Raw genomic sequence first — 72,089 nt, forward strand, 5'->3', positions numbered from 1 at the left:
GTTCCGATCGCCGCTATGGCCTAATCAGCCAATAGCAGCGATCGTCGGCATGGGGGGGGGTTAACAACCTCCCATGCCGACAGGGAGAGATAATAATAATAATACATAGCAGGCTATCTCCCCCGATCGGGACCCGGCCGGCCGCGGCGCCCTCTTAAAGGACCCGCGTACCGGTACATCATGGGTCCTTAAGTGACAGTGATCCATGACGTACCGGTACGACATGGGTCCTTAAGAGGTTAAAAAAAAAAAACACTGCATAATAAGAAATGGTAAATGCTTAGAGCATTTGTGTACTATCTAGGTTGAAAAGGCGGTTGGAATTGCATAAGGGAAGTGGAAACTAAGTGATATAGGTTATAGGTCATCACTACTAATAAGTATAAATTATGTTATAAGATGTTCCAATATTGACCCATGGATAGAATCATGTGTCAACAGGAGGGATGGTAGTGTTACAGTACATCCACAGTGTTCAGTACTTAAAAATAAATTTTTACTATTAGAAATTTTGTTTAATTTGTAACTTTTGAAAGAAATTATCCATAGGAAATGTGAGACTCATGATGACGAGTACAATATAACTGGTAGATTTACCCTATGTAATAGAGACTAGGAAGACTGAAGGGGCAAAAGGGATGCCTCACCTATGACAACACCAGGTAAACGTCCTGCTGGGCAGCAGAAGATCAGATTGGTCACTGGTATCGGAGAGAGGTTGTATAAGCAGCAGCCGGTACCAAGAAAAATGGTTGTCCTCCAGTAATCGTTGGCTACCAGCCCACTCAGTGGTCTATTAGGCAAAAGTCGGATATAGGTATATAGCGTTAATTTGGAAATGTCCAGCCTAGGAAAAAGAAAAAAAAATGCAGTTTGAGAAGTCTTCCCCTACTTATTATGGGCAGACATGTTAAGAACCACCGGTATAAACCCAGATGGGAAGGTTCATATCAGATCCTACTCACTGCTCCCACCGCCATTACGATAGCAGAAAGAATCTCTTGGATCCATCGGTCACATTGTAAATTGGTGAAACTAGAACAGACTAGAGACTAGAAGTCCACTACAAAGGGAGGTTATTCAGAAGGGATAACCTGTCTCAACCGAGAAGGGTGATTGTTCAGGACAATCTGTGGCCGAAGAATCCAATCCAACTTCCCTCTCCCGGCAAAGAGACAGATTAGGAATGTATCTATTAGGGATAGTGATGTGTATACTCCAAGAGATAGTACAGGGTAAACAGGTGGATCCAACTAGTTATGGTAGATGGGAGGAGAACAGAGATCTGAAAGGCCTTAAAGTTGTTAATGTCACTTTTATTGAAGGCCAAGAAGCCACGATACAGATTGATTTTTGTACTCTGTTAAACGGTTACTGCAAATCCCAAGGTCAAACTATGTCCTTACCAAAGGTAGATAAGTATATGTGTGTTATTGACGACCCAACTGATTATGATAGCGTATGGTACAACAAGTGGATGTCAGCCTGGTGGACTACCAGAGAGAAACCTTATGGTAACTCTTTTAGTTTTCGTAACAAAGATTTGTATAACGGATTTTCCATAAAAAAGAAAAACAAGTCCCCTTGTACAACGTCTGATAATTGCAATGAATTACTAATCACATTAAAAAACCCAAAGAAGTCAGATCAGGGATTATATGCAATAGCGGCAGACGCTTTAGGGAAAGACCCTGTAGGACATCTCTTTATCATCATACAAGATGCAAAAACCAATACCAAGGTAGAGATACCAGGAGGTGCCACCATAGGAAAAATAGGTCAGTTTGTTAGATTCACCAACTTGACATATGAAGATAGATTAACACTAGAAGTAGGATATGAGGAAAAGAATGAATGGTTGGAATGGATCAGGTATACGGCACGGAGCCTTAAAAAAGAAAATTGCATAGCTTGTGTAACAGCCAGACCACACCTTGGTACAGTCCCATTTCCATTGAACAATCAGAACGATCCTGAGGGACTACGATGCATGATAAAATTATATGATAACAGATATAAACTCACTGAAAAAGAGGAGAAATGTAAAACTCTGTCACTTTTGTTCCCACCAACCAAGACATTGGACCTACCACCACAGGTAATTGCTTATCCTGGTAACTATACTTGTGTTAGTCTTCCAGGGAATGGAGACAACTATGGGAGGCTCCATGATAAATATTGTAGAGAAAGAATTGATGTCTCGAACGATCGGAACTACTTGCCCATCTGGCCAAGCCAACTAACCCCGAGGTCTGACATATGGTGGTTATGTGGGGATAATCGACTACGGGCTGGAATCGAGCAGAATTCTCAAGGGGATTGTGCCTTGGTACAGCTTGTCATGCCCTTCCACTTACTGTCAGAAGGTTGGCCAGAACAGGTGAGTAGAACCATGAGGCAGAAGAGGGACTCCCCCAAGGGGGGCTTTCGATTCTAGTATCTACATAGACCGCACTGGAGTTCTCCGAGGTGTTCCGAAGCCAGAAATCAGATTGCTGCAGGGTGGGAGTCCATCTTCCGGTGGGTAACCATAAATAAGAATGTAGATTGGATAAATTAACATATATTATAATCAACAGAGATTTGTAAACTATACCAGAGACGCAATTAAAGGAATAGCAGAACAACTAGGGCCTACCTCGCTGATGGCTTGGCAAAACAGAATGGCTCTAGATATGCTATTGGCAGAAAAAGGAGGTGTGTGTAAAATGATAGGAGGGTATTGTTGTACTTTTATTCCTAACAATACAGCCCCAGATGGAAGTATCACAAGAGCCCTCAAAGGATTGACCGCTCTGTCTGACGAATTATCTGAAAATTCTGGATATGATGATCCGTTTACCTCTTGGATGGGAAGCTGGTTCGGAAGGTGGTCAGGACTGGTAACTTCGACCTTAATATCCATAGGCATCGTTGTAGGTATCCTAACTACCTGTGGATGTTGCGCTATATCCCATGCATAAGAAGACTCATACAGAGACTAATTGACACTTCGCTGACTAAAACGATGTATCCACAGATCAACCCTTCCATGTGTGAGAATGGGTATGGACTCGGAGATGTCTAAATGAAGTATAATTTGAAATCATATATCATTGTGGACATTTGGTGCTGGATTCTTGGTGATTCTATTTTTCTATTTTGTATGCACAGGAGGGAATGTTAGAAAAATTCATATTTGATCGGTTAATCATACTAAAATATATTCATAGAATAGTTATGCGCTAATGAAACTTAAGTGATTGCGCCCAATCCTAAGTATTGAGAAGCTTATAGAGGCAATATACATAATTGACATGTATACTATGTTACTGAAGAGGTATATAATGGGTTAAGTGTTGAGAAGTTAGATTGTGAAAGGTGCAGACGTGTGGAAATAAAGCTAAAATGGCAGGTTGACCGCTCTTTGCACCTCCCAACAGGAGGCTTAACGCCCTGTACCTCTAGTTCACTTCTGTTTTTGTCTCAACTGTAACTTCTGTCTTAACCGCAAATATCCGGTATATAATGCAAAGAGACGTTGTACTTCTTGCACTTGGTGGAAGCATTTCGTGGAAGCTGGTGCCCTTGTTAACAAGTAATAAACTTTATCCTCAATTCAGATCATCCGTGTCCCGTGGTTGATAGACAAAGAAATTTTCCGGACATTACACATATACAGCTCAGCTACATGTACATTACACATATACAGCTCAGCTACATGTACATTACACATATACAGCTCAGCTACATGTACATTACACACATACAGCTCAGCTACATGTACATTACACACACATACAGCTCAGCTACATGTACATTACACACACATACAGCTCAGCTACATGTACATTACACATATACAGCTCAGCTACATGTACATTACACACATACAGCTCAGCTACATGTACATTACACATATACAGCTCAGCTACATGTACATTACACATATACAGCTCAGCTACATGTACATTACACACATATACAGCTCAGCTACATGTACATTACACACATATACAGCTCAGCTACATGTACATTACACACATACAGCTCAGCTACATGTACATTACACACATACAGGTCAGCTACATACACATTACACACACATACAGCTCAGCTACATGTACATTACACATATACAGCTCAGCTACATGTACATTACACACATATACAGCTCAGCTACATGTACATTACACATATACAGCTCAGCTACATGTACATTACACACATATACAGCTCAGCTACATGTACATTACACATATACAGCTCAGCTACATGTACATTACACACATACAGCTCAGCTACATGTACATTCAGGCTCGGACTGGGCCACCGGGGAGCCGGGGGTTTCCCCGGTGGGCCCCTCCCCCTCCCTGCCTGTTGGTGGGCCCCTGCAGAGCAGCCTTAGGCAGAGCAGCCTTAGGTGTGTGCTGCTGTCATCTGACTGGGCCCTGGCTGATGTTTCCCAGCCAGATGACAGCACGTTCCAGGGCCCCCTGATACAGGCAGATCCGTGGGCAGCTCTCCTAGGGCCCTCAGTGGGCCCCTGCACGCTGGTCCTCCTCACCCTGGGCCTCCCATAGATGCTGGTGTCGGGATGTGCAGGAGCAGGAGGCTGCAGCTATGACAGGAGCTCTGGCTGCTCTTCTCCTCACCAGCCTCCTGCTCGGACTAAAGGGAAAGAAGATCTTATCAGCAGCGTCCAGGGGGTCAGATGTGGCTGCTGAACAGTCAGGCAGAGGTCAGTCAGCTCCCCCTCCCCCCTCTGCTGTCCTGGGGCCTGAAGAGAAAAAGCTCCACAGGTATAGTGGTAATGGGAGGTGCAGGGTGACTATACTGTATGTGTGATGTGTGACTGACTCCGCAGTGTGTGTATATGGATATAGTGTGTGGGGTGCAGTGTGTATATATGGATATAATAGTGTGTGGGGGGTGCAGTGTGTGTATATACATATAATAGTGTGTGGGGTGCAGTGTGTGTATATGGATATAGTGTGTGGGGTGCAGTGTGTATATATGGATATAGTGTGTGGGGTGCAGTGTGTGTATATGGATATAATAGTGTGTGGGGTGCAGTGTGTGTATATGGATATAATAGTGTGTGGGGTGCAGTGTGTGTATATGGATATAGTGTGTGGGGTGCAGTGTGTGTATATGGATATAGTGTGTGGGGTGCAGTGTGTGTATATAGATATAATAGTGTGTGGGGTGCAGTGTGTGTGTATATAGCTATAATAGTGTGTGGGGTGCAGTGTGTGTATATGGATATAATAGTGTGTGGGGTGCAGTGTGTGTATATGGATATAATAGTGTGTGGGGTGCAGTGTGTGTATATGGATATAATAGTGTGTGGGGTGCAGTGTGTGTATATAGATATAATAGTGTGTGGGGTGCAGTGTGTGTATATGGATATAGTGTGTGGGGTGCAGTGTGTGTATATGGATATAGTGTGTGGGGTGCAGTGTGTGTATATGGATATAGTGTGTGGGGTGCAGTGTGTGTATATGGATATAATAGTGTGTGGGGTGCAGTGTGTGTATATGGATATAATAGTGTGTGGGGTGCAGTGTGTGTATATGGATATAGTGTGTGGGGTGCAGTGTGTGTATATGGATATAGTGTGTGGGGTGCAGTGTGTGTATATAGATATAATAGTGTGTGGGGTGCAGTGTGTGTGTATATAGCTATAATAGTGTGTGGGGTGCAGTGTGTGTATATGGATATAATAGTGTGTGGGGTGCAGTGTGTGTATATGGATATAATAGTGTGTGGGGTGCAGTGTGTGTATATGGATATAATAGTGTGTGGGGTGCAGTGTGTGTATATAGATATAATAGTGTGTGGGGTGCAGTGTGTGTATATGGATATAGTGTGTGGGGTGCAGTGTGTGTATATGGATATAGTGTGTGGGGTGCAGTGTGTGTATATGGATATAGTGTGTGGGGTGCAGTGTGTGTATATGGATATAATAGTGTGTGGGGTGCAGTGTGTGTATATGGATATAATAGTGTGTGGGGTGCAGTGTGTGTATATGGATATAGTGTGTGGGGTGCAGTGTGTGTATATGGATATAGTGTGTGGGGTGCAGTGTGTGTATATGGATATAATAGTGTGTGGGGTGCAGTGTGTGTATATGGATATAGTGTGTGGGGTGCAGTGTGTGTATATGGATATAGTGTGTGGGGTGCAGTGTGTATATAGATATAAGAGTGTGTGGGGTGCAGTGTGTGTGTATATAGCTATAATAGTGTGTGGGGTGCAGTGTGTGTATATGGATATAATAGTGTGTGGGGTGCAGTGTGTGTATATGGATATAATAGTGTGTGGGGTGCAGTGTGTGTATATGGATATAATAGTGTGTGGGGTGCAGTGTGTGTATATGGATATAATAGTGTGTGGGGTGCAGTGTGTGTATATGGATATAATAGTGTGTGGGGTGCAGTGTGTGTATATGGATATAATAGTGTGTGGGGTGCAGTGTGTGTATATGGATATAATAGTGTGTGGGGTGCAGTGTGTATATATGGATATAATAGTGTGTGGGGTGCAGTGTGTGTATATGGATATAATAGTGTGTGGGGTGCAGTGTGTGTATATGGATATAGTGTGTGGGGTGCAGTGTGTGTATATGGATATAATAGTGTGTGGGGTGCAGTGTGTATATATGGATATAATAGTGTGTGGGGTGCAGTGTGTGTATATGGATATAATAGTGTGTGGGGTGCAGTGTGTGTATATGGATATAATAGTGTGTGGGGTGCAGTGTGTGTATATGGATATAATAGTGTGTGGGGTGCAGTGTGTGTATATGGATATAATAGTGTGTGGGGTGCAGTGTGTGTATATGGATATAATAGTGTGTGGGGTGCAGTGTGTGTATATAGATATAATAGTGTGTGGGGTGCAGTGTGTGTATATGGATATAATAGTGTGTGGGGTGCAGTGTGTGTATATGGATATAATAGTGTGTGGGGTGCAGTGTGTGTATATGGATATAATAGTGTGTGGGTGCAGTGTGTGTATATGGATATAGTGTGTGGGGTGCAGTGTGTGTGTATATAGCTATAATAGTGTGTGGGGTGCAGTGTGTGTATATGGATATAATAGTGTGTGGGGTGCAGTGTGTGTATATGGATATAGTGTGTGGGGTGCAGTGTGTGTATATGGATATAATAGTGTGTGGGGTGCAGTGTGTGTATATGGATATAATAGTGTGTGGGGTGCAGTGTGTGTATATGGATATAATAGTGTGGGGTGCAGTGTGTGTATATGGATATAGTGTGTGGGGTGCAGTGTGTGTATATGGATATAGTGTGTGGGGTGCAGTGTGTGTATATGGATATAGTGTGTGGGGTGCAGTGTGTGTATATGGATATAATAGTGTGTGGGGTGCAGTGTGTGTATATGGATATAATAGTGTGTGGGGTGCAGTGTGTGTATATGGATATAGTGTGTGGGGTGCAGTGTGTGTATATGGATATAGTGTGTGGGGTGCAGTGTGTGTATATGGATATAATAGTGTGTGGGGTGCAGTGTGTGTATATGGATATAGTGTGTGGGGTGCAGTGTGTGTATATGGATATAGTGTGTGGGGTGCAGTGTGTATATAGATATAAGAGTGTGTGGGGTGCAGTGTGTGTGTATATAGCTATAATAGTGTGTGGGGTGCAGTGTGTGTATATGGATATAATAGTGTGTGGGGTGCAGTGTGTGTATATGGATATAATAGTGTGTGGGGTGCAGTGTGTGTATATGGATATAATAGTGTGTGGGGTGCAGTGTGTGTATATAGCTATAATAGTGTGTGGGGTGCAGTGTGTATATGGATATAATAGTGTGTGGGGTGCAGTGTGTGTATATGGATATAATAGTGTGTGGGGTGCAGTGTGTATATATGGATATAATAGTGTGTGGGGTGCAGTGTGTGTATATGGATATAATAGTGTGTGGGGTGCAGTGTGTGTATATGGATATAGTGTGTGGGGTGCAGTGTGTGTATATGGATATAATAGTGTGTGGGGTGCAGTGTGTATATATGGATATAATAGTGTGTGGGGTGCAGTGTGTGTATATGGATATAATAGTGTGTGGGGTGCAGTGTGTGTATATGGATATAATAGTGTGTGGGGTGCAGTGTGTGTATATGGATATAATAGTGTGTGGGGTGCAGTGTGTGTATATGGATATAATAGTGTGTGGGGTGCAGTGTGTGTATATGGATATAATAGTGTGTGGGGTGCAGTGTGTGTATATAGATATAATAGTGTGTGGGGTGCAGTGTGTGTATATGGATATAATAGTGTGTGGGGTGCAGTGTGTGTATATGGATATAATAGTGTGTGGGGTGCAGTGTGTGTATATGGATATAATAGTGTGTGGGTGCAGTGTGTGTATATGGATATAGTGTGTGGGGTGCAGTGTGTGTGTATATAGCTATAATAGTGTGTGGGGTGCAGTGTGTGTATATGGATATAATAGTGTGTGGGGTGCAGTGTGTGTATATGGATATAGTGTGTGGGGTGCAGTGTGTGTATATGGATATAATAGTGTGTGGGGTGCAGTGTGTGTATATGGATATAATAGTGTGTGGGGTGCAGTGTGTGTATATGGATATAATAGTGTGGGGTGCAGTGTGTGTATATAGATATAATAGTGTGTGGGGTGCAGTGTGTGTATATGGATATAATAGTGTGTGGGGTGCAGTGTGTGTATATGGATATAATAGTGTGTGGGGTGCAGTGTGTGTATATGGATATAATAGTGTGTGGGGTGCAGTGTGTGTATATGGATATAATAGTGTGTGGGGTGCAGTGTGTGTATATGGATATAATAGTGTGTGGGGTGCAGTGTGTGTATATGGATATAGTGTGTGGGGTGCAGTGTGTGTATATGGATATAATAGTGTGTGGGGTGCAGTGTGTGTATATAGATACAGTGTGTGGGGTGCAGTGTATATATATATGTGTATGTGACTGAATCTGCAGTGTGTGTATATAGGTATAAGGTGTGGGGGTGCAGTGTATATATGTGTGCTTGTGTGACTGAATCTGCAGTGAGTATATAGGTATAATGTGTGGGGGTGCAGTGTGTATATATGTGTATGTGACTGAATCTGCAGCGTGTGTATATAGGTATAAGGTGTGGGGGTGCAGTGTATATATGTGTATGTGACTGAATCTGCAGCGTGTGTATATAGGTATATGTTGTGGGGGTGCAGTGTATATATGTGAATGTGACTGACTGCAGTGTGTATATAGGTATAAGGTGTGGGGGTGCAGTGTATATATGTGTATGTGTGACTGACCCTGCAGGGTGTGTGTATAGGTATAAGGTGTGGGGGTGCAGTGTATATATGTGTGTATGTGACTGACCCTGCAGTGTGTATATAGGTATAAGGTGTGTGGGGTGCAGAGGGTATATATGTGTATGTGACTGACTCTGCAGGGTGTGTATATAGGTATAGGGTGTGGGGGTGCAGTGTATATATGTGTATGTGTGACTGACCCTGCAGGGTGTGTATATAGGTATAGGGTGTGGGGGTGCAGTGTATATATGTGTATGTGTGACTGACTCTGCAGGGTGTGTATATAGGTATAGGGTGTGGGGGTGCAGTGTATATATGTGTATGTGTGACTGACTCTGCAGGGTGTGTATATAGGTATAGGGTGTGGGGGTGCAGTGTATATATGTGTGCATGTGACTGACCCTGCAGGGTGTGTATATAGGTATAAGGTGTGGGGGTGCAGTGTATATATGTGTATGTATGACTGACCCTGCAGGGTGTGTATACAGGCATAATGTGTGTGGGGTGCAGAGGGTATATATGTGTATGTGTGACTGACCCTGCAGGGTGTGTATACAGGCATAATGTGTGTGGGGTGCAGAGGGTATATATGTGTATGTGTGACTGACTCTGCAGGGTGTGTATATACAGGTACATACAGAAATGTAGTGCTGGCCTATATATATATATATATATATATATATATATATATATATATATATACATACAGAAATGTAGTGCTGGCCTATATATATATATATATATATATATATATATATATATATATATATATATATGTATATGTATATATGTACATACAGCAATGTAGTGCTGGCCTATACAAGCATATATGTACCATGCAGCCTACAAACAGGATACATATATGCTTGTATAGGCCAGCACTACATTGCTGTATTGGAGTAGTACATTGGTAATAACATTGGTCTTTTTTTATTATTTGGTCAGTAACAGTGTGACTGTATGGTCATAATATAGCAACAAGATTATATATATGTAAAATATGTGTGTGTGTAATTTTTTTTTTTTTGTTCTATCCCCTATTAGTGCTATTAGTGCTGGGGTCACTTCCATACACTCAGCCACCACAGAACTATTCTGTGTATTCTGGTCTCCCACTCAGCATCCAGTGTACAATGCACCCAGGATCCTCCTACTACAACAGCTGCAAACACTACAACTCCCAGCATTTACTGACAGCACACAGTCCTCAGGATATGGTGGGAGTTGTAGTATATCTGAATAGAAAATCCCCTAATATCTGGTGCTGTAGATTTATTGATGGATCTTCAGTTGTTAAAGGATTCTCCTCTCTGGAACTACAACTTCCAGTATACCCTGAGAGCTTCATAAGTGTAGGGCATTCTGAGAGTTGTAGTTTGACTAGTTGTGGACACGGATCAATCAGCATAGAATTGGGTTAGCACCAATGGTTCTTCATTGGTGGGCCCCCAGGATCATTTTCCCTGGTGGGCCCCAAGTAGCCAGTCCGACACTGTGTACATTACACACATACAGCTCATCTACATGTACATTACACATATACAGCTCAGCTACATGTACATTACACACATACAGCCCAGCTACATGTACATTACACATATACAGCTCAGCTACATGTACATTACACATATACAGCTCAGCTACATGTACATTACACACATACAGCCCAGCTACATGTACATTACACATATACAGCTCAGCTACATGTACATTACACATATACAGCTCAGCTACATGTACATTACACACATACAGCCCAGCTACATGTACATTACACATATACAGCTCAGCTACATGTACATTACACATATACAGCTCAGCTACATGTACATTACACACACATACAGCTCAGCTACATGTACATTACACACATATACAGCTACATGTACATTACACACACATACAGCTCAGCTACATGTACATTACACATATACAGCTCAGCTACATGTACATTACACATATACAGCTCAGCTACATGTACATTACACATATACAGCTCTATAGCTACTGTGTACACATACAGCTCAGCTACATGTACATTACACATATACAGCTCTAGGCTGGATTCACACGCTGTAACTGTGCGGCTGTATTTTTTATGCGGCTGTAAATGTGCGGGTGAAACTCCGGCCGTGGGAAAAAATAGACATGCGGCTCAAAACATACGGTCATTTACTTGGAAATCTGGTTCAACTAAAAATAACAAATAAAATGTTAAGAAAGTGATGCAAACACCTCTGGATGCATCTGGGAAAGCAGGGAAACAGTTTACATGAATCGCTATTACCGGGGTTTGCGATCCTCTGCACTATAGCCGATGTCTCTCATGGTTAATATATTGAATTAATAAAACACATTTTCTGTCTAATAAAGTCCCTTTTATTGTTCAATAATTAAATGTAAACGATTCCATCATTTTGCAATTAAATATACTGTTAAAATAAATATATATATAAATAAATGTATATTTATATATATATTTATTTTTTGACAGTATATTTAATTGCACAATGATGGATTCGTTAGAATTAAATTATTGACCAACGAAACTGAATTTATTTAAACGAAAATGTGTTTTATTAATTAAATATTAATTAGTACAGGAAGCTCCATAAGCCGTTAATTCATATTCCCGGCAATAGAGCTTTCTGTACTAATCATCACTTTACTTTAATTAAAACATCAAATGTTTCTTCTAATTATGTTATGACAATAGCATTATTAGAAGAAACATTTAGAATTATATGTGCGCTCAGCTGATTGGCTGATCGGCTGAGCGCACATATAATAAGCCGGTCCGCAGCACACTGACTTCATTGTGCTGCGGACCAGCGAAGAGGCAACATCGGGGTGAGTATAGAGCTCTCCCCACCCCCTCCCCAGCACTGCACCCCTCCCAGCAAGGAAGGGGGGTCACTTAACCCCTTCCTTGCTGGGATGGGTGCAGTCTGACATCAGTCTGGCCCCCAGGGGGTTAAGGGGGATGCAATACATCCTCCCTTAACCCCTTGGGGGTCAGACTGTAAGCAGCGATCTGTAAAGATGCTGCATACTGTAAGGTGCACAACACCGCTCACAATGATGGGTGTTGTGCTCCTGTTTGTGTGTTTCCTGTTTGTGTGTTTCTCCCTTTTTGTTTTTCAGATATCGGTATCCTGGGGATTACGTCGGATTCCGTGGACTACGTCGATGACCAGCGTTTTTTTAATGTTTTTTTTAATAAAATGGTCAATGAGGGGTGTGGGGGTGTTTTTATTTGAATAAAAAAATTTGTAAACTTGTGTCTTGTCTTTATTTCTTTACTTTATAGACTTAGTAGTGGAAGCCGTCTAATAGACGGAATCCATTACTAAGTTGGGGCCTAGTGTTAGCCGGTATAAAATGGCTAACACTAACCCCCTATTATTACCCCAGTACCCAATACCACCAGGGGTACTGGGAAGAGCCGGGTGCCAGTGGTCCCGGAGCGTCAAAATTGGCGCTCCTGGACCGGGCGGCAGCAGGCTGGTAAGATTTAGGCTGGGGAGGGCCTAAACCAATGGCTCTTCCCACCCTGGTGTTACCAGGCTGCTGTCGTTTGATTTTTAACCCGGCTGGTTATAAAAATAGGGGGGACCCTATGCATTTTTTTTTATTATTTATTTATTTAAAACAAAAACCCGCATAGGGTCCCCCCTATTTTTATAACCAGCCGGGTTAAAAACCGAACGACAGCAGCCGGGTAACACCAGGGTGGGAAGAGCCATTGGTTTAGGCCCTCCCCAGTCTAAATCTTACCAGCCTGCTGCCGCCCGGTCCAGGAGCGCCAATATTGACGCTCCGGGACCACTGGCACCCGGCTCTTCCCAGTACCCCTGGTGGCATTGGGTACTGGGGTAATAATAGGGGGTTAGTGTTAGCCATTTTATACCGGCTAACACTAGGCCCCAACTTAGTAATAGATTCCGTCTATTAGACGGCTTCCACTACTAAGTCTATAAAATAAAGAAATAAAGACAACACACAAGTTAAAAAAAAAATTTATTCAAATAAAAACACCCCCACACCCCTCATTGACCATTTTATAAAAAAAAAAAAACAAAAAAAAAAAACGCTGGTCATCGACGTAGTCCACGGAATCCGACGTAATCCCCAGGATACCGATATCTGAAAAACAAAAAGGGAGAAACACACAAAAAACACACAAACAGGAGCACAACACCCATCATTGTGAGCGGTGTTGTGCACCTTACAGTATGCAGCATCTTTACAGATCGCTGCTTACAGTCTGGTCCCCAAGGGGTTAAGGGAGGATGTATTGCATCCCCCTTAACCCCCTGGGGGCCAGACTGATGTCAGACTGCACCCATCCCAGCAAGGAAGGGGTTAACTGACCCCCTCTTCCTTGCTGGGAGGGGTGCAGTGCTGGGGAGGGGGTGGGGAGAGCTCTATACTCACCCCGATGTGTCCTGTTCGCTGGTCCGCAGCACAATGAAGTCACTGTGCTGCGGACCGGCTCATTATATGTGCGCTGAGCCGATCAGCCAATCAGCTGAGCGCACATATAATTCTAAATGTTTCTTCTAATAATGCTATTGTGATAACATAATTAGAAGAAACATTTGATGTTTTCATTAAAGTAAAGTGATGATTAGTACAGAAAGCTCTATTGCCGGCATATGAATTACCGGCTTATGGAGCTTCCTGTACTAATTAATATTTAATTAACCCCTAGACGACCCAGGGCGTATAGTTACGCCATGGAAGTCTGTCCCCAGACGACCTAGGGCGTAACTGTACGCCCTGGGTGTTTCTCCCGCTATGAAGCGTGCTTCGGAGCGGAGCGCGCTTCATAGCAGGTGGGGGCCGGCTGCAATCAGCAGCCGGGACCTCACCGGTAATGACACGCTGCAGCGATCGCGCTGCCGCGTGTCATTAACTCCTTAAACGCCGCGATCGCGGCGCGACCGCGGCGTTTAAGTGTAAGTGACAGGGGGAGTCCCCTGTCACTTACCGATCGGGACCCCCGCAGTGTGACTGCGGGGGTCCCGATCGGTAAAACGGGCCGCCGGAGCTCTCTCACCTGCCTCCGTGCGGTCCGATCGGCGCTCTGGTCACTGAGCCTGCACAGGCAGGCTCAATGAGCAGATCGCCGATAACACTGATCAATGTTATGCCTATGGCATAGCAATGATCAGTGTAAAAATCCAAGTAGTCAATGTAAAAGTTCCCCAAAGGGACTTCAAATGTGTAAAAAAAAAAAGTTAAAATCACTAACACACTACCCCAAAACCCCTCCCCCAATAAAAGTTGAAATCACCCCCCTTTCCCATTATATAAATAAAACATATAAAAATAAATAAACAAATAAACATATAATATACCGTAGCGTGCGTAATTGTCCGATCTATTAAAATATAACAAGCGTCATTGCGAACGGTAAACGGTGTGCACGAAAAGAGGGAAAAAAGTGCGCGGATTACCGATTTTATGTTACATTATATATTAAAAAAATTTTATAAAAAGTGATCAAAACGTCCGATCTTCACAAATATGGTATTAATAAAAACTAGAGATCATGGCGGAAAAAATGACACCCCATACAGCCTCATAGGTGAAAAAATAAAACCGTTATAAGTGTCACAATAGGCCCATTTTATTTATAATTAATTGCCAAAAAAAAGGATTTCATTTAAAAAAAATATATAACATTAGAGAATCTGTGTAACCTGCATATGGTTGTGTTCGGACTGACCTATAGAGTAATAGTATCATGTCGCTTTTACCATATAGTGTATTACGTAGACACAGGAACCCCCCAAACGTTACCATACTGCATTCTTTTTTGCGATTTCACCAATTTATATCTTCATAAATAATATATTTGGGGTTCCGTCATACATGTTATGGTAAAATGAAGGACGCCATTACACAGTACAACTATTCCTGTAACAAATAAGCCATTACATGGTCCTGTAGATAAAAATCTGAAAGTGCTGGAGCTCTTAGAAGGGGAGGAGGGAAAAACGGAAACAATAAGATCAAAATTTGCGCGGTCCACTGGGTCATTTTGGGCCTGGTCCTCAAAGGGTTAATAAAACACATTTTCGATTAAATAAATTCAGTTTTGTTGTTCAATAATTTAATTCTAACGAATCCATCATTGTGCAATTAAATATACTGTCAAAAAATAAATATATATATTGACCGCCTGTCAATCCACGGCCGCGTTTCCAGCCGCAAAAAATTGTCTTGTTAATTTTTTACGGGTCCGTTTACGATCGGGCCGTAGATTCATACATAGTGTGCACTATGCAGCCGTATATCCTATACTTTCCAGCGTACGCATGAACCACCAAAAATACCGCCGCACAATTACAGCCGCAAATACAGCCGCACACTTACATAGTCTGAACCTGGCCTAAGGCTGCACTCACACGTCTTCGGTGATTTTCCGCGACCACAGCCATTTTGGAACCATTCAAATCAGTTAATTCATTCACACGATCCCTGCCGTGACCCCAACGCAAAAAAATACTACATGTCCTAATGGGCAGGAGGATCGCGGCATGGATCCCCAATAGAAGTGCAGCCTCCCCAGCACCCGGCAGCAGAGATGTCAGGAGCGCATAACCTGAAAACTACTCGCCAGGAGTGACGTGTTCCCTCATTGCCTTCTTCCCCCAGCACCATCATGAGCCAGTGTAGTCCATGCCACTTCCGGTGAAGATGTGTAAGCCGGCCGGCATAGGGGGAGCAGGCGAGTAGTTGTCAGATTATGTGCTCCTGTCATCTCTGCCGCTGCTATTGGGGGATCTGTGCTGCCATCCTCATAGAATATGTTCGATAATGATCGTTATAACCATTCTGATCATCGAACAAATTGTTCGTGATTGGCGAACAGGAAGAATAAGCGTCATGTTCATACAAACAAACATATTTGCTCACCACTAGTAGTAAACGCAGCCGTATGATGGCAGATGGGCGCAAGAACACGTATAAGTATATAGAGAGGCTATAAAGAACCAGTATGACTCCTATGGACGTCAGGCAACAGCGACAAACGAGACGCGAGTAGTTAACACATATATAAAAAACATGTATAGAAGACATATACATGGAAAACACAGATGAACAAAATGCATCCCTAGTAAACATAGATGCAAAAATTCTCCCATTTGTGGAGAGTCTGGAATACTTGCCCACCTGCTGGAATGTATTCGATGGGGGTGATGCGTAAGGGGACAAAGCTGGATTTGGCGCACTCAGCCGCATGTCTTGAGACGCTATGCACAAGATATTCCTTCTCCGCATTTGCCCTGTGTTTATTGATTCTGATCAGTAAATTTTCGGTGCAGCACTCCACATACCGAACCCCCCCACCGGCGTTCCAAAAACTTTCTCCAGTGATCTTGGACCAAAAACATCTTCTATGTGCTCCCCGGACGATATGACAATTTCCCAGGCAGCCCAGTTCTTTTTTTAAATGGATTTAGAAGTCTGGTATCCTGAAAACCCCCATAAGTGACCCCATTTGGGAAACTAGACACCTTTAAGAATTTATCTTGAGGTATAATGAGCATTTTAACCCTACAGGGGCTGGAGGAAAGTAAACCGTAAAAAAATGGAAAATTAAAATTTTCCAATAATATATACGTTTAGATTAAAGTTTCTCATTTTCAAAAGGAACATGAGAGAAAAAGCACCCCAAAATTTGTAACGCAGGTTCTCCTGAGTGAAAAGGTACCCCATATGTGGGCGTAAACCACTCTATGGGCACACAGCCGGGCTCAGAAGGGAAGGAGCGCCAATTAGCTTTTCCATTGCAGATTTTGCTGAAGAAGTTTCTGAGCGCCAGGTGGGTTTGCAGAGCCCCTGTAGTGTCAGCGGAGTAAAATCTCGCCATAAGTCACCCCATTTTGGAAAGTGCAGCCCTCAAAGAATTCATTTTGGGGTGTGGTAAGCATTTTGACCCCACAGGTGTTAGAGGAAAATATTCAAAAGTAGACCGTAAAAATGAAAAACTTGTTTTTCCAATAATATGTTCATTTAGTTTGAAATTTCTCAATTTCACGGGGAACAAATTTGTAACGCAGGTTCTCCTGAGTAAAAAAGGTACCTCATATGTGGGCATAAACCACTGCATGGGCACACAGGAGGGCTCAGAAGGAAAGGAGCCCCCACATGGGGGTCCCCGATCACTGCCCCATGCTCTCCGCTACCTCCGGTGGCGGAAAGCATGGGGCTTTCATTCATTTTTTACTTACAATCACTGTGAACAGACTATGTCTGTTCACAGTGGTTGCGGCGGCCATCTTGGATCTGATGGCCGCCGCGAGGAGGGGGGTTAGTGACCGGGGCACTAGGGGGGCTGATCTGGGGTCTGAGGGGACACTTATTTCATCTCCCCCCGCCGTGGATTCACGGTGGGGGGAGATGAAAGGCGGCGGTGGCTCCAGCAATGCCCGTTACCAGCGGCCGCCGCTATAACGTTAATAGCGGCGATCGCCGGTATGGGGGCCGGCCGGGAGGGACCCCACACACTGCCCCAACCCCTCAGCTACCTCTGGTAGCTGGGGGGTTGGGGTGGGGGCCTTCCCGGCCCCGCAATCTTATTCTCTGCCATCGCCGTAAAAAGCTGATGGCAGCAGAATAAGGTCCATTACTGACCGCCAAAAAAAGCCGTATCGGCGGTCACTAAGGGGTTAAAGGAGTAGGATCTCCCGAAGGTAATACCTGGTCTTATGGGTAGAATATCTCTCAGGAAGTGGATGTGTAGCCTGAGGAAAACACGCAAAGGACTTTGTGGCAGATTTCGTCACTCGTTCCCATCGAGTTCCCGCCTCACTCTCCGCCTGTGCCATAGACTCCATTCTATGGTCAGGCAGATCCCAGCGTCCGCCCAAAGCATAGACAGGTTCATTCTGGACGGACAGCGGAATCTGCCTGACCATAGAATGTAGTCTACGGCACAGACGGAGTGTGAGGCGGGGGCGCCCGGGGACGAGCGGTGAAATCTGCCGCAAGTCCTCCGCGTGTTTTCCTCAGTTTGCACATACCCTAAAGGGTCATGCTTGAGTATATCCCAATATTTAGAATGAACTTAACCCTTAGGAACTAAGCCTATTTGGGCCTTAACCCCTTAACGAACGCGGGTGTAAGTGTCCCCAAAGCCCGTGCCTTAATGCAAACGGGCGTACATTTACGCCGCGGTTTCCCCGATCGCTGTGTGTATAATGTATAGCAGGCCATCATAGCTTGTCGGCACGGGGGGGGGGGTGGTTTACACCCCCTGTGCTGACGATCGCCGCTATAGGCTGATCAATTCAGATCAGCCAATAGCGGCGATCTGCAGCTTTCCGAGTCTTTGGTGACCCGGAAAGCAATGGCGGTCGGTTCTGTCCGAGGACGGCACCGACCGCCATTACTTTTAAAAGTAATGGTGGCCAAGGTGCCACGTCCTGATCGCTGTGATCGGCCGTCCGGGACCGACCGGCCGATCACGGCGATATAAGTCCCCAAAAAAAGTTAAATACCTGCTCTGGGCACCTCAGCTAGGTAGCTGAGGTGTTCAGAGCAGGTACTGGCACATACTCACCTGATCCCGGCATCCCGATTGCTTCTTCCGGGTCCCGATCACGTCCTCTTCTTCGTCTGTGTCTTCGGGTATTTCCGACGGTCCTGGCTTCGGCAATCTTCGGCTCCCTTCGGCTTTTTCTGGAATTTGCGTCCTACCAGGGTGTTTTCGGCGTCGGACGCATACGTTATTATTGCCTCCGACAACGAAACAGCCAGTGAGGATGAATGGGGGGGGATCCTTTTTTCCTCCATTCATCCTCATCATCCAGTAGCGTACGCTGCCCCCCAGACACGTCTTTTCCGCCAGTACCGTCCCAATAAGAGATCACGGTATGGCGTGAAATTCTACAAACTGTGACAGTACCTCAGGGTACACTTTCAGATTTAGGGTACTTGCACACTGCGGAACACACACTTGCACACACACTTGAACCCTTTGTGCATTCCGCAGCTGGCACCCGCCGGTGGACTGATGCAGGCGCGCGTCTCCACTCATGTCATAGACTCCATTCTATGCACGGGCGGATTCAGTCGCCGTCCAAAGAATGATCACTTTCATTCTTTGGACAGAGGGCGGAATCCGCCCGTGCGTAGGATGGGGTCTATGACACGGACGGAGACGCGCACGCCCGCATCAGTCCGCCGGCGGGTGCCAGCTGAGGAATGCGTGACGGGTTATCCTTCGCCATTCCGCAGTGTGCACGTACCCTTAGAGTGTATGAAGGAAGGGACACCCCAATCCAGCCCCCAGATGCCCCCCCCTATCCTCAGAGCTAGTGGGAACTTCGTTCGGGAACTGGTCTTCCCACTGCTGGATAAAGGTTACCACCTGTACGGGGATAACTTTTATACCAGCACCCCCTCTTCCGGTCCCTCGCTGCCCGAGCTACTGTAGCTTGCGGCACGATCCGAAGATATCAGAAGCAGTAATAGAGCCCTAATATTTAGCAGCCATGGAGCGGCCCCAGCGCTTCTGGATATGAAGGACCCCGTATCGCACCAGGACAACATTTTCCAGGTGACGTCCCCCACACTGGAGAACGGGAGACCCCAGAAGAAGTGCAGAGTGTGGGGTAACAGGGGGATCAGGAAGGACACCATTTTCCAGTGTGACACCTGTCCTGATCACCCCGGCCTCTGCATACTGGATCGCTTCAAGGAGTATTACACGTCATTGGGGTTCTACATTATCTAAATTCTGTCCCTTATTCCTATTTCAGGGGTCACGTTGATCCAGGGATTATTCTGATCGCCATTATAGAGTCGGGAAGGAATTTTTTCCCTGTGATGAGGCTACTGTCGTCTGCCTCACAAGGGTTTTTTGCCTTCCTCTGGATCAACACAGGTTGAATTTGATGGACACCTGTCATTTTCAACCTTATAAACTAAAAATTGGCCTAATACCCCCAAATAAATTAAAATTGTCCCTTTTCACCAACTAAATAGGCATGGCCCCCATTCCCATGAGAGGCTTGCTATGTTGCATTTACAAAGCCCCTGTGCGGCCAGGACAGTAGAAACCCCCCACAAGTGACCCCATTCTGTAAACTACACCCCATAAGGAATCTAACAAGGGGTGCAGTGAGGATATGGACCCCTTGATGACGGCCACATTTGTGCCATGAACGTGAAAAAATGAAAATTTTCCCTTTCACATCACATTGTTCCACATTTGTGCCCGTCACCAGTGGGGTCCATTTGCTCACTGCACCCCTTGTTAGATTCCTTGAGGGGTGTAGTTTCCAGAATGGGGTCACTTGTGGGGGGTTTCCAGTGTTTTGGCAGCACGAGGGCTCTGTAAATGCGACGTGGCCCTTGAAATCCATTCCAGTGAAATCCAGCTTCCAAAAGCCAATTGGCGCTCCTTTCCTTTGGAGGCTCGTCCTGCGCCCCCTTGGCACTTTATCGCCACATGTGGGGTATTTCTGTACTCGGGAGAAACTGCGCTACACGTTTGGTGTTTTTTTTTCCTTTTATCCCCTTGTAAAAATGAAAAATTGAAGGCTAGAACAACGTTTTAGTGTAAAAATTAGATTTTTTCCTTTTTCACGCCACATTGTTCTTAAAATCTGTGAAGCACCTGTGGGGTCCAAATGCTCACCCCACCCCTTGTTACATTCCTTGAGGGGTGTAGTTTTCTAAATGGTGTCTCTTTAGGGGTGTTTCTTATGTTTTGGCACCCCAGAGCCTCTGCCAACCTGAAGTGGTACAGTCAGAAATGACCAAATATAACGGAGCCATTGAAATGCACTAGGCGCTCCCTTATATCTGAGGCTTGTGGTTGCGTCAAATAGCGCAATAGGGCCACATATGGGGTATTTCTATAAACTGCAGAAACGGGGCAATAATTATTGGGGTGCATTTCTTTGGTAATAGGTTTATAATTATGAAAAATATTGGATTACAATAAAATCTCTGCACAGAAAATTAAAATTTTCAAATTTCTTACACACTTAGCTTTTATTTCTGTGACTCCCCTAAAGGGTTAAAAAAAACTTTCTGGGTGTGCTTTTGCAGAGTGTGGGGGGTGCAGTTTCTGAAATGGGGTGCTTTGTGGGGCTTTCTAACATGCAGTCCCCTCAAATACACTTTCCCTAAAACAGGTCCCTAAAAATATCTGATTTTGAAATTTTACTGAAAATTTGGAAAATTGCTGCTAATGTTTTAAGCTTCCTATTGTCTAAAAATAAATCAAAGATCATAGTAACATAGTAAATAAGGTTGAAAGAAGACAAGAGTCCATCAGGTTCAACCTAGCGAAACCCTACTGTATTGATCCAGGGAAGGCAAAAACCCCTATGAGGCAGACGACAAGAAAAACATCCAGGCCTCCCTTGAACTTATTTAATGAATCGGCCATGACAACCTCATGTGGCAGAGAGTTCCACAGTCTCACCGCTCGTACAGTAAAGAACCCGCGTCGATGCTGATGATAAAATCTTCTTTCCTCTAGACGTAGAGGATGCCCCCTTGTCAGTGTTACAGACCTAGGAGTAAAAAGACCCCTACAAAGATCTCTGTACTGTCCATTCATATATTTGTACATTGTGATCAGATCGCCCCTAAGACGTCTTTTTTCTAGTGTAAATAACCCCAAGCGTGATAACCTTTTCTGGTCCTGTAACCCACCCATTCCCTTAATGACCTTTGTTGCCCTCCTCTGCAGTTCAGCTGTGTCCTTCTTATATACCGGGGCCCAGTGCTGTATACAGTATATACCATGTGTGGTCTGACCAGTGATTTATAAAGAGGCAAAACTATGTTCTCATCTTTAGCATCTATTCCTCTTTTGATGCACCCCATTATTTCATTAGCCTTGGCAGCTGCTGCCTGGCACTGATCACTAAAGTTGAGTTTACTGTCCACCAATACCCCCAGGTCCTTTTCGGAAGCAGTTTTACCCAGTGTTTTATTATTTAGCACATAACTGTATTTATTATTTCTACGGCCCAAGTACATAACCTTACATTTATCCACATTAAACTTCATTTGCCATTTCTCCGCCCAAGCCTCTAGCTTCTCCAAATCCCTCTGTAATATGATATTATCCTCCTCTGTACTGATTACTTTACCCAGTTTAGTATCGTCTGCAAAAATGGAGATTCTGCTCTGTAGCCCCTCAACAAGATCATTAATAAAAATATTAAAAAGAAGTGGACCCAACACTGACCCCTGTGGTACCCCACTAGTAACTAAAACCCAATCTGATTATGTTCCATCAATGACCACCCTCTGTTTTCTATCACACAACCAGTTACTTACCCATTTGCATACGTTTTCCCCAAGTCCCAGCATCCTCATTTTGTAGACCAACCTTTCATGCGGCACAGCATCAAATGCCTTTGAAAAGTCCAGATACACAACATCCACAGCCTCCCCCAGGTCCAGTCTATAACTTACCTCTTCATAGCAGCCGATCAGATTAGTCTGACAGGACCGATCCCTCATAAATCCATGCTGGTGCTGCGTCATAAGATTATTTTCATTAAGATACTCCAGTATAGCATCTCTTACAAACCCCTCAAATACTTTACCTACTATAGATGTTAGACTTACAGGCCTGTAGTTTCCAGGATCACTCCTTGACCCCTTCTTGAATATTGGTACCATATTAGCTATGCGCCAGTCCTGTGGAACAATCCCTGTCGTAACAGAATCTTTAAAATATTAGGAATAACGGTCTGTCTAACACAGTATTTAATTCTTGCAAAACTCTAGGATGGATACCTTCTGGGCCCGGTGACTGATGGATTTTAATGTTTTTAAGGCGTTTCCCCACTTCTTGTTGTGTTAGGCAGGTGAGATTTATGGGAGGATTAACATTATCCCTAGTCATGTCGTCTGTTATGGGATTCTCCTCTGTGAATACAGTAGAGAAGAATGTATTTAGTAGATTGGCCTTTTCCTCTTCCCCCTCCACCATTACACCCAGATTATTTCGAGGGGACCAACATTTTCAATTTTAAACGAACAAGGATCAAGAAACAGAGTCTCGCACTCACCGGACTGAAGATGCAAGTGGTTTATTTCCGATACATCAGAGTAGGCTAGGCGGGGAGAGGGGAGATGGTGAAGCAGGTGTGTTCAGCAGGAGCAACAAAATGTTTCACGCCTACAGAGGCGCTTCGTCGGGCTAGGAACCAAGCTTCCTAGCCCGACGAAGCGCCTCTGTAGGCGTGAAACATTTTGTTGCTCCTGCTGAACACACCTGCTTCACCATCTCCCCTCTCCCCGCCTAGCCTACTCTGATGTATCGGAAATAAACCACTTGCATCTTCAGTCCGGTGAGTGCGAGACTCTGTTTCTTGATCCTTGTTCATTTATCCTGCCTTTTTTGTCTCTGCACCGCCGCTCCACGGTTTGGATACAGTCTGTGTGCTATATACTCCAGTCCCGGGTTTCCCACATTGGGTGTACCTTGTAGTTAGTGCCGGCCGGAACTCTCACCATACGTATTTTCAATTTTAAGTCTTGTTATTTATATAGGTGAAGAACATTTTGGGATTTGTTTTACTTTCTGTGGCTATCCTTCTTTCTGTTACACATTCTATTCTTCTGTCTATAGTTGCTCAATGCTTCCCCACTACCTTCTTGTTTTAGTTGTCTGAATGCTTGTTTCTTATCACTTATTGCACCCCTTACAGCTGTAGTTAACCACATTGGATTTCTCCTATTTCTACTACGTTTATTCCCATATGGTATGTGTCGTTCACACGATTTACCCAGGATGCTCTTAAATATGTCCCATTTCTCTTGTGTACTTGTATTTCTGAAGGCATTGTCCCAGTCTATGTTCCCAAGGTCCTCTCTTATATCTCAGGGCAGTGTCCCAGTCTATGTTCCCAAGGTCCTCTCTTATATCTCAGGGCTGTGTCCCAGTCTATGTTCCCAAGGTCCTCTCTTAGTTTTTGGAAATTAGCCTTACTGAAATGTAATGTTTTTGTAGCCCCTCTACTAATAATTTTATTGAAGGATAATTGAAAACTTACTATGTTATGGTCACTATTACCTAGGTGCCCCCCCCCCCAACTCTATTTTTGATATTCTGTCTGGCCTATTGGTTAAGATCAGGTCCAGAAGGCCCCCCCTCTTGTTGGTTCCTGTACTAGTTGGGAAAGGTAATTATCTTTTACTATTTCCAGTATCCGCTTCCCTTCCTGGAGCTGCAGGTTTCTGCTTTCCAGTTGATATTTGGGTAGTTAAAGTCCCCCATAATAATGACTTCCCCCTGCTTCGCTGCCGCATCTATTTGTCTTATAAGAAGATTTTCTGACTCTTCCACTATACTTGGAGGTTTATAACTCACTCCTATAAGAATTTTATTATTCTTCGTCCCTCCCCTTATTTCTACCCAAAGAGATTCCACATTTTCATCACATATATCCTCCCGCAGAATGGGCTTAAGGCAGGATTTAACATATAGACACACCCCTCCCCCTTTCTTATTTTTACGGTCATTTCTGAATAGACTATAACCCTGGATATTAACGGCCCAGTCATAGGTCTCGTCCAGCCATGTCTCGCTTATCCCCACTATATCATATCTCTCTTCCACCATTATGAGCTCTAATTCCTCAGCTTTATTAGTGAGGCTTCGAGCATTAGTATACATACATTTATTATGTTTGTCCATATTCCCTTTCCTCTTGTCACTAGTGACTGTTCTATCCCCTCCCGCCGCTCCACCCCCAGTTCCATAATCTAGGCCCAGCTCTCCATCTACTCTGTCTTCACTTACTATATTGTAGTTGCCCTCCCCCCCGGTCCCTAGTTTAAACACTTCTCCAACCTCTTAGCCAATCGCGGCTGAGCTTCGGATGACGCTGCAGAGGGCGGCCGGCACTCGGGAAGATCCGCTGGCCTCCCGAAGAAGACGTCACTGCTGAGGATCGGAGACCGTGGATGACACGAGATGCGGTGAGTATAATGCACCACACTTCCGGGTCTAGCGTGGATGGGGGGAAACACGGGGAAGGGGGCCATTCACAGACATAACATACATTACAAAGTTGTATAACTTTGTAATGTGTGTTATTCTGTGAATAATTTTTTATCGCCGGACAACCCCTTTAACTTTTGTTTTGCCTGACTTTATGAAACCAGACACTCCCCCAGGTATAAGATGGTTCCTAATGAGAGTTATCAGCTGCAGTTCTGCTTACAACTTAAAATCACCGACACAGACAGCTGATGTACGTATCAGTAACATAAGTTTGGGAAGCGCGCCCTTTATTGTTTTGTGTTAACTTTTATAGACAGAATATGGGACGGTATTACTCATGCGCAGTGTATTTACATGAAATATATAAACTTTCAATACAGGCGGGGTTTGAAGTCACAAGACACATACATGTCACACTCTGATAGGTCAGTCCATAGATGGTCAGCAGTTTCCTGTCCTGCGCAGTCAGGCTGGAACAACGTGTTGTTTGCCATTAATTGTTTATATATCAGTGTCTCTCTCTAGCTCTGTATTGTGGCTGCGATGTAAGTTCAAGGAGCTGTGCTCATTGGGGTGCTGCCAGCATTCTTCTCCTTCTTCCAGACTACAGCTACATGTACATTACACACATATACAGCTCAGCTACATGTACATTACACACATACAGCTCAGCTACATGTATATTACACATATACAGCTCAGCTACATGTACATTACACACATACAGCTCAGCTACATGTACATTACACACATACAGCTCAGCTACATGTACATTACATATATACAGCTCAGCTACATGTACATTACACACATACAGCTCAGCTACATGTACATTACACATATACAGCTCAGCTACATGTACATTACACATATACAGCTCAGCTACATCTACATTACACATATACAGCTCAGCTACATGTACATTACACACATATACAGCTCAGCTACATGTACATTACACATATACAGCTCAGCTACATGTACATTACACATATACAGCTCAGCTACATGTACATTACACACACATACAGCTCAGCTACATGTACATTACACACATACAGCTCAGCTACATGTACATTACACACATATACAGCTCAGCTACATGTACATTACACACATACAGCTCAGCTACATGTACATTACACACATACAGCTCAGCTACATGTACATTACACACATACAGCTCAGCTACATGTACATTACACACATACAGCTCAGCTACATGTACATTACACATATACAGCTCAGCTACATGTACATTACACATATACAGCTCAGCTACATGTACATTACACACATACAGCTCAGCTACATGTACATTACACATATATACAGCTCAGCTACATGTACATTACACACACATACAGCTCAGCTACATGTACATTACACACATACAGCTCAGCTACATGTACATTACACACATATACAGCTCAGCTACATGTACATTACACATACAGCTCAGCTACATGTACATTACACACATATACAGCTCAGCTACATGTACATTACACACATACAGCTCAGCTACATGTACATTACACACATATACAGCTCAGCTACATGTACATTACACACATATACAGCTCAGCTACATGTACATTACACATATACAGCTCAGCTACATGTACATTACACACATACAGCTCAGCTACATGTACATTACACACATACAACTCAGCTACATGTACATTACACATATACAGCTCAGCTACATGTACATTACACACATACAGCTCAGCTACATGTACATTACACACATACACAGCTCAGCTACATGTACATTACACATATACAGCTCAGCTACATGTACATTACACATATACAGCTCAGCTACATGTACATTATGCATATACAGCGTAGATAATGAGTTTCTTCTGGAAGTTGTGTTAAGAGGAAGTGGGGGCTGGCACAGAATAGGAATGTGTGTAGGATGGGGATGTTGTTCCTGAGATTCCAGATAGAAGTTACTGTACATAGCTCAGTGTTCGGGCGACATCAGTGCGGCACAGACCTGCTTTCCTTGCTGTGTGAATTATCCCCTGATGATTGCTGGTAAAGCGGGAAACACGTAGGGACATTGTACAAGAAGAGAGCAGATTGCTGAAGAGTCCTGAGCGCCCAGCTGAGTGGTGAGAAATACAGAGGAAGAAGGGAACACGCTCCGGATCTGACACTCTGCTCTGTGAGTAATAGCTTCATATATCCTACCCAGCGGTCTATGGTGCCTTATAGGTGGGAGATTGCTGCAGGCATATATATCACACATACAGCTCAGCTACATGTACATTACACACATATACAGCTCAGCTACATGTACATTACACATACACAGCTCAGCTACATGTACATTACACATATATACAGCTTAGCTACATGTACATTACACATACAGCTCAGCTACATGTACATTACACACATATACAGCTCAGCTACATGTACATTACACACATACAGCTCAGCTACATGTACATTACACATATACAGCTCAGCTACATGTACATTACACATATACAGCTCAGCTACATGTACATTACACATATATACAGCTCAGCTACATGTACATTACACACATACAGCTCAGCTACATGTACATTACACATATACAGCTCAGCTACATGTACATTACACATATACAGCTCAGCTACATGTACATTACACACATATACAGCTCAGCTACATGTACATTTCACATATACAGCTCAGCTACATGTACATTACACACATACAGCTCAGCTACATGTACATTACACACATATACAGCTCAGCTACATGTACATTACACACATACAGCTCAGCTACATGTACATTACACATATACAGCTCAGCTACATGTACATTACACATATATACAGCTCAGCTACATGTACATTACACACATATACAGCTCAGCTACATGTACATTACACACATACAGCTCAGCTACATGTACATTACACATATACAGCTCAGCTACATGTACATTACACACATATACAGCTCAGCTACATGTACATTACACATATACAGCTCAGCTACATGTACATTACACACATACAGCCCAGCTACATGTACATTACACACATATACAGCTCAGCTACATGTACATTACACACATACAGCTCAGCTACATGTACATTACACATATACAGCTCAGCTACATGTACATTACACATATATACAGCTCAGCTACATGTACATTACACACATATACAGCTCAGCTACATGTACATTACACACATACAGCTCAGCTACATGTACATTACACATATACAGCTCAGCTACATGTACATTACACACATATACAGCTCAGCTACATGTACATTACACATATACATCTCAGCTACATGTACATTACACACATACAGCTCAGCTACATGTACATTACACATATACAGCTCAGCTACATGTACATTACACACATATACAGCTCAGCTACATGTACATTACACATATACAGCTCAGCTACATGTACATTACACATATACAGCTCAGCTACATGCACATTACACACATACAGCTCAGCTACATGCACATTACACACATATACAGCTCAGCTACGTGTACATTACACACATATACAGCTCAGCTACATGTACATTACACACATATACAGCTCAGCTACATGTACATTACACACATACAGCTCAGCTACATGTACATTACACATATATACAGCTCGGCTACATGTACATTACACATATACAGCTCAGCTACATGTGCATTACACACATATACAGCTCAGCTACATGTGCATTACACACATATACAGCTCAGCTACATGTACATTACATATATACAGCTCAGCTACATGCACATTACACACATACAGCTCAGCTACATGCACATTACACACATATACAGCTCAGCTACGTGTACATTACACACATATACAGCTCAGCTACATGTACATTACACACATATACAGCTCAGCTACATGTACATTACACACATACAGCTCAGCTACATGTACATTACACATATATACAGCTCGGCTACATGTACATTACACATATACAGCTCAGCTACATGTGCATTACACACATATACAGCTCAGCTACATGTGCATTACACACATATACAGCTCAGCTACATGTACATTACATATATACAGCTCAGCTACATGTACATTACACACATACAGCTCAGCTACATGTACATTACACACATACAGCTCAGCTACATGTACATTACACACATACAGCTCAGCTACATGTACATTACACATATACAGCTCAGCTACATGTACATTACACACATACAGCTCAGCTACATGTACATTACACACATACAGCTCAGCTACATGTACATTACACACATACAGCTCAGCTACATGTACATTACATATATACAGCTCAGCTACATGTACATTACACACATACAGCTCAGCTACATGTACATTACACACACATACAGCTCAGCTACATGTACATTACACACATATACAGCTTAGCTACATGTACATTACACGTATACAGCTCAGCTACATGTACATTACACATATACAGCTCAGCTACATGTACATTACACACATACAGCTCAGCTACATGTACATTACACACATACAGCTCAGCTACATGTACATTACACACATACAGCTCAGCTACATGTACATTACACACATACAGCTCAGCTACATGTACATTACACACATACAGCTCAGCTACATGTACATTACACACACATACAGCTCAGCTACATGTACATTACACACATATACAGCTTAGCTACATGTACATTACACGTATACAGCTCAGCTACATGTACATTACACATATACAGCTCAGCTACATGTACATTACACACATATACAGCTCAGCTACATGTACATTACACATATACAGCTCAGCTACATGTACATTACACATACAGCTCAGCTACATGTACATTACACACATACAGCTCAGCTACACGTACATTACACATATACAGCTCAGCTACACGTACATTATACATATATACAGCTCAGCTACATGTACATTACACATATACAGCTCAGCTACATGTACATTACACACATACAGCTCAGCTACATGTACATTACACACATATACAGCTCAGCTACATGTACATTACATATATACAGCTCAGCTACATGTACATTACACATATACAGCTCAGCTACATGTACATTACACATATACAGCTCAGCTACATGTACATTACACATATACAGCTCAGCTACATGTACATTACACACATACAGCTCGGCTACATGTACATTACACACATATACAGCTCAGCTACATGTACATTACACACATACAGCTCATCTACATGTACATTACACACATACAGCTCAGCTACATGCACATTACACATACAGCTTAGCTACATGTACATTACACACATACAGCTCAGCTACATGTACATTACACATACAGCTCAGCTACATGTACACTACACACATATACAGCTCAGCTACATGTACATTACACACATACAGCTCATCTACATGTACATTACACACATACAGCTCAGCTACATGCACATTACACATACAGCTCAGCTACATGTACATTACATATATACAGCTCAGCTACATGTACATTACACACATACAGCTCATCTACATGTACATTACACACATACAGCTCAGCTACATGTACATTACATATATACAGCTCAGCTACATGTACATTACACACATACAGCTCAGCTACATGTACATTACACATACAGCTCAGCTACATGTACATTACACACATACAGCTCAGCTACACGTACATTACACATATACAGCTCAGCTACACGTACATTATACATATATACAGCTCAGCTACATGTACATTACACACATACAGCTCAGCTACATGTACATTACACATATACAGCTCAGCTACATGTACATTACATATATACAGCTCAGCTACATGTACATTACACATATACAGCTCAGCTACATGTACATTACACATATACAGCTCAGCTACATGTACATTACACATATACAGCTCAGCTACATGTACATTACACATACAGCTTAGCTACATGTACATTACACACATACAGCTCAGCTACATGTACATTACACATACAGCTCAGCTACATGTACACTACACACATATACAGCTCAGCTACATGTACATTACACACATACAGCTCAGCTACATGTACATTACACATACAGCTCAGCTACATGTACATTACACACATACAGCTCAGCTACATGTACATTACACATATACAGCTCAGCTACATGTACATTACATATATACAGCTCATCTACATGTACATTACACACATACAGCTCAGCTACATGCACATTACACATACAGCTCAGCTACATGTACATTACACACATACAGCTCATCTACATGTACATTACACACATACAGCTCAGCTACATGTACATTACACACATACAGCTCAGCTACATGTACATTACACACATATACAGCTCAGCTACATGTACATTACACACATACAGCTCAGCTACATGTACATTACACATACAGCTCAGCTACATATACATTACACATATACAGCTCAGCTACATGTACATTACATATATACAGCTCAGCTACATGTACATTACACACATACAGCTCAGCTACATGTACATTACACATATACAGCTCAGCTACATGTACATTACACACATACAGCTCAGTTACATGTACATTACACATATACAGCTCAGCTACATGTACATTACACACATACAGCTCAGCTACATGTACATTACACATATACAGCTCAGCTACATGTACATTACACACATATACAGCTCAGCTACATGTACATTACACATATATACAGCTCAGCTACATGTACATTACACACATACAGCTCAGCTACATGTACATTACACACATATACAGCTCTGCTACATGTACATTACACATATATACAGCTTAGCTACATGTACATTACACATATACAGCTCAGCTACATGTACATTACACACACATACAGCTCAGCTACATGTACATTACACACATACAGCTCAGCTACATGTACATTACACACATATACAGCTCAGCTACATGTACATTACACACATACAGCTTAGCTACATGTACATTACACATATACAGCTCAGCTACATGTACATTACACACATATACAGCTCAGCTACATGTACATTACACACATACAGCTCAGCTACATGTACATTACACATATATACAGCTCAGCTACATGTACATTACACATATACAGCTCAGCTACATGTACATTACACACATATACAGCTCAGCTACATGTACATTACACACATATACAGCTCAGCTACATGTACATTACACACATATACAGCTCAGCTACATGTACATTACACACATACAGCTCAGCTACATGTACATTACACACATACAGCTCAGCTACATGTACATTACACATATACAGCTCAGCTACATATACATTACACATATACAGCTCAGCTACATGTACATTACACACATACAGCTCAGCTACATGTACATTACACACATATATAGCTCAGCTACATGTACATTACACATATACAGCTCAGCTACATGTACATTACACATATACAGCTCAGCTACATGTACATTACACACATATACAGCTAAGCTACATGTACATTACACACATACAGCTCAGCTACATGTACATTACACACATATATAGCTCAGCTACATGTACATTACACATATACAGCTCAGCTACATGTACATTACACATATACAGCTCAGCTACATGTACATTACACACATATACAGCTAAGCTACATGTACATTACACACATATACAGCTAAGCTACATGTACATTACACACACCCTCCCCACAGCCCCAACCCTAACCCTCCTGATTAGCACCGACCCCGAGGGTTAGGGTTGTTGTGTGGGAAGGGGATAGTTAGATGTTTGTAGTAACCCTAATCCGACCCCCAACCCTAATACTAACACTAAACGCTCGGATCAGGGTCGGGGGTCCGGCAGGATCTGAGTTTGGCTGCTAGGAAGCCCGGAGTGGAGCAGCCAATGAAATCCGCCTATAGGCTCTGTTCACACAGCGTTTTTACAGCTCCGTTTAAAATGACGTTTGTAATTTTCAGACGTCATTTAGCTGTCTGGCTGCCGGTCGGTGCAATGACGGCCGCTGGTACATTCTTCTAGTTTAGAAGGTGTCTCTTTCATTAAAAAGTCCATTGACTTTAATAGTAAAACCGGTGAAAGGAGAGTGAAAAAAGAAAAACTGTGTCTGAATAAGCATCAAGCGCTAAAAAGAAAGGGGCGCCCCAGCCGTCCCCATCGTAGCGCCAATCTGTGACATGTGGGAGGGGCTTCAGTGACATAAAAAGCAGAGTGAAAGCCCAGCCACACAAAACCTCAGAAACGGGACTGGGTCAGTACAGTGTGATGTGTGACGTCCCCTGATGTTACTTATCACTACACGTGAGAGGGTCAGAATCCATGACCTCAGAGGCGGCTGAAGACATCAGAGACACAGAGGAGGACACCGGGGGAGCGCGGACAGGTAAGTATTGATGAGCGAACAGCTGAACTGCACCAAAACCGCTCAGCAATTGTTTTACTGTTTTAGTGCAGTTCCTTATGGTTCCTAACCTGCCCAACAGAATTTTTGACAACGTGTCTCATCTCTAGTCAGTGCGGATTAATGTTGTGCGTCCCAGTGGATGGGAGATCAGTGATGACCTGGAATGATGGAAGGAGGATCACAGAGGAGCTCTGCATGGACAGATCATCAGAGATTCCTCAGACGGCCATTAATAACCTGACTGATAGCGTGCCAAGCCGCGTACATGCCGGGATTTCTGCACATGGCGCTCATACTCCATACTGAATGCTTGTCTATTAGCATGTCTATCGACTTGATAAGGATGCACCTCATAGTGCTGCCATACTGACTGACTGCTCCGAATTACAAGTTATATATAAGTGTATAGTGCGCAGTAACCACACTAACACACTGATGGGTAAGGGGGATCTCCTTTATTCAGTATATATATATATATCCTGGAGGCGGGTGTTCTTCTACTAAGGCTCGTGTCAGTACTTCATTGGCTGAGGTACAAAAAGAGTTACTTGCATAGCACCAGTGTTACTTACATAAGCTTTACAGAATGTGACATCTCTCCGTGCTTAGAAGGTCAGCGCCATATTGCAATGGCTTCACTAAATATACAAAATATCCCATCCTTGATAGATGTGTAGTGACCCAGTACAGGCTCCTAGATCCTATTGCACCTGAGTAAGGTAATTCCCTTAGGATCACACAACTTGGATGAGATATTTCCTGTAGTTGGTGTTTTTCCCACTAGATGTCACTATTGTGTTTGTTGTAACTCAAGCTCAAGGGTCAATGGTTATGTATCACATGATGTCTTGTCCACTCAAAGGTGCAGGTGCTTTTCCCTCTTTTTTTTCTGACTCTGACCTATCCTTCACTCTCTCTCTTTCTCCACACACACACAGCCCACCAATCACAGAAGGGTTTAGTTTGCAGCTGTAGGGAGGACATAGTTCCTGGTGGGAAGAGTTTGTTAGTCTCAATTCTGTAGTCAGTGTGAGAGGAAGCAAACAGAACAAGTCTCTGGAGAAGCCGAGCCAGGGCCTGGCTTTGGCCAGGTCCTCTAACAGGGATGAGCAGTTAGTGGTAATCATTCTAGAGAGTGGATGTGTGAAGGGACAGCTAAGTGAGCCATGTTTTCTGTTACGAGTAACAGAACCAGGGATGCAGTGCTAAGTTAGCTACAGGAGGTGAGAAGCCAAACAGGGATTACCTTGTGCATGCCAGGAACCTCTCTACAATGTGCAGGGCAGTTACCCTAGGAGTCATAGGAACTGACCCCAGGGGAACAAAGGTACTAAGGAAAAGTTTACATATTCCACTGTGCAGTGCAGAACAACTGGAAAACCTCAGGAGCCTGCTTACCTAGATAACAAGGCCTGGGGCTTGTACTGCCCACCTAGGACGGGTATTCCGTAACTAGGGGACAAAAGGCAGTTCAGAAAGAAGTAATCTGTGAGTATAAGTATTCCCTCTCTATTCTTCTTCTATAGACAACTTGTCAGGAACAAGACAAGACAGTGAGCCCTGACGCTGAACCCAGCCCACTGTCCCTGCCTACTTGCTGCAATCTGCCCTAAAATGGCAGTGAGCAACTGGGCGGCGGTCCCTGCACTTGCTGGGTGGAACACAAAACAAGACAGACAAGCACAATAAAGAATAGTACACAGTCCGGGTCACAACAATCGGGCAGCAAAAGTACAAAATCAGAATCCAATAGGCGTAGTCAAAGTCCAGGCAGTATGGTCAGGAGCAGGCGGCAAGCAAGGGAGGTCAAGGAATTAAGGCCCTATTCCACGGAACGCATATCGTTCGTATTTGGGCGATATCGGCCGCTACGAACGATAATCGTCCCGTGGAATAGAACGCAACAATCAGCTGACATCGTTCATGTCGGCTGATCATTGCAGTACATGTTGAAAAACAAGCGACTGATATAGCAGCGATCAGCTGCCGTCGCTCCGTTGAATAGGAGCGTCGGCAGCAGCCGCTGCTGTATCCTATGGGCTGCCCGGACGATCAGCGATCGTTTGCTCCTCTTAACGACCCGTGGAATAGGGGCTTAAGTTATATAGGAGGCCAGGGCTCTGATCCAGAACACAATTCAACCATTCCCCTGATCTCCAAACACAGACACCTGACAACAAAACAAGACCGCTGGCAGGAAGACCTGTCAGTCACAGCAGAACCAAAACACAGATTAACCGTGACATGACCAGACAGAAATCAGCAGGTGCAGTCGTGTGTGTCCACCAAACAAAGTGAGCAGATAAACCAGTGTTCAGACACAGCAAAACAAAACACAGGGAGATCATAAGAATTTCAGCGCCTTCTCGGCCGCACAGCACAAGCCGAGGGGCGCATAACGCTTCGCAAAGATGTCATCCTGACACAACTCTAACTTTTTGGCAGAGTACACTTCTACACTGGACAAGGCCCCTCTGGCAGCTCCTCTCCTCCACTCACTTTACTGCAAAGCACCCTTCTCTTAGCACCTGACTACTACCTAAACTGCAAGCACCTACGTGGTTTTTCAAGATTGTAGTATCTGCGTTGCACTGAACTGTTTGCTACTCCAGTACGATTCTTGTATTGCAATATATTGTTCAAGTAAACTATTGTATTTTGCCTAACGCATTGGACTCGGGCTTAGGTGGCTTCTTGGGTTATTTTTCTTTTTTTCTATGATTTGTGGAGTACCAAGCTGTCCTATACCTTTCCAGGCTAATGTAACCAGTGCCCAGGTGACCCTAGACCCACTTAGCTACTGTACTATCCTACTAGCTAACCCGGCAGCACACTAACACCTTCCGTACCCCACAGATGGATTCCCATATTGCCACGTCTTTTCCTTCTTAGGAGGCGGTAGTACATTCCGTTATTAGGGTCTGTGCATGGAAGATGTGCTACAGACCGGAATGCGAAACTCCCAGTATCAGGTATCATTATGATGCTGGGAGCTCCGAAGCTATTTACATGTTTTCCGTCTGATACAGCGCGTCAGTACAGTAGTGAGTTCCGGAGCTCCCGGCATCACAATGATACATGATGCCAGGAACTCTGATCTCGGTGCTGTAGCACATCATCCTTATTTACAGACTGTGCATGGAAGGTGGGAATAAGCCCGGAGTGTTACAGCTTCATTGTGGGGACATGTATAATACTGCGGCCGCCATGTTTGTGTCTCTTACATCTATCTCACTCGGAAGCTTCATCCTCCTCCTCCCCCTCCTATATACATAGACTTCTATGGATAGCATGTAACGTGACCTCTAAGTGAGCTTGTCTTGTCTTTTAAGGTATATATGGCGGTCTATTTCTCCATGGAGGAGTGGGAGTATGTAGAAGGACACAAGGATCAGTACAAGGATGTGATGCTGGAGGATCAGCAGCCCCTCCCATCAGCAGGTAATACACATCACTATATACTCTAGTATACACTTCGGCCGGGATCCCTAGCGGCGCCGCAAGAAACTGGCATGTCATTCATTGAATAGCAGCCGCAGAAAACCCTGTCAGTTCACACAATGGAGCGTGCGGCTCCGGCCGCACGCTCCAATGTAAGCTGCTGGGAATTCTGATGCGGGCATGCACGGATGCGCCCGCATCCGAATTCAACAGTGCTGAAGATCATCCTGCAGTACCGGCTGGGATGATCCTATCGGACACCAGCCGGGTCACAGAACGGCCAGTGTCATACAGCGTCTGAACATAGCCTCATACAGGAAAGTGACACAGAGAGCAGTAGGAATTCCCTGCTTACAAATCACTGGAAGGGCTGAAGATGTTATCTGAACTGTCTGAACATCGCTGCTGGAGGAAGTACAGGTCCGAGTTACCATCTACTTTCCCTGCACTGATGTAGGGAGGGTAATAATATGTAAGGGACAGAGTGGTCCTTGAAGGATGGGCCGCTAGCCGGCTACTCATGGGCCGGTGCTGTGTGCCTGCCCCCCCAGGCTAAAATTTGCCAGCCAGCCCCTGTAAATGGTTCACTAGCGGGCCCGGCGATTGGACTGCGCCCGCTAATGGCTGCGGTTCCGGGCTATTAATAGCACCCGGGATCATGTCGGTTCAGAGAAGGGTCGCTGCGCAGCCCCGCTCTGAACTCCCCTACCCGACCAAGGACGTACAGTTACGTCCTTGGTCGTGAAGGGATTAAAGGGGTAAGATAATAAAGATGATACTTACCTCTCCCGGCTCCCCCGGTGTCCTCCTGCCTTGTCTCTGCGTCCCCCACTGACTACAGCTGCTGCTGACACTTCTGAACCAGTCTCTGCAGTCACAGCTGCTCAGCCAATCACTGACCAAGACAGGACAGCGGGGGACACAGACACAAGGCAGGATGACACTGGGGGAGCTGGGAAAGGTAAGTATCATCTTTCTTATTCTCTATACAGCCAGTACCCCTTCCATCAGGCTGATGAGTGTCATGGTTTAAAACCACGATCAGCTGACAAGGGAACGATTGCCGCTCATTGGCTGATCACTGTCTTTATTACAGGAGCGATATCTGCCCGAATCACCTGATAATCGCTCGGTGTAATAGGACACTTAGTATTCTTATCTGTCCAGGTTTTACAGTCAAGATGAATCAATGATCAATAGAAATGTAACATTATGTTATTAAATAATAATAACCCATCTTTCTTCTTGGCAGCTGAGTGTCCCCGGAGATCAGAGGGACATCAGATATCTCCAGATATTACAGCAGATGGTCAGATCACACAGGATACATATGAAGAACCTTCTATTCCCCCAGACATACCCCCAGCCCCTCACAGCAAAGATCTGCCATCTCATCCTGTTATACACGTCCTGTCTACTGATCCACCAGAGATTAAGCAGAATAAGGAGAGGAGTTTTTCATGCCAAGAATGTGAAAGATATTTTACACGAAAATCACAACTTGTGCAACATCAAAAAACTCACACAAGAGAAAAAGCATTTTCATGCTCAAAATCTGGGAAACATTCTACTTTGAAATCACAGCTCACCATACATGAAAGAACCCATACGGGGAAGAAGTCATTTTCATGTTCAGAATGTGGAAAATGTTTTACTTTTAGATCAAGGCTCACTAGGCATGAAATGACTCACACAGGAGAGAAGCCATTTTCATGTTCGGAATGTGGAAAATGTTTTGCTTTCAAATCAGGGCTCAGTTTACATGAAAGAACTCATACGGGAGAGAAGCCATTTTCATGTTCAGAATGTGGGAAATGTTTTACTGATAAATCAAAGCTTACTTCACATTAAAGAACTCATACGGGTGAGAAGCCATTTTCATGTTCAGAATGTGGAAAATGCTTTGCTTACTCATCAGCACTCAATTTACATAAAAGAACCCATACGGGAGAGAAGCCATTTTCATGTTCGGAATGTGGAAAATGTTTTACTGAGAAATCAAAACTCACTTTACATGAAAGAACCCATACGGGAGAGAAGCCATATTCATGTCCAGAATGTGGAAAACGTTTTACTCAAAAATCAAGGTTTTTACATCATCAAAGAATTCACACAGGGGAAAAGCCATTTTCATGTTCAGAATGTGGAAAATGTTTTACTCAAAAAGGAGATTTTTTGAAACATCAAAGAATTCACACAGGGGAAAAGCCATTTTCATGTTTACAATGTGGAAAATGTTTTACTTGTAAATCAAAGCTTACTTTACATGAAAGAACTCATACGGGAGAGAAGCCATTTTCATGTTCAGAGTGTGGGAAATGTTTTGATTTTAAATCCGAACTCGTTTTACATGAAAGAACTCATACGGGAGAGAAGCCATTTTCATGTTCAGAATGTGGAAAATGTTTTATTAGGAAAGCACAGCTCAGTTTTCATAAAAGAACTCATACAGGAGAGAAGCCATTTTCATGTTCAGAATGTGGAAAATGTTTTACTGAGAAATCAAAACTCACTTTACATGAAAGAAATCATACTGGAGAGAAGTCATTTTCATGTTCAGAATGTGGGAAATGTTTTACTCAAAAATCACTTCTCACTGGACATGAAAAAACTCATACAGGAGAGAAGCCATTTTCATGTTCAGAGTGTGAAAAATGTTTTGCTTTAAAATCAAGGCTCACTGTACATGAAAAAACTCATACAGGAGAGAAGCCATTTTCATGTTCAGAATGTGGAAAATGTTTTATTAGCAAATCAACGCTCACTGTACATGAAAGAACTCATACGGGAGAGAAGCCATATTCATGTTCAGAATGTGGAAAATGTTTTGCTTTTAAATCAAGCCTCGCTGTACATGAAAAAACTCATACAGGGGAAAAGCTGTTTTCATGTTCAGAATGTGGAAAATGTTTTACTTTGAAATCCCACCTTACTAGACATGAAAAAACTCATACAGGAGAGAGGCCATTTTCATGTTCAGAATGTGGAAAATGTTTCTTTTTGAAATCAACACTTACTTTACATGAAAAAACTCATACAGGAGAGAAGTCATTTTCATGTTCAGAATGTGGAAAATGTTTTACTTTAAAATCACAGCTTATTATACATGAAAAAACTCATACGGGAGAGAAGCCATATTCATGTTCAGAATGTGGAAAATGTTTTGTTTTGAAATCAAGGCTCAGTATACATAAAAGAACTCATACGGGAGAGAAGCCATTTTCATGTTCAGAATGTGGAAAATCTTTTACTTTGAAATCACAGCTCAGTGTACATGAAAGAACCCATACGGGAGAGAAGCCATTTTCGTGTTCAGAATGTGGAAAATGTTTTACTGCCAAAGTACAGCTCACTGTACATGAAAGATGTCATACAGGAGAGAAGCCATTTTCATGTTCAGAATGTGGGAAATGTTTTAGTCAAAGAGCTAATTTTTATAAACATCAAAGAATTCACACAGGGGAGAAGCCATTTTCATGTTCAGAATGTGGAAAATGTTTTACTAATAAATCACATCTTATGACACATCAAATAACTCACACAGGGGAGAAGCCATTTTCATGTTCAGAATGTGGAAAATGTTATACGCGGAAAACTAGGCTTATTATTCACCAAAAAATTCACTCAAGGGAGAAGCCAATTTAAAGTGCTCAATGATCACTCACACGTCTGTTATATAAAAGCAAATCTAATCCAGATACCACAGCTATGTATTCCCCATGTGTATAGGAGATCTGGCGGTAATACAGATATCATATACCACAGCTGTGTATTCCCCATGTGTATAGGAGATCTGTCGGTAATACAGATATCATATACCGCAGCTCCAAACTTGTTACTGATTGTTAATAAAATCTCATGTGGATATATATACGGTTATGATGTTGTCACTGCTTCTCATCAAGACCCAAGACTAGTGTTCGGCAAACTATCGGCACTACTGGTCCCAGGTGTCAGTGCTATAGATGGTGCTCAGCTTAACACATAGGTCCATATAAGTATATACAAGAAGTTTTCATACCGCGCCATTGTATCCAAAAACACATAACAGGACGTAGAGGAGTGCTCACTCCCTGCCAACTGTTTCTTGCTATCAAGTGCTTTCTCAAGGCCTTGGCAGGGAGTGTGTGTTCCTCTACGTCCTGTTATGTGTTTTTGGATACAATAAAGATGAAGCTTTGAAGGTGAAGTGCTCAGCAAATATGTCAGCAATGTTATCTGAACACGAGGGCTCAGCGTCTGATTTCCCGCGGCTGCAGAAGTTGTATATACCGCCCTAGAGAGTCCTGGGAAACATGGATACAGCCGTATTCCCCCTATACACTTCATGAATATCTGTCCGGATTTCTGGACGGTTTCCTGACCCATAGGGCTGTATTGGGCAGTGACACCTGCAGGATTTTTCCTGTGTCCGTTCAGGTCAGGAAATTATAGACCCCGTCCTATTGTCATCTGGATTTCCTGAGCGGCTGTCGCCATAGAAGTCTATGGGAGCATCAGGAATTACTGACACTTTCCTCATGCACATCAGGATATCATCCAGAAATCCTGACACTACAACACATTGATTTTCCTGATCAGATAATCCTGATGGTTTCCTGACAGTAAATGCTGACACAGACGTGTGAGGGGCCGGACTGTATTACTGCGGCTCATTAAAGGTTCGAAAAAACCCAAATTAGAAGAAGATCCGGCAGGAAGGAGACAAGGGCTTCCTTTTATTTCACCCATTACTTTCTATCTGCTTCTGGTTTTGGTTCAAAAACTGCCGTGTGTGACACCTGCATAACTCTCTCAGTCATCACTACCCCTATATCCTTCTCTTCTGAAGTCTTCAGTAAAACAGAATTGCTGATATGATACTGGATAGAGGATTCCTTCTCCCCAAGTGACTTATTTTACATTTGCAAACTGTAATGCTGGGACTAAATGGTGGCTATTTGAAGTATATTGGCTGCCATTTTGTGTGTCAGTCTCCATTTCACATCTTTAACCCCTTAAGGACAGAGCCTGAAATGGCCTTAAGGACCGGAACAAATTTTATGAATATGACCAGTGTCACTTTATTCATTAATAACTTCGGGATGCTTTTACCTATCCGGCTGATTCTGAGATTGTTTTCTCGTGACATATTGTACTTCACATTTCTTGTAAATTGGAGTCGATACTTATAACAAATCTTTATGAAAAAAACCCAAAATAGCGTGAAAAATTGTGAAAAAATGCATTTTTCCAACTTTAAAACTTTTCTGCTTATGCAGAAAATGGTTATACCACATAAATTATATATTAAATAGCATTAGCAACATGTCTACTTTATGGTGGCGGCTTTTATTAAACGATCTTTCATTTTTTTTTAGACAATAGGAAGCTTAAAACATTAGCAGCAAATTTCCAAATTTTCAGTAAAATTTCAAAATCAGATATTTTTAGGGAACTGTTCAGGTTGAAAGTGTATTTGAGGGGCCTGTATGTTAGAAAGCCCCACAAAGCACCCCATTTCAGAAACTGCAGCCCCCAAACTCTGCAAAAGCATATCCAGAAAGTGTTTTGACCCTTTAGGGGAGTCACAGAAATAAAAGCTAAGTGTGTAAGAAATTTGAAAATTTTAATTTTTTGTGCAGAGATTTTATTGTAATCCAATATTTTTCATAATTATGACCCTATTACCAGAGAAATGCACCCCAATAATTATTGCCCCGTTTCTGCAGTTTATAGAAATACCCCATATGTGGCCCTATTGCGCTATTTGACGCAACCACAAGCCTCAGATATAAGGGAGCGCCTAGTGCATTTCAACGCCTCCGTTATATTTGGTCATTTCTGACTGTACCACTTCAGGTTGGCAGAGGCTCTGGGGTGCCAAAACCTAAATAACACCCCTAAAGGGACACCATTTAGAAAACTACACCCCTCAAGGAATGTAACAAGGGGTGCGGTGAGCATCTGGACCCCACAGGTGCTTCACAGATTTTCAGAACAATGTAGTGTGAAAAAAGACAAAAGTATTTTTTACACTAAAACGTTGTTCTAGCCTTCAATTTTTCATTTTCTTAAAGGGATAAAAGGAAAAAAAAGACACAAAATGTGCAGCGCAGTTTCTCCCGAGTACAGAAATACCCCACATGTGGCGATAGAGTGCCAAGCGGGCGCAGGACGAGCCTCCAAAGGGAAGGAGCGCCAATTGGCTTTTGGAAGCTGGATTTCACTGGAAAGGATTTCAAGGGCCATGTCGCATTTACAGAGCCCTCGTGCTGCCAAGACACTGGAAACCCCCCACAAGTGACCCCATTCTGGAAACTACACCCCTCAAGGAATCTAACAAGGGGTGCAGTGAGCATATGGACCCCACTGGTGACGGGCACAAATGTGGAAAAATGTGACGTGAAAGTGAAAATTTTCATTTTTTCACTTTCATGGCACAAATGTGGCCGTCATCAAGGGGTCCATATCCTCACTGCCCCCCTTGTTAGATTCCTTATGGGGTGTAGTTTCCAGAATGGGGTCACTTGTGGGGGGTTTCCAGTGTTTTGGCAGCATGAGGGCTCTGTAAATGTGACATGGCGTTCATCATCCATTCTAGCCAAATCCAACCTCCAAAATTCAAATGGCGCTCCTTCCATTCGGAGGCTTGCCCTGCGCCCACATGGCGCTTTATGTCCACATGTGGGGTATTTACGGACTCGGGGGAAATTGCTCTACACATTTAGTGTTTTTTTTTTTCTCTTTTAACCCCTTGTGAAAATGATAAATTCAAGGCTAGACCAACATTATAGTGTAAAAAATGTAATATTTCATTTTCACGCCACATTGTTCCACATTTGTGCCCGTCACTAGTGGGGTCCATACAGTGTCGGACTGGGGTACCTTGGCCCACCAGGGAAATTGATTCTTGGGGCCCACCTGATATACACAGACAAAGGCAATGTTCACACTATGGAGGAGACCGGCTGTTCCGTGACTCCGGCCGGGTCACGGAACGGCCGGTCTCAGCCCAGATCATCACGTCCGGTACTTACGTACCGGCCGGATGATCTTTCCTCCGTGGAGCTCTGATGCGGGCGCATCAGCGCGCCCGCATCAGAGCTTCCCATAGCACAGAGTGAAGCAAGCGGCCGGAGCCGCTCGCTTCACTGTGTGAACTGCCAGGTCCTTCTGCGGACCCTTAGCAAACAATGCTATGTTCCACGCCGCACATCTACAGCTGTAGTTCTGCGGTGAGAACTACGGCCGTAGATTTACGTAGTGTGAACATAGCCATAATCAGCGGCAAACCTTTCACGTTACTACAGTGACTTTGCATTGAGCTGTGTATGTGAGCAGCAATGCTAGTGCACTGCCAGTCACTTGTACAGTTGTTACTGGTTTATGCAGTTACGGTAAAACAGGATTATTTATGTAAAAACCTAAATGAAATTTCAAGAATATTGCTGCAAAAACATATGAAAAATGTCATGTGTGAACACAGCCTCAGAAGATGAAGGAGAAAATGACCATCTAGTCTTCTCTTCTATTACAATTTCCAGCAGAGGAGACCCATAACGGTTCATTCTAGCCTCACCACAAGCTGTTGGGCTAGAATAAGACTTTTAAGGACCTTCATGAATGGCATATCAGTGGTCATTAAAGCGTTAAAGGGGTTATCCGGTAAAGAAAAAACAATTTTCAACTCTGATGTCAGAAGTTACAGATCAGTAAATTGCTTTACTTGGTGTATTCTCTCCAGTCTGACACAGTGAGACTGTCCAGAACTGTCTCAGAACAGCAGCAAATCCCCATAGAAAACCTCTCCTGCTCTGGACCGTTCCTGACATGGACAGAGGTGGCAGCAGAGAGCACTGTGTCAGACTAGAGAGAATACACCACTTCCAGGACATACAGCTGCTGATAAGTACTGGAAGACTGGAGATTTTTAGTTAGGACCGGAAGAAGCAGATGGGAGTGCACCAGAGGATTCGGCCCCAATTCACTGAATTGCGGCGGGCGAAAACTGACATGTTCTTTGCAGCGCAGTATGGGATCCCGGCCGAAGCGTATACCATGTGTGTACTCTCTGGCCGGGATCCCATAGCAGTAAAGGCAGTGTCCTACACCGTACAGAGTACAGCCGTTGTTGCAAATGGCAACAACGGCAGTACTTTTACATAGTGTGAATCTAGCCTTATCAAGGTGTGATCTGCCATTGTATACATGTACAAGGAAATGGCAGAGAACACCATAAGGCGCACATGGCGTATTACTGCAGAACGGATTTGTGCCAGTAGCTAAACTTGCTGCTCACCATGAGGGCTACAAGCCCAACACTGCCAGTCACTTTAGTGGTGGTTTATACACCTTGACGCCATCTGCAGCCCTTTCAACACAACCAGGAGACTCGGTACAATCATTCCGCAGGAGAGACAGCACCAAAGTGACTTTATTCACTCCCTCTTGTGCGACTAAAATTAAAACATCACACTAGAGGGTTTGAATAAAGTCACAAAATTTTTTTACTACTTCGGTGCTGTCTCTGCTGCTTTTTTAAAACTCTGTTCAGATGGAGTGCATTATCCTACCTGCGTCTACTGCGGCAGCTGATGCTGCTTATATATTTATTTTTTGAGTCGGTGCAATAATTGAGAAGACGTTCGCCTTTTGGAGGTCCCAGTTGTGCAGGAGATCTGTGAGGCTTAGGCGCCGATCAGCTGATTGAGGATTCTCACATCAAAGATGATAGGAGTTGTAGTAGACGTAACAGTAAGACTTTAATCAATGGATGTTTTGAGGGGAACCTTCTTCGTCAGATCTATTGAGGGTTTTCTACAAAACACATTATCCATTGATTAAAGTCTTACTGTTACGTCTACTACAACTCCTATCATCTTTGATGTGAGAATCCTCAATCAGCTGATCGGCACCTAAGCCTCAAAGATCTTCTGCACAACTGGGACCTCCAAAAGGCGAACTTCTTCTCATCACATACACATACATACATACATACACACAAAATGACATACTGCAGAGATACACAAACATGCAGACACAACACACCTTACGTATATACATACATCTAATCATACTAACACACAGACACACAGGACAGACAGATACAAAAGCATGCAGATTACATATATACAATAAAATATCTATAGAACTACATTACATAATATACACTATAAACATGGTAGATGCACACACACACACAGGCACATTACATAGATATAACACTCACATGCATAAACACATGACACAGATGTACAAACACACACAGATGACAAAGACAGACAAATATACAGTAAACAAAACTCACATGTTAAGCAGGGCAGGAAGCTCCATGGAGTCATTTGGTCTCCATCTTCACTTCCTCTTCTCCCAGCCAGACCCGGCAGCCTGCAGCCCCTCCCCCTTCTCTTCTGCACCGACAGCACACACAGTGGCAGAAGAGAAGAGATGTCACTGCAGAGGGGAGGGGGATGGAGGGGCCCTGCAGCTGCTCCTTCTCTCTGCATCTTCCTGATAACAAGCAGGAAGAGAGCAGTGCCGGGAGCTGGGCCACACTGACTGAGTGCAGGGGGAGGGGAGGGCCCATGATTAGCTCACCGGGCGGTGATGATGCTGATCTTTACTCCCCACAGCAGTGTGGGAGCCAGCAGGGGGCCCCCTTGAGCTCCCCATACTAAACGGGATCTAAACAGGAGGCCCCTCTCCAGCTCAGGGGCAGGGCCCAGCAAGAGGGAGGAGGGGGCGGGGCCCACCAGGGAATCCCCCGACTCCCCGGTGGCCCAGTCCGAGCCTGGGTCCATATGCTCACTACACCCCTTGTTACATTCCTTGAGGGGTGTAGTTTCCATAATGGGGTCACTTGTGGGGGGTTTCAACTGTCTTGGCAACACAGGGGCCTTTTAAATGCAACATGGCCCCTCGAAATCCATTCCAGCCAAATCCAGCCTCCAAAAACCAAATGGCGCTCCTTTTCTTTGGAGGCTTACCCTGCACCTGCATGGCGCTTTATGTCCACATGTGGGGTATTTCCGTACTCAGGGGAAATTGCGCTACACATTTTGTGTTTTTTTATCTTTTAGCCCCTTGTGAAAATGAAAAAATCATGACAAGATCAATGATTTAGTGTAAAAATAAAAAAAAAATTACACTAAATGTTGGTCTAGCCTTGATTTTTTTTCCATTTCCACAAGGGGTTAAAAAGGAAAATAAACGCAAAACATGTAGGGTAGTTTCCCCTGAGTACGAAAATACCCCACAAGTGGACATAATTTGCCATATGGGCACAGGGCAAGTCACCAAAAGGACAGAGCGCCCCATAAGGAATCTAACGAGGGGTGCAGAGAGCATATGGACCCCACTGGTGACGGGCACATAAGTGGAACATGTGCCATGAAAATAAAAAATAAAATTTTTTTCATTTTCACGTCCCAAATGTGGCCATCACCAGGAGGCCATATCCCCGCTGCCCCCCTTGTTAGATTCCTTATGGGGTGTAGTTTCCAGAATGGGGTCACTTGTGGGGGGTTTCTACTGCCCTGGCAGCACAGAGGCTTTGTAATTGCATCATGGCATCCTCTAATGGGAATGGCGGCCATACCTATTTAGCTGGGGAAAGGGACAATTCTAATTTATTTGGGGGTATTAGGCCAATTATTGGTTTATAAGGTTGAAAATGACAGGTGTCCATCAAACTCAACCTGTGTTGATCCAGAGGAAGGCAAAAAACCCTCGTAAGGCAGACGACAGTAGCCTCATCACAGGGGAAAAATTCCTTCCCGACTCCATAATGGCGATCAGAATAATCCCTGGATCAGCGTGACCCCTGAAATAGGAATAAGGGACAGAATTTAGATAATGTAGAACCCCAGTGACGTGTGGTGCACCTTGAAGCGATCCAGTATGCAGAGGCCGGGGGTGATCAGGACAGGTGTCACACTGGAAAATGGTGTCCTTCCTGATCCCCCTGTTACCCCACACTCTGCACTTCTTCTGGGGTCTCCCTTTCTCCAGTGTGGGGGACGTTACCTGGAAAATGTTGTCCTGGTGCGATACGGGGTCCTTCATATCCAGAAGCGCTGGGTCCGCTCCATGGCTGCTAAATATTAGGGCTTTATTACGGCTTCTGATATGTTTGGATTGTGCCGCAAGCTACAGTAGCTTGGGCAGCGAGGGACTGGAAGAGGGGGTGCTGGTATAAAAGTTATCCCCGTACAGGTGGTGATCTTTATCCAGCAGTGGGAAGACCAGTTCCCGAATGATCTCCCCACTAACTCGGAGGATGGGGGGGGGCATTGTGGAGGCATCTGGGGGCTAGATTCGGGTGTCCCTTCCTACATACACTCTAAGGGTACGTGCACACTGCGGAATCGCGACAGATAACCCTTTGTGCATTCCGCAGCTGGCACCCACCTGCGGACTGAAGCGGGCGCGCACGTCTCCGTCCGTGTCATAGACTCCATTCTATGCACAGGCGGATTCCGCTCTCCGTCTAACGTATTCATTCTTTGGACGGACGATGGAATCCGCCTGTGCATAGAATGGAGTCTATGACACGGGTGGAGACACGCGCCTGCATCAGTCCGCCGGTGGGTGCCAGCTGCGGAATGCACAAAGGGATATCCTTCGCCATTCCGCAGTGTGCACGTACCCTAAATCTGTAAGAGTACCCAGAGGTACTGTCACAGAGTTAGTAGAATTTCACGCCATACCGTCATCTCTTATTGGGACGGTACTGGCGGAAAAGACGTGTCTGGGAGGCAGCGTACGCTACGCTACTCCCAGACACGTCACTGGATGATGAGGATGAATGGAGGAAAGAAGGATCCCCCCATTCATCCTCACTGGCTGTTTCGGGGTCAGAGGCAATAATAGCGTATGCGTCCGATACCGAAAACACCCTGGGGGCCATCTTTATATGGGGACTAGTATATGGGGTATGTAGTGGTGTAGTGTCAAACTTTATTCAATGTAGTGTGGTGTAATGTAGTGTTTTTTACGTGTTTTTTTACAGTAAGTATATAAAAAAAAAACCTACGCCAAAAACGGTGTTGCTGATAAATGCCGCACTTATGTGCGGCACTTATCAGCAGATCGTGGCAGTAGGATATAGAAAAAAAACACCCTACGCCAAAAAGGAGGAGTTGCTGATTAGCAGCGCACTTTTGTGCGATGCTGATCAACACTCAGCGGCGATAGGGTGCGGAAAATAGAAAAAAAAAATTTGGGAAAAAAAAAAAACTTTTACTACATGCTGAACATCCCTATAGTGGCTGATACGTGTATTACACTTATCAGCCGCTAGAGGGCAGCAGAGCGCAAGATCCGAAAAAAGACGACGCTGGAGCCGAAAAAATCCGAAAAAAGACGACGCTGGTGCCGAAAAAAGCCGAACGGGACGTCACGAAAGAAGCCGAAGACCCGACGAGAAGAAGAGGACGCCGCGAACCCGGATGACGCCGATCAGGACCCCGGGACAGGTGAGTAATGTACAAATACCTAGCTGAGGGGTCCAGAGCAGGTATTCATTACTTGTGGGGACTTTGATCGCCGTGAACGGCCGGTACCGGACGGCCGTTCACGGCGATCGGGCCGGTGGTACCGTGACCATCATTACTTTTTACAGTAATGGCGGTCGGTGCCATCCTTGGACAGCAGCGACTGCCATTTTTTCCGGGTCATCGGGTCACCGATGGCCCGGAAAGGTTCCGATCGCCGCTATGGCCTAATCAGCCAATAGCAGCGATCGTCGGCATGGGGGGGGTTAACAACCTCCCATGCCGACAGGGAGAGATAGCCTGCTATAATACATAGCAGGCCATCTCCCCCGATCGGGACCCGGCCGGCCGCGGCGCCCTCTTAAAGGACCCGCGTACCGGTACATCATGGGTCCTTAAGTGACAGTGATCCATGACGTACCGGTACGACATGGGTCCTTAAGAGGTTAAAAAAAAAAACACTGCATAATAAGAAATGGTAAATGCTTAGAGCATTTGTGTAGTATCTAGGTTGAAAAGGCGGTTGGAATTGCATAAGGGAAGTGGAAACTAAGTGATATAGGTTATAGGTCATCACTACTAATAAGTATAAATTATGTTATAAGATGTTCCAATATTGACCCATGGATAGAATCATGTGTCAACAGGTGGGATGGTAGTGTTACAGTACATCCACAGTGTTCAGTACTTAAAAATAAATTTTTACTATTAGAAATTTTGTTTAATTTGTAACTTTTGAAAGAAATTATCCATAGGAAATGTGAGACTCATGATGACGAGTACAATATAACTGGTAGATTTGCCCTATGCAATAGAGACTAGGAAGACTAAAGGGGCAAAAGGGATGCCTCGCGTATGACAACACCAGGTAAACGTCCTGCTGGGCAGCAGAAGATGAGATTGGTCACTGGTACCGGGTAAAGTAGGAGAGAGGCTGCATTAAGCTAAAATTATTATGTTAATTTGTTTTCCCTAAGACCCATTGGCATCACAACATATGGGGTAAATTCGCCCCTGCGAGCCCCTGGGACGAAGGAATATTTAATGAAAAAATAACAATTAAATTTTAATCCCCTCCTCCATGAGGTATAAATAGGCTCCACCTCCCCCTAGACCTCAGTCTAATTATAAAGAAACATAAAACACAGGGAGGGAGTCTTGTGATGCCAATGGGTCTTAGGGAAAACAAATTAACATAATAATTTTAGCTTCCCTTACGTCCCATTGGCATCACAACATATGGGGAATTAGCAAGCATTATCCCCAATGGGCGGGTTATTTATTACGTCCGCATTAAGAACAGATCTTGCAAAGGTTGTTCTTGACAAGAAAGAAGTATCCAGCCTGAAATATCTCACAAAGGTTGTCAAAGACGACCAGGTAGCTGCCTGGCATATGTCCTCAAGTGGCACAGCGGCACGCTCTGCCCAAGTGGAGGCCACAGCTCTAGTAGAGTGAGCCCTGGTAAATTCTGGTGGATCCAGATCAGCAGAAGAGTAACATAAGGCAATGGAGTCACAGATCCATCTGGATATTAAAGGTTTTGAAGCCTTTCTCCCCTTGTTCTTTCCTGCGAAAGGGATAAAGAAATTCTCGTCTTTACGAAAATCACCTACTCTATGTAGATAGATCTTGATAGCTCTGGATACGTCCAATAAAGAAAGATCCAAGTCTTCTTTAGATGATCCAGTAGGAGAAAATACAGGCAATACTATTGGCTGGTTGATGTTGGCAAATGAAGCCACCATAGGCAGGAATCCTGGAAGGAACCTAAGGATAACTTTGTCTTGGGAAAAAGTCACGTATGGAGGTGCGGAGCCAAGGGCTTGAAGTTCTCCAACTCTCTTAGCAGAGGTAATGGCTAGTAAAAGAGAAACTTTCAATGTTAACTTGAAGTCTACTTCCTCCCAAGGCTTAAAGGGAGGAAGACACAGGCGTCTCAACACAAAGGATAAGTCCCATGGGTCTACCTGCTTTACCAGGTTAGGCCTAGTCTAGCCTTAACAAAATTCTTTACCTCCAAGATCTGAAAGAAACGTGAGTTTAGGTGTGCAGAGAGGGCTGCTATCTGCACCTTGATGGAACTAGGTTTTAATCCTTTATAGAAGCCTTCCTGTAAAAACTCCAATGACTGTGGAGTAGAAGGTTTAAGTCCATCAATACTCCTGCTTACACACCAATCTTGAAAATCTTCCAAATCCGTGCATAAGATTTATTTGTAGTGCAACTACGAGCGTGAGAAAGGGTATACTATACCTTCTCAGAAAAACTAGAGTCCAATACGGTCCTCTCAGTCTCCGAGCTGTCAAGCTGAGGCTGGAAAGATTCCTGCACAGATGTTGACCTTGGAATATTAGATCCGGATGCAGAGGTAATCTCCAAAATTCCCCTCTGCTCATATTCATGGGCAGGGTGAACCATGACCCCTTCGGCCAGAAGGAAGTTATTATTATCACTGACAACTGATCTTCATCAAACTCTGGGAATCATGGCTATGAGAGGAAAGATATACGCCAGCTGGTATGTCCACGGTATTGTCATTGAGTCCACTACCGTGGGATTGTCTGCCCTGTAAAGGGAACAGAAATTCCTCAGTTTGGCATTGCTTGCTGATGCCATGAGGTCTCTCTGAGGAAGCCCCCACCTCTGGGTTAACTGAATGAACACTCTCCTTGAGAGAGACCATTCCCCCGGTAATGTCAGGCCTCGACTCAGTCAATCCGCCAATATATTGTCGACACCCCTGATATGAATCGCAGAGAGTCTGGTTATTTTGGTTTCTGCCCAACAGAAAAATCTTCTCTACTTCCCTGAGGAGAGAAGGGGATCTGGTACCTCCCTGTTTAGGTACGCCACACAGGTCATGTCGTTCATCCGGATTCTGACTGCTCTCTGTAAAATAGGAGGAGAAAAATGAAGAAGAGCTAGGTAAATCGCTCTAAGCTCCCTCACGTTGGAGGGCAGAGCGGATTCCTGTTGACTCCAAGATCCTGCAGTCGTGATGACTGTCAGATGAGCTCCCCAACCTGTTCCTGAAGCATCTGTCGTGATGGTTATCCAGTGTGGTTCTGAAAATAAAACTCCATGTTTGACTTGTCTCCACCACATTAGAGAATGTCTTGTTTGAGTCGATAGAACATGCATCGCATCCAAGTCCTTCAGTCCTCGGTTCCATACTGTTAGTGCTTCTCTCTGAAGAAATCTCATGTGCCATAACGCCCATGGCACCGCGTCCGCAGCTGAGGCAAGGAGCCCTAGAAAGCGCATTTATGTTCTTATGGATACCTGACGAGGAGGAATTAGGAATTAAGTCTGATTTCTCTATGTTGATGAGCCAACCTAATTGTTGAAGTATGTCCTGGACATAGTTCAACTGAACTCTCAGAAGATCCTGAGTCTGAGTCATAATCAACCAATCGTCCAGGTAAGGTATAACTTTATCCCCTGTAAACGGAAGCGAACCATCATGGTGACACTACCTTTGTGAAAACAAAGGGTGCGGAGGTATTCCGGATGGAAGGACTTTGAATTGTAAGTGTCTTACCTTCCCCTGGATTTGGATGGCGAAGGCTCTCCTGTGAGCCTTCAGAATCGGTACCTGAAGATATGCATCCGGTAGATCTATGGTGACCATAAAATCTCCCTCCTGGAGGATAGATTTTACCGATCTTATGTTCTCCATGTGGAACGTCTTCTTTACGATGCATCTGTTGAGATATCGCAAATCTATAATAAGCCTACAATTTCCGGATGGCTTCAGCACTAGTAACACTGGGGAGTAAACTCCCTGACCGATCTCAGATAGAGGAACATCCTCTAGAGCCTCAATGGAAAGGAGGCGAAGAATTTCTGTCTCTAGGACTAAGTGTCTTTCTGGCTTAAGATTTCTTGACAGAAGAAATCTTGGAGGAGGAAGAGATGATAAATGAAGGACATAACCATTTTGAATAATATTTAACACCCAGTGATCTTTTCTTAATTCTTCCCAGGCAGGGAGAAACAAACTCAGACGTGTTCCCACTGGACAGCTTCTGCGTCAGAAGTCTGGTTTCTTGTTGGTGTCCTTATTCTGCTGCTTCCCAGAACCTCTTCTGGAATAGTTTCTTCCTCGACCTCTGTACTGGTATCTCCCTTTGCCTCGCTGAGGAGATTTTGCTCTGCGAAAGGAATCACCGCTCTTATAGGACAATGGTAGGGACTTCCCCTCCTTGTCAGACAATTCCTCCATTAATTTATCCAGCTCAGAGCCAAACAGCCTACCTGGCTGGAACTCCATATTACAGAGCTGAATTTTGGAGTTAGCATCTCCAACCCAGGGTTTTAACCATAGCGCCCTTCGGCAGCGGTTGAGAGCGTACTAGTTTTTTTACGCTAACCTGGTTCCCTGAGATGCATCATCGCAGAGGAAGTCAATGGCCATAATGACCTTTTTTAAGGAGCGAAGGACCTTGTCCCTGCTAGCTCTACCTTCCAATTTTCCTGGACCTTGGTCAGCCATCTTCTTAGGCTTCTAGAAACCTCAAAAGAAGAAATGGAGACTGCCCCTTGGGCTGCCGCTGCCGTATATGATCTCTTGAGGGCTACCTCCACCCTTCTATCCATCGGATCCTTAAGATTGGATCCGTCCTCCGCAGGCAGCACAGTACATTTTGACAGTTTGGCTATGGCCGGGTCCACCTTTGGAGGCTCAATCCAGTCCTTACATTGTTCTTCCTTGAGAACATATAAGGTCTTAAACCTCTTGCTCAAACCCGGAGCCTTTTCCGGTTCCTTCCATTCCGCCTGTAACATAGACACTGAAGTCTTACCCACAGAAAAAGCCCTAGGCTTTTTTGAGGAGGACCAATCCTATCCTCTTCTATTTCCTCAGGGTGTATTTCAGCTTGCACAGCTTCTCAGAGCTTGTGAATTCTATCAGCTGTGAAATACCCCCTGAATAATTCTTTCTCATCTTCAGAAGTAGAAGAGGTTTCAGAAGAAGATGATGAGTTAACTTCATCAATCACAGTAAAACTGAAAATGACCATAATCCTACAGCCATAAAGTAATATACTCAAAGGCTGGGAGTAGAGAGAGTAATACTCCATTTGGTCTTTAACTTAGGACACGGGCGGCGATTCTCATTAGCCGCTAAAGTCTTTTGCACATAGTCCTTGACCCATACAGCTACATCCTGAACATCAGGCTCCTCATAGGTTTAGGTCTGCATGAAGGACAGCGTACTTAGGCATTATAAATATTTTTAGGCATTCATAAATATTTTTATGAAAGAAAGGATGAATCTTATCTGGAAAAAATGATCCTCCTAGGGTATCCATAGCCGTCAGGTAGAGGAGTCTCACACTCGGTACATGAAGTGCTTCCTTAGAAGGTCTTTTGCCAGCAGCAGGACTGGTCTCCATTTCAGACATCTGCAAATAATCAATGTATTACAATACATATAAACCACTAGCCTGGCTAGAGTGATATCGGAAAGAGACACTAGGTGGCAGCAACACTTACTTTTAAGTCTATAGAAGAGAGATCACAGCACTTTGCACTCAGATGTTTTCTATTAGATCCAAATGAGCCACAGAAAATCCTTCCAGAGGAAGACAGCCAGACCTAGAGGTAGCAACAGCTTACCTTCTGCCTTGGACACACAGCTAATCCGGCATGCAGAGAGCGCGCACCGCTGCCGGGCGCCGGAAGTGACATGACGCCGACGCCGCAGTGCTGAGACGCACGCAGCGCCGATGCGTTCCACAGTCGAACGCGACTGGAAGAAAAGCCAGCGGCTCGGGTGACACGCAGAGTGCATTCCAAGACGCACTAGGTAAGAAAAACTTAAAAGCTAAGACCTGCAGAAGCAAATATCAGGATACTACCTGGACACCGGCTCCAGCGGCATCCCAGCAATCATTACCTGGAGAGAAAACCTGAATGCAACAGGTTAACAAAGCATAAAAACGGAGGAGGGACAAAGTCCCCTAGGGCTAACAGCAACGAAGTAAAAAAAGACTGAGGTCTAGGGGGAGGTGGAGCCTATTTATACCTCATGGAGGAGGGGATTAAAATTTAATTGTTATTTTTTCATTAAATATTCCTTCGTCCCAGGGGCTCGCAGGGGCGAATTTACCCCATATGTTGTGATGCCAATGGGACGTAAGGGAAGCAGCAGCCGATACCAAGAAAAATGGTTGTCCTCCAGTAATCGTTGGCTACAAGCCCACTCAGTGGTCTATTAGGCAAAAGTCGGAGCTTTCTCCCAGGTATATAGCGTTAATTTGGAAATGTCCAGCCTAGGAAAAAGAAAAAAAAACCAGAATTACTTACGGTAATGATGTTTCCGTAAGCCCATGACAGCACCCCTGGAGAGGACCTCCCACCGCAGGACAGGAAACCTGTGAAGATAAAAGTCTAACACACCTCTCCACACCTCAGTTCTTATAAAAGTACTCCAGCGGAGAAGAAGCAAAACATTAATTAATTAGCAATTGTAGCAGGGGAAGTGTATCCCCCAGATATTTATAGGGTGGTATATATATATATATATATATATATATATATATATATATATATATATATAATCTTTTATCCCAGAAGAGAGAGGGCCCAGAATGCAAAAGCCCCCTCCCAGAGGACTGTATATGTCTGCTGGGCTAGGGAGGAGGACAATAAGCCCAACTGTGGATTACAGTGGCGTCTCCTGAATATCACAGGTATGTTTACTGTAATCACACAGACCCTTTTGTTGTAGAGTGCAATTCAGACTATCTATAGGACCATATCTCTCTCTGGGATCATTGATCTTTGTTACTACACCCTGTAATACAGGAAGACAGGGGTCTTTGATCCTTTGTCTCCTAGATAGCTGTATTCCTGTATGACATCTGTATCCCACCACAACCTTGGGCACAACCGTGCACGGGCACAAATACCTGTACGTGCACGAGCATGGTGACATCATCTCTCTGCGTCAATGCTCGGGCACGTAGCTTTGGGTACGCCCCCCCTGGGAAGTTTAAATAGACCACCAGAGGTAACCCTAGGCAGTTCCATCTTGCCCATCAAGACCAACAAGTGGGAGTTCCATCTTCCCCACTGAAACCAACAGACCATCTGCTCCACAGGATCATCCCTACACAAGAAGTGGTCTAAGTATCCTCCCTGCTTCCCAGTCTCTCTCTCTCTCTCTCTTTCTCTCTCTCTCTCCCCCTAACAGTACCACTGAACCCCTTCATTCCTTGTCCCTTTGTTAACCACTTGCTTCCCCCCTTTTAGGGATAGTCTGGTGATAGGTCTGGGTGGGTTGGTACAGTATTGTGTGTGTGTATTAGATACCTGGGTGGGAATATAGTTAGGTGTTGTAGATTATTATTATTGTTATTGTTTTAATTATACTGTATGTGATTTGTATAGAGTAGATTGAGTGTGTATAATAAATATTGGATTATTATTAACACGGTATTGTCTCAATCTGTTATACAAGCACAGGTATAGTAGTGTAGTAGCTGTATAGGAACAAGGGAAACGTTAGGTACGATTAAGGTGTGTCTCAATACAATACAGTCTAGCATTGCTGAGACTGTACTGTATTGTAATATTGATTGTTAACGGTCTGATTAGATGTTTAGGGTCAATATTGCACCTTAATGGAATCATAAACAGGAGTTATATTAATAATACCACATGCATAATCACAAGAGTGATTATCAGTGCTGTATTTATTAATAGGAAATATTAATATTCGCCTTAGGATATTAATATTCATTTATGAATATTAATTATTAATATTTAATAGGAATATTGATATTTTGATACTCATAATCCTGTAACATTTTGGCGAGCCAACCCACTGTTGTGATTTTGTACGTGTTTTTGCTCTATTGTAAGCTGTGGTCATCCTGTGGGAACTGATTAAGCCGGAGGAACGCGGACAGGTAGCATTGGTACACGGGTCAGTGTGGTGCTATTCTGTGCGTTCAGGTCTTGATAGTCCATACAGGTGGCACAGTTCTTCAGACTGAGCTTATCACATAACAGAATCTACAGCAGAGAACCTAATCTTTTGTTTGTTTTAATTTTGTTTTAACGTTTTCCTAATTTTCCTTTACACGCTTCTTGCGACGTTATTGGTAACCGGCGAGCGGTAACAAGCATCGTTCTGGTAGAGTCGTCACGTTACGTTCCAAGTTCGTCTGTAAAAGTTTGGCTGGTCGGGGAAGAGGCGTTCCGGAGAAAAGGACCTTTTCCCAAGCAGCAAGGAACACAAGATCAGACAGAACAGAACACAATGACCACCGAAAAAGTAAGCATGAGCTTCTCTACACTACAGCACCTATCCAAACACAGCACATTTAATCCCATACTTCCCACTACTTACAAATCCACAGAGATGCTATGGTCGGCTTTGCTGGACCAGGCATATGCACACGATAGGATTTGTATCAGTAAAAGTGTTTTTAATAAGACCAACAAACGCCTCCAAATGCTGGCCAAATTGGTGCAGACCTTTGAGGAAAGCATTTGGAAGCCAGAACATGTAGAAACACTTGCTCACACAAGAAAGACAGAGGGAGTTGCCACTGCGGCTCATTTCCACTGCCTTTGTTGTGTAGATAACATAAAGAAGGTAAATACACTGGAAGCACAGCTTGAAGAGAAGGCCCAGTGTACAGCTGAGAGGGGCAGGGAAATCTGTATGTTAGAATCTAGGATTTCGGAGAAAGAGACCTATTATTCTGACATGGACAGGGAGCTCCTCCGACTATATACTGAGATCAATCAGTATAAGAATAGAGCAGCATCTACTGATGCGCTGGTTTCTTCACTTAGGGATGAACTGGCTGCAAAGTCGCAAACTATTGCGGATTTGCAGCAGGTCATCTCTAATCTGTCACGGTCTGGTACTAACAGCATGTTACCCTTGCCCACAAAACAGGTTTGTACGGCACAGGAGGAGAATGCGGCAACAGCGCCCGTGTCTCCTATGGATCATGTATCCAGGGCTTTAGATACCGCAGGACAGGTGGAACGGTCACTACGGTTTTCCTCTACTCCAGGGGAGAACAGGCGTAGCGGGCGCTTCCAGGGGCAGGACAACAATTGGGGATGTGAAAGTGGGTGGGATTCCGAATACACCCCTTCCAATCCGCCACATTGTCCAGTAAGGCCAGAGGGATTTTATCCTAACCATAACAGTATGGAAAGGATAAATTTCCTGTTACGGATCTGCAAGGAGATCCCAAAGTATGATCCCAAGGTAGATCCGTTTACTTCATGCGACATATTTGAGGGTCACTGTAATAAATATTCTGTGGCTCCTAAATATCGCATGGAGTTGTTTAAGTTATGGTTGCCAACACATCTAAATCAGATGTATGAGGCAACGGGGAGAATGGAACCCAGGAATGGACAATATCATGATAAGGAAGAACGTCTTTCCTTACTCATGAGACTGTCAACAGGTCACTGGGACGTTACTCCGGAAATCCTGACTAAGTTCAAGCCTACTATACATGATGAGCCTTTGTCTCTGTGTAGTCGGTTTGAAGCTATGTACAGGAAAGTCACGATGGATCACGGTATGGGAATTCCACAGGGCATGGTTCGCATGTTTGTGGAAAAGTTCCCATACCTTGATACTGCAATCCGGCTGAGTGCAGCCAGAGAGCCTTCACTCACTGATGCAGCGATGATTATTGAGCAGTGTAGACAGGATATACTGCACAATAAGAAATCGGTAAAGGTGAGGGAGCATGTACCTGTATACGTTAAATCGCAAGATGAACGTGTACAACATGCTAAACCTGGTACAAATGTTCGCCCCACAGCTCCGCCATTTGAAAAGACAGGAAGCATTAGATGTTTCTTGTGTTTACAATATGGCCACATGAAGAGGAATTGTCCGCAATGGCTACGGAACCGTAACAGCACGGACAAATCTGGCAATAATAATGGTTTCAAGATGAAACCTAATCATGTGAAGGCAGTGGGGGAACAGGCAGAGAAGAATCAGGGACATTTGCAAGGGCAGACACTGAAAAGTGTGGCCGTTGTAAATGCCCCAGTTCTTGAAACAGTAGGTGTGGAATCTAATGATGAATCTAATGATTCCACAAGGAGAATTGAGTACCCTCAAGTGGCAGTATGTACCTCACAGGTACCTACTGGGAGCCTGGTAGATCTTGACTGAGGAGTAGGGATCTCTGAAGATCTGGCACCAGTATGTCATGTCATACTGGATTCTTCAGGGAGACCCCACATAAAGGCCAAAATCAAAGGTCAAGACACCCAAATCATGCTTGACACTGGTGCGGAAATTTCCATCACCAACGTGGAACATGATTTACAACCCAACAGCCCTCAGTGTGTGGTGATCGGATTTGATCACCAACAAGGGGGGGTGAGGGCCCACAGAATTGATGAAGTGATTGTCCAGATTGCCAAATATGTGACACTCAGGATCCCAATGTGGTATTACCCCGGTTCCGACAACATCATCGGGACCGACGTAATGACACAAAATGGATGGATCATAGATTTGGCAAACTGCATTGTATGGAAGGGACCCAGACAATCCAAGGTGTGTGTCATACAACGCCAGTGTCTGGGACCACCCTTGCCAGCAATGGAGAGTTCAGTAGATGTACTTGAACATAAATGGCCAGAGGTCTCACACAACATAGACCTCGAGCCCATTGTGTACGAACATCCTGATCTGTGGGCCCAGAGTAAGAACGACTGTGGCAAGTTGATTGGCGTCCAGGTGGACATACAAGGGCCAGACCCACCACCTCAACGTCAATACCGCTTTCCACCTGAAGCGACCCAGTCAATACTCAGCACTGTCAAAGAGTTGAGGACAAAGGGTGTGGTCATAGAGGGGAATTCGAAGTGTAACAATCCCCTCTGGCCAGTGAAGAAGAAGGACACCGATGCGTGGCGTCTCACTATAGACCTACGCGTCCTTAATAAGTACACCCCGATGTCTGCCCCGATAGTTGCACAGACTCCCGACATAATGGCTAGGATAAGCGGCAAAAGCCGCATATTCTCCACCATTGATGTTGCAAATGGCTTCTTTTCCATCGAACTCACGGAAAGTTGTAGGTACAAGTTTGGCTTTACAGTGGGGAGTGAACAGTTCATGTTCTGTGTACTTCCCCAGGGGTTCCACAGCAGTCCAACTTACTTTCACCAGGCATTGGCAGCCGTGCTGAGTGTATTCTCCCAGCCAGAGTGTCTTCTGCAATATGTTGACGACTTGCTCCTGCATACAGAAACCATGGAAGAGCACTTGGTTCTGTTGCGGGAATTGTTGGGACTCCTGGCCAAGGCCGGACTTAAGCTGAGTCCCCACAAGGCAAATTTGGCCAGAACAGAGGTGACGTTCCTTGGGGTCCAAATTTCTTTTGGATCTAAAGGAATAATGGCAGCCCGAGTGGAAGCCATGGTGAAGTTACCTCGGCCAGGCACTCTACAGGACTTGAGGAAGTTTCTGGGAGTAGGCAATTTCATGAGAGAGTTTATAGAGGATTTTGCTGCCAAAGCAAAACCCCTCTATGAACTCCTCAGAGGAGATGAACCCTCACTCAAGAACTGGTCAGATGCACAGGAAGAAGCCTTTTCAACTCTGAAAAGGGACCTTTCCTGTGCCCCTGTATTGGCAACCCCCAACCCCGATGGGGAAATGGCCATTCAGGCGCATGCTGGGATTGAGTCTATCTCGGCTGTCCTTCTACAGCAGATGGGACACGAGAGCAGACCACTGGGATACTTTTCCAGACTCCTCTCACCTGTCGAACGAGGGTTCGACGAATGTGCCAAGCAACTGGCTGCCATACACTATGCGGTCAAAGCGACCGAGCATATTGTTGGCTTCCGCCCTCTCACTTTACAGACTCCGCATTCACCTTTGGTTCTGTTGCTTCGTGATACACTACCTGGAGTCTCCCAACAGAGATTCGGTAGGTGGATCATGGACCTCAGTGGGCGGAATCTGAAAGTGGACCACAAGGCGAAGTATGTTCTGTCCCAGTTGTTGAACATGACAGGGACCGCACATGACTGTGGAATGCCGTCACAGATCTCGGCTCCACAGATTTTCCGGACCGTAAGCCATCCAGAAGACAGGGTCATCTTTGTTGATGGCTCTCGATTCTGTCTGGATGGCACCTATGTAACAGGATTTGCTGTGCTAGATGAGACCACCGGCACCCAGAGTCTTGTTAGGTTGCCAGGTCACCTGTCTGCACAACGGGCTGAACTGGAGGCGGTTAAGGAAGCTCTCCTCCTTCAACCTCTAGGAAATCGGACTATATATAGCGACAGTTCATATGTAGTCCGATCCCTCACCCTGCACCTGGAAACATGGAAGAGAAGAGGATTTGTGGACAGTCAGAACAAACCTCTGGCTCACATGTCGGTCCTGACAGAATTGTGGGAGTGGGGCATGGCACATCCTGCAGAGGCAGCAATTATCAAAGTCCCAGCACACCAGAGAGATGACCAGCCCTTGACTGTGGGAAACAACAAGGCAGACGAATTGGCTAAGTTAGCCGCAGTTTCTGGGGACTTTTGGGAGCCGGGCGCTGAACAGATTTCAGCATACCGGATTGCAGTGAGACGGACCAATCTCAAGGAAGGTCCGGTGTCATTTGAGGAGGAACAAGCCAAAGATCCTCTTCTAATGACACACATCACAGCTCCACAGCATCCCTGGTCACTCAAACAGGGGATACTGTGTTTTGATACCGGTACACAGGCACTTCCTCTACCAGTAGTCCCTCAGCATCTGCAGGTAGAGCTGACGAGACTTAACCACCAGCTGTTTGGACACCTTGGTCGGGATAAGCTCCTGTCCCTGCTTAGGGACAAATTATACTGGTCAGGGATGTCTAACACTGTAGAGGAAGTCACCCAGCAATGCCTGGTCTGTGCGCAAATTAACCCAAGGGCAGCTGCCCTGAAGCCGGTGTTGCAGAGAGTTCCTCCTGCAGAGGGTCCGTGGTCTGCAATCCAGATTGATTATATCGGACCATTACCAGTTGGAAGTCGTAACTGCCGTTACGCGCTGGTGGTGGTGGATGTCTTCTCCAAATGGGTAGAAGCCATCCCCACAGTGAATGATTCAGCCATCACTACTGCCCGGGTTCTCTGGGAACAGGTTCTGTCGCGATGGGGTATCCCCAGAGTGATAGAATCAGACAGAGGGACCCATTTTACGGGTAAGGTCATGAAGGCGCTTTGTGGACTTCTGGACATAAAGCAGAGGTTTCATGTACCTTACCATCCTCAGTCTGCGGGCATAGTGGAGCACATGAATCGAACCCTCAAAACCCGGCTTTCTAAAGCACTGTTGGAAAGAGGTTCCTCATGGGTAACTTCCCTTCCGGCGGTGCTGATGGGTATCCGCGCAACAGAGGCAACCAGTACTGGTATCACTCCGTTTGAGCTGATGACTGGACGGAAAATGCCCCTGTGTTTACCTAATGAACCTAAAGTATCTGAGCCCTTGAAGAATGCCATCGCAAGAGATCTGTTCCTCCAACAGGTTCAACAGAACCTGAAGGAGTTACTACCCCATGCAGCTATACGGTTGCACAAACCGTATCTACAGGGGGAGACACCAATGCCCCCTGTAGGAGGAATGGTAATGGTGAAAGTCTTCCGCCGATCTGGACCCTGGGACGCAAACTGGGAGGGACCTTATCAGGTCCTTGAGGTCTTGGGTGACACAATGCTAAAGGTACAAAGGCCGATGACAACCAAGAAAAGATCCCGCCGATGTCAGGAAACATTCTGGATCCACATCGACCAAGCAAAGGCCACCCGAGCTTCCCCAACTCAATAATGTACACATAGAGAGTTGGGTGAAGGGGGGGTTGGCAGGTCGAAGGTGGATCCCTAGGTCAAATTACACCTGATTATCATACACACTTTACAATAACAAACACACTTTTCAACAGATCACTCGATGGAGGGACACCAGGAAACCAAGTAGCCAGAGACATAGGGACCCCCTGAACAGGGTACATCTCCAGTTTGTCACGCTAGTGGTAAGCATGATTATGGCAGGCTCAGCCTCCTCGGGAGAGGGTCTGGAACCTATCAATGGGATGGACAGTTCATCACTTAAGGGATTAGGGCTCTTAATGGTAGAATGCTTAGAGGGCAAAATCCTGGAGCCTTACAGCAACTTTACCTTTACCCCTGGTCAGTGGTATTTATATGGGTTCCAGAGAGAGGGTTTTGCCGATGGAGTCGCACAACATTACACACCCGTGGAGAATGTGTCTGCCATACAACATGACTTACATGCCCTTTGCCTCTAAGAATTCAGACATTTTCAAGACTCAGATCCAACACCCATCAAGTCTTTAAGATGGGTGTCTAGGGACCCACACTTGCATCCCTACAAGCAAGTGGAAGCCAACACCACCTTGGTGTTGTGTACAAAACAAGGGGAGCTGAGTCCTGAAGATGTCACTGGGGCCGAGTACAGCGGCTGGTATATCCTCAAGGCTACCTTCACCAGTAAGGGTGGCCAAGATGGATTAAGAGTAAGGACATATTTTGATAGACCCATACCTGTAAAAGGCACCCTAAAAGCTTATTGTATGTTGAGGGATTCCCAGATGATAATCACCAGGGAATCCAGGTATGTCCAGGGACATGTGTCTACGGACTATTTACGTACCAGTGTATTGATGTTAAAGTTAAACTGCAGCAGCTCTGGTCAGGCCTTGTGGAATGATCAGAGTGGTCCGGTAAAACTGGAGGGCTTGTATCGAGCAACAGTTTTAAAAGTGCGGACTGATGCCAAGGATCTGAGGTATACTCAGTTAAAGGGATCTCCATCCATCCGGTCTTTCATGATTACGATCATGAGAGATGACTGTGTACCGGAAGTGACAGGATACTATTTCATCACCTATGCCCACTGGGAACCGGATACACAGATGGTTACGGTAGATGCTAATCCCTGGAGGTGGGATTTAGTATGCAACGGGGTGGATACCCCAACTGTGGATGTATGGATGGATGGTACCCCTATGACTGAGGAATTCCGGAACAGATATGTGTCTACTGATTGGAAAGACCCCAGAGGCAGGGACATTAACTTTGACATCAATATAGATGGTCCGTTTAGGTGGCCTTTTTGTGAGGCGGTAGATGAAGGGTGCTGGTCCTTTACACAGTGGGTCTATCTGTCCAAATCTAAACCTGTGGGGAACCTAGCGTTAGAGGCTGGAGATAGCGACCGATGGTACCAGTTCAGTGGGAGAGGTCAAGTATGTGTGACAGTGGTAAGAGTCCCATATGAAGCCGAAGGTCTCCAACCAGTCAAACCGCACTCGGATTCTTGCAAAGTTTCTACCCATCAATTGGCAGATCCCATAGCTCCTCAACTGTCATCCCCATGGAAGATCATCACAGGCACTAAATTCGTCCTGTATACCTGGCGAATTTCCGTAGATGACTTCAGAGTTGATCACTGGGATCACAGATGTGAGGAGTTTGTGAGGAACCAAATTGACTTGATGAAAGGTTGGATAGAGACGGGGCAAGAAGTGAGAAAAGATGATCCTCGACACAGGAAGGTCAGGGGGAGGAGAGATCTAATCGCCATGGGATTGGGAGGAAGTGCATTGGGAGTGGGTGCCCTGAACACTATGGATATGGAAGTCCTGAGAAGTAAACTTGGAGACATTGCACGACATGCCGGGGAAGGATTTAGGACCCAGCTTGATGTAAACCACGTCCTAGAGGGTTTGCAGCATTCGCACATTGATGCCACTACCTCTCTATCTTCGTCTCTACGAGAGAAGTTTAGACGGCTAGTTGTGGGTATTATGGAAGAGCAAAACAGTGCTCAGCTCGCCCTGGCATGTACGCAGGTCCAAAGTGAACTCTCAGACAACCTTAAACATATTGTGTCCTCTCTATACGGGGGCCACTTCCCATTCAACCTCCGACAAAGGGTAAGTTCCCTGATCTCCCCCTTTGCAGCCAACCACACTAACTGGTGGGTGGTTCAGTGGCATGGATGCCAAAATCTCAGTTGCACTGCGTCATCTTTGGCACCTGTATCAGGTAATCTCAGACAGGGGTACAGTGCCATCAACCTAGGGATTGTATTGAATAACTGGACAGTACTTCACCCACAGCTCCCCTCGGACATCTTAACTTATTATAAAGGCCATCCTTATCTGTTTGACACAGAGGGATGTTGGAGGAAAGAGGATGCCATCCTCTGCCAAGGTAGTCAGGATCGGGTGCTTAGACACCACTGTTGGGACTCCGAGGGGTCCTGCGAGATGAAGGCCAATCCCATACCGTCCTCCCGTCTGAGATATATGGGTCAGGGGTATTGGTGTTGGTACCAAGGGCACAACATGTCTTTTTCTGTTTACGGAATTAACTGCACCGAAAGAGGAGAACTCCTCCCAGGAGCATATTGTACCCTTAATCCCGTTCTAGGTGTAGATGTCGCAGAGCAGCAGGGAAGAACTCCAATCACACCGGAGAAGAGGTTTGACATTCGCCCTGACACTCCTGTGAGACTTCAGAAGATTCCCCTTGGTTTTGGCAGTGAGCTTAAGCGTCTCTTGTTAGATTTCACCAAAGAAGAAGAGATACTCAGAAATCTTCAAGAGACGGAGAACCAAGCTACCATTCGGCTCGAGCACGACAGAGCCAAAATTATAAGAATTACTAATATTCTGAACAATGATGCGAAGGTTTCCTGGTGGGAAAGTCTGTTTGGCTACAGCTCGAAAGCCACATCCTTTTTTAATTTGCTTATCCATCCGGTGATAGTTCTTCTGGTTCTGGTTGTTATCATGTACATTGGACTGTATCTGGTTTACCGGAGGGTAAAAAGACTTGCCGACCAGATACAGGAGAACCAGACAGAGTTCCATGAGGCAAATCGCCGAAGATTCAGGACCCAGCACAGTTGAATTCCTGAAATCTTGGACTGTGTACATATGTGGAAGGTTCCAGCACAAAATCTCAGTCCTGGAACCCCCTAACCTTGTGAATACTGTTTTCTTTACAGTGGTTTAATTATGTGGGGTGGGGGAAGGGGAGATTTTGTTGTGTGTGAATGGGGAGTAGATTAGATCCCCTAGGGACAGGTCCCCTCCCTAACATATTTGCTAACTCAACCCTTGCCGTGGTAAAGTTTGTAAGGGATGGATTGAATGTCTGTTAGAATTAGACGGTGTTAATTCCCGCAGTCAACTTAGGTATTGTGACATTACCCCTACTCGAGAAATCCTGTCCTGCCTTGTAAAGACCTGCAGATCTGTCCATGGGAAAACCTGCTCATCAATATCTTCAATCAAGGAATAAAGAAAGAGTGTCGGATGAAAGCCGTGTCTAGACCAAAAGAAAAGGTATCCTGAAGCAGTCGTACCTCGAAACAGAGAAGGTGCTACGTGGATTTACCAATAAAGCAAGAAGGTTGAGGCCATTCCAGAGTCTGCACAGTACAAGACAAAATTGGGATAGGCAAACTCCTGAATATGGGCACTAACTGACAGACACATCTACAATGGTTCTAAGAAAGTTCCAAGATCGTCCGAAGACAGTTGCAAGACAGTCTAAAGACAGTTGCAAGAAAGATCCAGAGAGAATACCGGGGAATCCTGTGGATGGAGATGCTCGGTTACGGTGAAGGGCAGGGCAGGTGATGGGCCCACTGGGTGATGTCTATATACCTAAGAGTAAGAGTTATACTTCATTTCATCCTGAACTGTTGCCTGTTATTAGGAGGAGTTGAGTAAGCAAATATATCCCAACGATACACTTCCCTCAACTTGCATTGTCGCGGTACTAAGGCGACGAACAGGGGGAATGTAGCAGGGGAAGTGTATCCCCCAGATATTTATAGGGTGGTATATATATATATATATATATATATATATATATATATATATATATATATATAATCTTTTATCCCAGAAGAGAGAGGGCCCAGAATGCAAAAGCCCCCTCCCAGAGGACTGTATATGTCTGCTGGGCTAGGGAGGAGGACAATAAGCCCAACTGTGGATTACAGTGGCGTCTCCTGAATATCACAGGTATGTTTACTGTAATCACACAGACCCTTTTGTTGTAGAGTGCAATTCAGACTATCTATAGGACCATATCTCTCTCTGGGATCATTGATCTTTGTTACTACACCCTGTAATACAGGAAGACAGGGGTCTTTGATCCTTTGTCTCCTAGATAGCTGTATTCCTGTATGACATCTGTATCCCACCACAACCTTGGGCACAACCGTGCACGGGCACAAATACCTGTACGTGCACGAGCATGGTGACATCATCTCTCTGCGTCAATGCTCGGGCACGTAGCTTTGGGTACGCCCCCCCTGGGAAGTTTAAATAGACCACCAGAGGTAACCCTAGGCAGTTCCATCTTGCCCATCAAGACCAACAAGTGGGAGTTCCATCTTCCCCACTGAAACCAACAGACCATCTGCTCCACAGGATCATCCCTACACAAGAAGTGGTCTAAGTATCCTCCCTGCTTCCCAGTCTCTCTCTCTCTCTCTCTTTCTCTCTCTCTCTCCCCCTAACAGTACCACTGAACCCCTTCATTCCTTGTCCCTTTGTTAACCACTTGCTTCCCCCCTTTTAGGGATAGTCTGGTGATAGGTCTGGGTGGGTTGGTACAGTATTGTGTGTGTGTATTAGATACCTGGGTGGGAATATAGTTAGGTGTTGTAGATTATTATTATTGTTATTGTTTTAATTATACTGTATGTGATTTGTATAGAGTAGATTGAGTGTGTATAATAAATATTGGATTATTATTAACACGGTATTGTCTCAATCTGTTATACAAGCACAGGTATAGTAGTGTAGTAGCTGTATAGGAACAAGGGAAACGTTAGGTACGATTAAGGTGTGTCTCAATACAATACAGTCTAGCATTGCTGAGACTGTACTGTATTGTAATATTGATTGTTAACGGTCTGATTAGATGTTTAGGGTCAATATTGCACCTTAATGGAATCATAAACAGGAGTTATATTAATAATACCACATGCATAATCACAAGAGTGATTATCAGTGCTGTATTTATTAATAGGAAATATTAATATTCGCCTTAGGATATTAATATTCATTTATGAATATTAATTATTAATATTTAATAGGAATATTGATATTTTGATACTCATAATCCTGTAACAGCAATAAACAAGGGGGGGTATACCAGAGGGGTGCTGTCATGGGCTTACGGAAACATCATTACCGTAAGTAATTCTGGTTTTACCCAGTCGCCCTATGACAGCACCCCTGGAGGATTAAACTAGAAACTAAGCTAGGGAGGGATCACTGTGGATAAAACCTTCCTGCCAAAGGAAAGATCGGACAGAGGATTCAGCTGAAGTCTATAGTGGCGTAGGAAGGTATGTGGTGAAGACCAGGTTGCTGCCCTACAAATCTGGTCCAGAGAAGCATCTGCCTTTTCTGCCCATGATGCTGCCATGGGTCTAGTGGAGTGAGCTGAAAAATAGGGTGGGGGATCCCTGTTTTGTGATGTGTAAGCAAGTGTTATGGCTTGTTTAATCCAGCGGCTAATAGTAGGTTTTGAGGCTAACTTCCCTTTGTTAACACCAGAAAACTGAATCAGTAAATTCTCTGAACGTCTAAAATCTTTTGTAACCTCAAGGTATCTAGACAGACATCTTCTAACATCTAGATTATGGAAAATTTTTTCCCTTTCATTAGATGGATTGCTACAGAAGGTAGGGAGAATGATTTCTTGACTTCTGTGGAACTCAGATACGACCTTAGGGAGAAAATATGGCAGGGTCCTCATAACTACTCTGTCTTCTAGGATCTGTGTATGAGGAGGAAAAGCTGACATGGCCTGGATCTCCCCTACTCTTCTAGCTGTAGTGATAGCTAAGAGAAAGGTGAGTTTCAGGGAAAGAATATTTATAGGTAAGGTGTCAAGAGGCTCAAATGGCTGCCTAGTGAGTGCGTCTAAGACTAAATTGAGATCCCAGGGCGGAATCGTGATTCTGGATGGAGGGTGTAGCCTCATAGCTCCCGTAATAAACCTTTTAACTAAGAGGTTTTCTGCAATTTTGGCATTTAAAAAGGTACTGAGAGCTGAGATCTGTACTTTAAGAGTACTAGGTTTCAAACCTTTATCTAGACCTGCCTGCAGAAAATTCAGTATTAAGGGTATATTAGGATCCCCCAAAGGATCTTGTCTCCCTTGCGAAAACCTCAGAAAGACCCTCCAGGTCCTTAAGTAGATGGAGGAGGTAATATCCTTTCTAGAAGCAAGCATAGTGTTAATCACAGTATCTGACAGACCCCTACCTCTCAGGATTAGCCTCTCAGCATCCATGCCGTCAAGTGTAAGTGAGGCGAGATCGGGTGTACTATGGGACCTTGAGTCAGCAAGTTGTGAACTTCTGGAAGTATCCATGGCTGGTCTATTGAGAGTGTTCTCAGTAACGTGAACCATGGACGTCTGGGCCAAAAGGGAGCTATCAGGATCATCCTGGCTTTGTCCTGGCCTATCTTCTTTAGGACTCTGGGAATTAGACTGAGAGGGGGAAATGCATAGCCCAACTCCTTGCTCCAGTCCTGCGCCAATGCGTCCAGCGCTGTTGGAGCATCTCTTGGGTTTAGGGAGCAGAATCTTCTCAGCTTCCTGTTGTCCCTTGAGGCAAACCAGTCCATTGTAGGAGAACCGAACCGTTTTGTTATTTTGAGAAAAATGTCCTGGTTCAGTGACCACTCCGCTTGGCTGATCCTGGTCCTGCTGAGGAAATCTGCCTGAGTGTTGAGCTCCCCTTTAAGATGTACTGCTGATAGGGATAGAAGGCTGTGTTCTGCAAGCTGAAAAATTGCGTATGACAGTTGAAGCAGGGATTGAGAGCGGGTGCCCCCCTGCTTGTTGATATACGCGACTGTCGTGGTGTTGTCTGAGTATATCTGCACATTTTTTGAGGATGCTAGTTGTGAGAATCCCTCTAAGGCCTGAAGAACTGCGTAAAGTTCTTTGTAGTTTGAAGTCTGATTGATCAGATGAGGAGGCCACCTCCCCTGTAAAAAGGTCTGACTGGTATGGGCCCCCCAGCCCCAGGGACTGGCATCTGTTGTTATTCTGATTATCTGAGATGGATTCCAAGTTATCCCTTTTTTTAGATTCTCTGGATCTAGCCACCACTGCAGGCTTAGCCTTGCCACAGAGCTCAGTACGAACCTCTGGTCTAGAGTTGCTTGGGTTCCATTCCAATTTCCTAGGGTGTCCATCTGTAGAGGTCTTGACCTTATCTGGGCCCAGCGAACCGACTGGATGCATGAAGTGAACAGTCCTAGGAGTGACATTGCTTCCCTTATTGTAGGCTCGTGGTTGAGAAATAAGTCCATCGTTCTCTGTCTGATTGTCTCCTGTTTTGGGGAGGGAAGCAGAGAAATTTGTAGGGAAGAGTCTAGTTGTGTTCCAAGAAACACACATTGTCTTGAAGGTGAGAAATTTGATTTTTTCCAGTTTATGTTCCACCCTAACATTTGTATTATCTGAGATACTATCTCTAGATGTTGCTGAAGCAAAGGAGTTGTATTCGCTACTATGAGAAAGTCGTCTAGATAAGGGATGAAAATTATGTTTCGTTTCCTTATATAGGAGGCCATGTCCGCTATAATCTTTGTAAACGCCCTGGGTGCTTGTGAGACCCCGAATGGCAGCGCCCTGTACTGTAGGTGAGTCCACCTGTCTTTCAGCCAGACTGCCACCCGAAGATACTTCTGGTGTGACAAATGTATGGGCACATGGTAATATGCATCTTCTAGATCTATAGATGCCATCACACAGTCTGGGGAGAGAAGATTTATCGTTGACTTTAGGGTCTCCATTCGGAATTTTTTGTATTGCAGGAACTTGTTTAGGCCTTTGAGGTTTATTATCACCCTGAAGGAGCCGTTTGGCTTTTTTACTAAAAATAGAGGTGAATAGTACCCTTTCTGCTGTTCTTGTAGAGGGACTGGTACTAGGACGTTTTTCTGAATTAGGGACATAACTTCTGTTTCTATGACTAGCTGTTTCTTTCCGTCTGATAATTTCCTGGTGGGGAGAAATCTGTCTCTGGGAAAACTTCTGAATTCCAGAAGAAGACCCGAAGAAATTGAGTTGAGAACCCAAGGACTGGGAGAGATGGCTCCCCAAGCATGGGAAAAAAGAGACAGACGACCCCCCACCGGGAGACCGTCATTGCTGGGAAGGCTTTGGCTTGTCGTCTCTGGAATTAAAGATAAAACCTCTACCCTTCCCTGGGACTCTAAATTTTTTGTTTCCCGGGGAGTCACGAAAGGGCCTCTTAAATTGTTTCCTCTGTTTAAAGGACTCCTGCTGTTTAGGTTGGGACGGGAACCCTTTCTTTTTATCCGCAGCTTTCTCTAATAGTGAGTCTAAAAAGGGCCC

General features: G+C 44.4%; 1 protein-coding gene across 1 annotated transcript; it reads left to right on the top strand.

The window, feature by feature from the left end:
* The first annotated feature begins 27,280 nt into the window (after positions 1-27,280).
* On the top strand, positions 27,281-40,849 carry LOC138786723 (zinc finger protein 268-like). Its single transcript, XM_069963731.1, is given in 2 exon segments — positions 27,281-27,465; positions 38,420-40,849. A coding segment is annotated over 1 exon segment (1,962 nt). The 5' UTR covers positions 27,281-27,465; positions 38,420-38,850; the 3' UTR covers positions 40,813-40,849.
* The last annotated feature ends 31,240 nt before the right edge of the window (positions 40,850-72,089 follow it).

This window comes from Dendropsophus ebraccatus, chromosome 3 (genome assembly GCF_027789765.1).
Source record: "Dendropsophus ebraccatus isolate aDenEbr1 chromosome 3, aDenEbr1.pat, whole genome shotgun sequence".
NCBI classification, from domain to species: Eukaryota; Metazoa; Chordata; class Amphibia; order Anura; family Hylidae; genus Dendropsophus; species Dendropsophus ebraccatus.